General features: G+C 51.6%; 1 protein-coding gene across 5 annotated transcripts; it reads left to right on the plus strand.

Moving 5' to 3' along the window:
- Positions 1-276: 276 nt before the first annotated feature.
- Positions 277-53,474, plus strand: BICD2 (BICD cargo adaptor 2). 5 transcript variants are annotated; one of them, XM_070050113.1, is made up of 9 exons: positions 279-338; positions 403-683; positions 40,691-40,903; positions 42,856-43,008; positions 44,947-45,402; positions 46,383-47,426; positions 47,846-47,997; positions 49,545-49,755; positions 53,248-53,474. In XM_070050113.1, the coding sequence occupies exons 2-9, from the start codon at positions 444-446 to the stop codon at positions 53,266-53,268; spliced, it is 2,490 nt and encodes an 829-aa protein (XP_069906214.1). In that variant the 5' UTR covers positions 279-338; positions 403-443; the 3' UTR covers positions 53,269-53,474. The 5 variants fall into 5 exon arrangements, with proteins under 5 accessions (XP_069906212.1, XP_069906214.1, XP_069906218.1 ...); XM_070050117.1 differs by having other exon boundaries at positions 280-338; positions 51,369-53,474; XM_070050111.1 differs by lacking the exon at positions 53,248-53,474 and having other exon boundaries at positions 277-338; positions 49,545-49,999.
- The last annotated feature ends 16,369 nt before the right edge of the window (positions 53,475-69,843 follow it).

Below are 69,843 nucleotides of genomic sequence, written 5' to 3' on the forward strand. Positions count from 1 at the left end.
TGGGATGCCGGACTCGGTGCGCGCCGTCCGGGGCACCGGAAGCAGCCCTGTCACCCGGCTGTGATGGCGGCGTCACGGGCCAATCACGGCCGGGGCTGAAAGCGCGTAAGGCACGACGGGCCGGGTAGGCGGTGCGAGACGGGACCGCAGTCCTCACAATCTCCAGGGCGGAGGCAATGGCGCTGAGGGACCGCCCCCTCGGGGCACGGACCAATCACGAACGGGGTCGGGCGCGCGCTGGGCACGACGGGACATGTAGGCGATGCGGACTGCAGTCCCCGGCGTTCCCCGCGCGGGGAGGGGCGGTGGCGGCGCGGGCGGCCGTCGGGGCTGGGCGGCTGCGGCGGCGGCGGCGGCGGCGGCGGCGGCGGCGGCGGCGGTGGTGGCTGAGGAGGGCCCGGCCTGCGGCGGCCTCGGGGGAGCCGGCCCGGCTCGCGGCCACCATGTCGGCGCCGTCGGAGGAGGAGGAGTACGCGCGGCTGGTGATGGAGGCGCAGCCCGAGTGGCTGCGCGCGGAGCTGAAGCGGCTGTCTCACGAGCTGGCCGAGACCACGCGCGAGAAGATCCAGGCGGCCGAGTATGGGCTGGCGGTACTGGAGGAGAAGCACCAGCTAAAGCTGCAGTTTGAGGAGCTGGAGGTGGACTACGAGGCTATCCGCAGCGAGATGGAGCAGCTCAAAGAAGTGAGTCGCCGCCCCCCCGACATCCACCCCACCCGAGTCTGAGCAGGCGACCCCTGCCGCGCGGGCCTGAGTCTGCGACCCTGCCTGCGACCCCGTCTCGGACCTTCACCCCTGCCAGGGCCTGCAGGCGTCCTCCCCGGCTCTGGGCCGGCTGAGGTCACCCTGCCCGGCACGGGGTGCGGAGGGCAGGCCTGCGGTGCTGGGGTCGGGGCTCGGGCGGGGCGTGGGAGTGGGCCGGGCCGCGGCCTCGGGATCCGGGCTCCCTGGCAGGGTTGGGCTTGGGTCACTGGCCCGAGTCCGGGGGGTGGGGGTAGGCCAGATGCTGCGGTCAGGGACGCAGGTGACCCACTAGGAAGTGGCTGGCCTGGGTGTCCCCTGCTGTCACCATCAGGCGCATCGCTTCCCCTCTCCGGGCGAAGCCGCTGCATCCCGTGAGTCCTGGGAGTCGGGGTTCGGGCTGCGTGTTCGGGGTCTTCAGGCCCTCTCCGCTGTTGTTGCGCCGCGCTGGCTGGAATGCGTGACTTCCCTTGCCCGCTTCCGTCCTCTTCTCCTGGGCCTTTCCTGCGGTGCCGTCTGTGTCCCTTCTGGAGGGACACTTCAGTGTCTGTGTCGTCTCTCTGTGGGCAGAGGGGGGGAGCTAGCTCCCCTCCCTCGCGCTGCCTGAGAGCCCGAGAGGCGGTGCCGTGGCAGCGAGGGTCCCGGGCAATCCTGCTGCAGCCTGAGAATGTTTCGTTTCTGTCTCTGCCGCACCCCCCACCCCCCCACCCCACCCCGACTCTCCAGCACTGCTCTGGAGGTTGGAGGGAGAAGTTACTTCCTGGGTGGGTTTGAACCCGGGCGCTGTCCCATGCTGGTGATGGCTGTGGGCAGGAACCCTCCATGAATCTTAGCCTCCTCCTGGGCAAAATGGGGGTACAGCTTTGCCCCCTTATAAAAGAGCGGTATATTTGGAAAGGCCTGGTGTGGCCAGTCCCTTTCTGACAGGTGCCTCCCTTTCCTACCTGGACTCTGTCCCAGTAAGCTCTTGGCTCTTGGTGCAGCGCCGCCAGCCCCACTCCATAGGGACCGGGACCCTTTGGAGCCTCTGTTGCCTCCCTCAGGAGACCTGTAGAATCCCCTGTTCATGATGGGAGAGAGGAGAGAGTGAGTTAATCCACGAGGGTGTTTAGCTTCACGCTGGGCAGAGCAGGGAACCCGGCATCAGTGAAGGCCTCATCGCCCGTGGGTGGGGCTGTGGACATTGATGCTGTCTGTCAGCAGGCACTGGTGTCCTCTCGCAGCCAGGCCCCACTGGTACTGGGTGGACATGTGGCCCCCTTCCAGGGAGGGGCTGTGATAAGGGGTGGCAGTGCCCTGTGGTGAGGCTCACGCACTCTGCCAGCTGCGATCCCCCCTCCTCCAGGCAGGCAGTGCTCTTCCCCTAGCCCTCCCAGCGCTGGGCAGCCCCCACAATCCCTTTCTGTGTTCAGTGTTTCTCCGGCAGTGTCCGCTGTAATAAGGGACTGTCACTGACCTAACTTGGCTCCACTGTGGGGCCTTTCAGTTGCCAGCTCCTTGCTGGTGGGACATAAACATTTTGGCAGCACGAGGAATCTTGGCTCAGTTACCCAGCATGTGTCTGGAGGCTGAGGTCCTAGCACAGGGAAGAGGGTGCAGCTGCAGCTGTAGGAGCTCTTTGGGCATCTGCTCACCTGGTTTAGTCACCTCCTGGTTCCTCCGTGTACTGGCAGCCTAGCTTTGGACAAGTTGCTCCCTCCGCTTTGTGAAGTGGGATAAGATTTCTGCTCAGATGAACAGGGCTGAACATGCCTCAGATCCAGTAGCTGCTCCCAGTCCCTCTCCCTGGACAGTGTGCCTGGTCCTCACCTCTGCCAGTACAGGCTCTTGTTAACCTGTTCAGCTTTGTATCGTCATTGAAAATATCATCTCTTATTTCACACGTCAAGATTTTTTAATATTAATTTTTTTAAGATTTATTTTGTTTATTTGAAAGGCAGAGTTATAAAGAGGGACAGAGAGAGAGAGATCTTCCATTCTCTGGTTCACTCCCCAAATGACTGCAAGGGCCAGGGCTGGGCCAGGTTGAAGCCAGGAGCCAGGAGCTTCCAGATCTTGCACTTGGGTACAGGGGCCCAAGCACTTGGGCCGTCCTCCACTGCCTTCCCAGGAGTAGTAGGAAGCTGAATGGGAGCTGGAGCAGCCGGGACCCAAACTGGTGCCCATATGGGATATGGGAGGATGCCCACTGGTTCGTTTTGTTGTTGATCTTTTGAACCTCACTGAGGGCTACTTCTGTCCCAGGTCCTACTGAGTCCTCTCCTTGGCATGATGGGGAAGCAAACTAGGTGGACTTAGCTGAGCTGCGTGGTTTTCCTGGTCCTAAGTGACTATGGCATGTCTTACTTCAAGGAGACAGGGGTGTTGGGGTGGGCCTAGGGCTTTTTAGGGGGCAGGTAGGGGCAGAGGTCTGCTTACATGTGAAGAAGCCTGGTAAGGGCCCTAAAAAAAATCCCCAAAGTGCGGAACTGAGCTTGTTTGCAGGGCCCTATAGTCAGAGAGGCAGCCACTGGAATCGAAAGATAATGGCCCTGTGTTCACGCTTGTCACTAACTGCTCCACTTCCCTTCCCACCAACGGAGTGGGGGTTGGGGTCATGAGGGAGCCTTTAAGAGTCCTTCCACTTTTAAAAATGTCTGAAACTCCCACCTTGAGTCATGGTTCTTTTTCCTCCTGCAGGGCCTGGGGACCGGGCACCTGTGTGTCTCACCAGTTGTGGGATCTGGCACAGTCTGCCAGCTCTAGACAAGCAATAGCTACACCATCTAGTACTGGTGGCACGAGGAGGCGTGGCCTTGGCCACCTTCCACTGGGCAGGTGGTTGGCACAGCTGCAATGGAGCAGCCTGTCTTCAGGGATGCCAAGCATGCTTGAGACTTAGCAGGTGGGGCCTGAGGGAGGATTGAACTCAGTGTTGAGAGCCTGCAGACCCAGGGGAAGCCAGTGCCACCAGGCAAGAGAGGAGCTGCCTCCTGTTGAGTCAGGAGTGGTTTGGACCCTACTGGGGCCCTCAGGTACTTTGTGGTCCTGGGGAGCCACTCTGCCTGTTTGGGCCGGGATGGTTAATGCCTGGTGAATAATGGTGCCTGTTGCCCTAGCCCAGTTCTCCAGGAGCCCTCAGGTGGTCCACCACCTTGGGCCAGAGCATCTCAGATCCATGTGAGGTTCCTGCTGAGCCTTCTTGTCATTCAAGGACCCAGCTTCTTCCTTTGAGAGCAGAGATTAGTTTTGTCTTCATCTTTGTGTGTGTGTGTGTGTGTGTGTGTGTGGAGTGCCAACTCCTCATACTTGCTTCTCCCTGCACTTGTCTGGATGCAGAGCTGTGGCAAACATTGGAAGTGGCAGATTGGTGAGCAGGACTGTCCAGCACCATGCAAGGCTATAAGGGGTGGGACATTGGCCCTTGACTTTGTATTGTCCAGTATTCAGAGTGTAGCCCTAGAGCTGACCCCTGGAGGAGGAAAGCTCAGTGTGTGGCTGCCTTCTCAGGATTAAATCCTGCTGTCCCTGGTCAGCCTGGCCCTGCCATGGGAGCTGAACAGAGAAGGGGGCTGAGAGCATGGCAGATACCCTTTGCCCTTCTCAGAGCAGTGCTGGTCTTCCAGGCTCAGGTGGATGATGGTGTCTAGGAGGACTGGGGATGGCTTCTTTTTCAGAAGTGACTATTTAAAAGATTGCAGATGCATTTTAGGAAGGTGAGAGCATAGCCCCAGAGCACTGTCTGGTAGGATCTGTGCAGACAAGAAAGAAACGGTAAACATGGGGAGCCCCGGACCATTCTCTCCCTGCTGATTCTTCCTGCATATGAGACACAGATGCCATACAACAGGGTGTGCGTGGTGCATCTGCCACAGTTAAAGAGAAAAGATGTGGAGCTTGGTGCTACCCTCTGAGCCACAGACAAGCAGGTTTAATTCACATGGGGAAAGACAGTGGTTTTTGTGGGTCTGAAGGTGCTGTGACACTCTTACTATTGCGTTAGAAGCAGTTGTAATGGTTTGCTGTTTATGGGTTTGCTCTTTTAAAGTTGGGTTTTTGCATAATCTCTCTCCTAAGGGACTTAACAAATGTTTAAATGCCACCTTCATTACAAGTTTGACCAGTGAGGAAAGGGAGATGGCAGGTGTGCCTGTTCCCCTGCCAGGTGTCCACAGTGGCTACTGTGGCCATCTGGCTACTGCACCTCATTTCATCTTATATGGCTACTGATGTACATATATCAGTTTTTCTGTTGAGAAAATAAAGGCTCTTGGGGCAGGGGTTGTGATGTAGCGGATAAAGCCGCCACCTGCAGTGCCGGCATTCTGTATGGGCGCCAGTTCATGACCTGGCTGCTCCACTTCTGATCCAGCTCTCTGCTATGGCCTGGGAAAGCAGTGAAAGATGGCCAAGTCCTTGGGCCCCTGTACCCACTTGGGAAACCCAAAAGAAGCTCCTGGCTCCTGACTTCGGATCAGCTCAGCTCTGGCCGTTGCAGCCAGTTGGAGAGTGAACTAGTGGTTGGAAGACCTCTTTCTCTCTGCCTCTCCTTTTCTATGTAACTCTGACTTTCAAATAAATAAATCTTTAAAAAAAAATGGCTCTTAAAAAATCAAAGATTTATGTATTTATTTTAAAGGCAGAATGACAGAAGTGGCAGGGAGGGGGAGAGATCTTCCATCTTCTGATTCACTCACCCAAATGGCTTCAAAGGCTGGGGCTGGGCCAGGCCAAAGCCAGGAGCCCAGAACTCCATCCAAGTCTCTCACAGGGATGGCAGGGGCCCAAGTACTTGCACCATAATCCTCTGCTTTCCCAGGATCATTAGCAGAGAGCTGCTTGAAAGTGGAGTAGCCGGGACTCAAACCAGTGCTCTAATATGGGATGCTGGTGTTTCAAGTGGCAGCTTAACCCACTGCATCACAGTGCTGGTCCCAGGACTCTTAAAAACCTAACCAGAGTTGAATTTTCACAACTGAAAACCTGTTGAAAATTCTTTATGTTGTCTGCTGTCCATGCAGTGTTTGAATTTCTCTGGTTTGGCTCATAAATTTCATTTTACAGTTGATTTGTTCACATCAGGAGCCAGGCATGTTGCATTTAGTTAATGACAGAGCATGTTTGGGGCCGGCGCTGTGGCGTAGCCGGTAAAGTGGCTGCCTGCAGTGCCGGCATCCCATATGGGCTCTGGTTTGAGTCTTGGCTGCTCCACTTCCGATCCAGCTCTCTGCTATGGCCTGGGAAAGAGGTAGAAGATGGCCCAGGTACCTGGGCCCCTGCACCTGTGTGGGGGACCCGGAAGAAGCTCCTGGACCCTGGCTTCGGATTGGCACAGCTCCGGTCATGGCGGCCAACTGAGTGAACCAGCGGATGGAAGACCTCTCTCTCTCTCTCTCTCTCTCTGCCTCTCCTCTCTCTGTGTAACTCTAACTTTCAAATAAATAAATAAATATTAAAAAAAAATAAAATAAAACAAAGTATGTTTGGTTTGTCCTAGGACTCCTTGCCCATCCCTGTGCTATGTTAGAGCCCCCACAAGCCAAGATTCCTACCTTAGCTGCTTCTGCTTGGCATAGAGCTCCTGTCTTCTGTTTTAAAAAATTAGCAGGGTGCTGCCTTCAGCTAAAACATGGCTTGCTTTTGAACTACAAGATTGTTGTCTTCTGTACAACTCATTCTCTTCACCAGCCATTACCCTATGCCTGTGCCCACCTCAGATGCTGCTGCCACCTGGCAGTGCATTCGGTCACCTTGAGGTGCCCCGTGCTGTTGTCCCTGTCCTACAGGAGGGGATGCCATGGTCAGAGTGAGGACTGACTGCTGTTGGCTTCACCCTAAGCTCGCCCCTCTGCTCTCTGCCCCTCTCTTTGTTGTAGTCTAGCACATCCCTGGTTGCCCAGGAGTGTCCTCTCTGCAAGCACTTCTGCCTCCAGCTTGGTGTCCCTGGCCGGTTGCTGTGTCATTCCTCCTGCTGTGGGCCGTTTGGCGCAGCTCTCACACATGGAGCTGCAGGGGCCTGGCCTCACTGATGGCTAGCATGTCTACGAGGCTGTAGAATTCCTTGTGTGTCCTAAAAATGTGACCTGAGGTAATGGTATCTCTCTGCCTCTCCTCTCTCTGTGTAACTCTTTCAAATAAAGAAAAGATCTGGCCGGCGCCGCGGCTCACTAGGCTAATCCTCCGCCTTGCGGCGCCAGCACACTGGGTTCTAGTCCCGGTCGGGGCGCCGGATTCTGTCCCGGTTGCCTCTCTTCCAGGCCAGCTCTCTGCTGTGGCCCGGGAGTGCAGTGGAGGATGGCCCAAGTGCTTGGGCCCTGCACCCACATGGGAGACCAGGAAAAGCACCGCGGCGGCCATTGGAGGGTGAACCAACGGCAAAAGGAAGACCTTTCTCTCTGTCTCTCTCTCTCTCACTGTCCACTCTGCCTGTCAAAAAAAAAAAAATAATAATAATAAATAAATAAATAAAAGATCTTTAAAAACAAAACAAAACAAACCTCTCTCTCTCACTCCCTCTCTGCCTCTCTTCTTTCTGTGTAACTCTGACTTTCAAATAAATAAATAAATAAATAAATAAATAAATCTTTAAAGAGAAAAAAGGGGGGCACTGAGGCGCAGTGGATTGACACCCTGGCCTGAAGCACTGGCATCCAGTATGGGCACCCGTTCGAGATCTGGCTGCTCCACTTCCGATCCAGCTCTCTGCTATGACTTGGGAAAGCAGTAGAAGATGGCCCAAGTCCTTGGGCCCCTACATCTGTATGGGAGACCCAGAAGAAGCTCCTGGCTCCTGGCTTCGGATCAGCACAGCTCTGGCCGTTGCGGCCAATTGAGGAATGAACCAGTGGATGGAAGACCTCTCTCTCTCTCTCTGCCTCTCCTTCTCTCTCTATGTAACTCTGACTTTCAAATAAATAAATCTTTATAAAAAAAAAGCTCTTAAAATCAAAGATTTATGTATTTATTTATTTTAAAGGCAGAATGACAGAAGTGGGGGAGAGAGAGATCTTCCATCTTCTGATTCTTTTTTTTTTTTTAAAGATTTATTAAATATCAGAATTGGGGCAGAAGAGAGAGAACCTCCATCCTCTGGTTTACTCCCCAAATGGCCACAACACCTGGGACCAGGGCTGGGCCAGGCCAAAGCCAGGAGCCAGGAGTTTGCTCCAGATCTCCCACATGGGTGCAGGGGCCCATGCGCACAGGCCCTCCTCTGCTGCCCTTCAGGCACATTAGCAGGGAGCTGGATTGGAAGCCGAGCAGCCGGGCCTCAAAGTGGCACTCAAATAGGATGCCAGTGCTGCAGACGGTAGTTTTACTTGCCATGCCACAGGGCTGCCCCAATAAAATGGTATCTTAAGGTGGTATTATTTACATTTCTGTATCCAGTGATGGGGGATTGAACCAAGTTTATTTCTTTGGTGAAGCAGTCAGTTCTGCTGTTATGTTTCTTTTGAAAATGTGAATTGGGCAGCACAGGGATATAGTGGGTAAAGCCGCCGCCTGTAGTGCAGGCATCCCATATGAGCACTGGTTCAAATCCTGGTTGCTCCTCTTCTGATCCAGCTCCCTGCTAATGTGCCTGGAGAGCCACAGAAGATTGCTCAATTGCTTGAGCCCATGCACCCACATGGGAAGCCTGGATGAAGTTCCTGCCACCTGGCTTTGGATTGGCCCAGCTCTGGCTATTGCAGCCATTTGGGGAGTGAACCAGCAAATGGAAGATCTGTTTCTCTGCCCCTCCTTTCCACCTTCTCTTAGGAACTCTGCCTCTCCAATAAATAAATCTAAAACAGACAAACAAACGCACACACACACACACACACACAAATTCTTTTAATGTTAAAATATGAAGGGCCAGCGACGTGGTGCAGTGGGTTAATCCTCCGCCTGTGCACTGGCATCCCATATGGGCGCCAGTTCTAGTCCCAGCTGCACCTCTTCCAATCCAGCTCTTTGCTGTGGCCTGGGTAAGCAGTAGAAGATGGCCCAGGTGCTTGGGCTCCTGTACCCACATGGGAGGCCAGGAAGAGGCTGGCTCCTGGCTCCTGGCTTCTTATCAGCGCAGCTCCAGCCGTTGCAGCCATTTGGGGACTGAACCAAAGGAAGGAAGACCTTTCTCTCTGTCTCTTCCTCTCACTGTCTGTAACTCTGCCTCTCAAATAAATAAATAAAAAATCTTTAAAAAAAGAAAAAAAATGTGAATCTGTTCCAAACTGATTGATGTAGGAAGGAGCCGTTTGAATATAATAAGTATTTTGCATTTTCCTGTGTGATGTTTTGTCCATGAAACCCACTAGTGAATGCAGAACTCTACACCCAGCTGACCCAAGCCACCTGGGAATGCACAGGACACACACTCTGATGGTACTGCTTCCATCCCGTTTCAGAAGACCTCTTTCCACCACCTTACTGCCACACACAAGCAGCCCCTGTGACACCACATCCACTGGCATACCTCAGCTCCTTGTTAAGATAAAGTGTCATGTGTATTGTAGCATTTGTGTTTCTGAACCACTTATGTGTAAGACTGCTGCCTTTTTAGCATTAATTTTTAAAGGGGCCAGTGTTGTGGTATAGCTGGTAAAGCCGCCACCCGTGATGCTGACAACCTATATGGGTGCTGGTTCCAGCTGCACCACTTTCAATCCAGCTTCCTGCTGCTAGCCTGTGAAGAACAGCAGAGGTTGACACAAGGGCTTGGGCTCCTGCCACCGACGTGAGAGACCCATATGAAGCTCCTGGCTCTTGGCTTTGACCTGGTCCAGTCCTGGCCATTGCGGCTATTTGGGGAGTGAGCTAGCAGATGGAAGACTTCTCTGTCTCTGTCTTTCTCTCTATAATTCTGACTTTCAAACAGATAAATAAATCTTTAAAAAAAGAAACAAATGTCTTAAAAATTTCCCATACCCTTAAAAAATAAATCAGTTACTTTGGAGGTGAGTGTTTGACCTAGTCATTAAGGTACATACATCCCAAACAGGAGTGCCTGGGTTTGAGTCCCGGCTCTACTCCTGACTCCAGCTTTCTGCTAATGAGCCTGGAGGCATTAGTGATGATGAAGTAATTGGGTTCCTGCTGCGCACACAAGAGACCTGGAGTGAACTCCTGGCTCCTCGCTTTGGCTGACCTCATCTGATTACAGCAGTTTGTGAGTATTAAGGGAGTGAACCAGCAGATGCGAATGCTTTCTCTCTCATTCGTTCTCTCGTAAATAAAAAATAAGTAAAAGTAAACTACTTTGTAACCCTTTTTAGATTTTAAATTACAGAGATAGTACATAGAGTTCCTATATATTCCACACCCAGTTGCCTTTATTAACACAGTATATGTACAGTATATATTTACATGTGTAAGTTGTTACAAGTGATGAGTGAATATCAAGGCATTGTTATTAAGGTTTATGCTTTATCCAGATTGCCATAGTTTTTACCTGATGTCCTGTTTCTGTTCCAAAGCCCCGTCCAGGACCCCACATGACTCCTAGTTATCACATCTCCTTCAGCTCCCCTTGCTGTGATGGTTTCTCAGACTTTGCTTGCTTCTAAGGGCCTTGGCACTTTCAAGGAAGATTGGTCAGATGTTTTATAGACTGTCCCTCAGTTAGCATGTGTCTGATGTTTTTCTCATGATTAAACTGTAATTGCAGGTTTGAGAGGGAAGATCAAAGAAGTAAAGGCCCTTACACATTTCAGGGGTTCACACTGTTGCTGCTGAGCTTGGCTACCTGGCGGAGGTGCTTGTTACTCGCTGCTCCTCTCCACACTGAGTCACTGTGCAGCCCACCCTCAGGAGTAGGAGGTTGGGTCATGTCTTTGAGGGCAGGGTGGCTGCATGAAGTATTTGGAGCTTTGCTGCCTGGGAGGCTCACCCTTCTGCCTTCCCTCCATTTATTTATTTGTATCAGTGTAGACTCATAGAAATCTGTTTTATACATTGAGTTATAATCCAATTGTACTAATTTTTTTGCTCAAATTTTTTCTGGGTTTGGCTATTGAAAGCTCTTTTAGATGGCTCTTAGGCCCCTTCGACTTATTCCATCATTAAAAAAAAAATTTTTTTTTACATAGAAAAAATTTACTTATTTGAGAGAGAGAACTCCCATTCATTGATTCACTCCCCAGATACCCATTGAGGGGGGCCAGAGTGGGGCACTCAGTCCCAGTCTTCCCATGTGGATGGCAGAAACTCAGTTACTTGAGTCATCACCATTGTCTCTCAGGGTTTGCATTTGCAGGAAGCTGGAGTTGGGAGCTGAGACAGGGCACAAACTTAGATGCTCAGATGTGATATGTGGTTATCTTTTTTTTTTTTTTAATTTTTTTTTTTTTTTGACAGGCAGAGTGGACAGTGAGAGAGAGAGACAGAGAGAAAGGTCTTCCTTTGCCGTTGGTTCACCCTCCAATGGCCGGCGTGCTGTGGCCAGCGCACCGCGCTGATCCGATGGCAGGAGCCAGGTATTTATCCTGGTCTCCCATGGGGTGCAGGGCCCAAGTACTTGGGCCATCCTTCACTGCACTCCGTGGCCACAGCAGAGAGCTGGCCTGGAAGAGGGGCAACTGGGACAGAATCCGGTGCCCCGACCGGGATTAGAACCCGGTGTGCTGGCGGAGGATTAGCCTAGTGAGCCGCGGCGCTGGCCGATATGTGGTTATCTTAACTGGTAGGCTAACCGCTTGCCCCTCCTATCTTTCCTTACTTCCCCCAATCCTAGAATCAGTGTTCCTCCCAGGACACCCTAGATCCATTACTTGAGAAAGTCTTAGAAACCAAGATCTATTTGCTAGATGGCTCGTTGCCTCTGTGGTCTTCACTAGGCCTTCTTGGCTACAAAGCAAGGAGGTATATGTATGTACACTAACCTCTGTGACATACGTGTATCTCCAGATACACCTGGAGGCAGCCATCTGGGTGTGTATTTAGTGAAATATGATTTCATATTGATGTGTCCAAATTAATCCATCCGCACACGAATCATCCTTACCATGTCCCCTGCTTATTGGTACTTCCCTGCTCCATCAGAGAGATACCTGGCCCCCATTGCCATCAGTGACTGAAGTGCCCCTTTCCAGTCCACACAGAGTAGTGTCTGGAGGGCCAACCTGTATCCCCATGGGAAACAGTCAGCTAGAGTACAGCTTTTGTATAAATCCTTTTGCCTTTAGTCTTTTTTTTTTTTTTAATTTAAAGATTTATTTATTTATTTGGAAGGCAGATTTACAGAGAGGCAGAGAGAGAGATCCTCCATCTTTTGGTTCACTCCCCAAATGGCTGCTGTGCCAATCCAATGCCAGGAGCCAGGAACTTCCTCCAGGTCTCCCACACAGGTGCAGGGGCCCAAGGACTTGGGCCATCTTTCATTGCTTTCCCAGGCCATAGCAGAGAGCTGAATTGGAAGTGGAGCAGCCGGGACATGAACTGGCGTTGATATGGGATGCCGGCACTGCAGGCAATGGCTTTACCCACTATGCCACAGCGCTGGCCCCTGCCTTTAGTCTTACAGACTCCTTCCAGAGTTACTCAATTCAGCATCTTATCCTCCCACCCTGGTCTGTGACTTGGTTTCATACATTTGTAATGCAATTAGATGGTTTTACCAAATTCTACATTGTATCCCTACATTCCTTGATCTCCTAAATGACTTTTTTTTTAAATTCACATATATTAGAGTTCACTCTTTGTTCTGTGAAGTTAGCTGGGTTTTGACAAATGTGTTGTTTCATTTATCTACCATCACAATATAACATAGGATCATTTCACTTTTTTAAAAAATAAATCTCCCATAGTTCACCTATTCAGACCCACCTTCTACCAGTCTCTGGCAATCACTGATATTTTTGCCATCTCTGTAGTTTTGTCATTTCAAGAATGTCACATAATTGGAATCATATGATACATACGTTGCCTTTTCAGATTGACCTATTTCATTTAGCATTATATATTTAAGTTTCATCCACGTCCTTTCATAGCTTGGTAGCTTTTTTTTTTGCATAGTAATATTTACTTGTACGGATGTACCAGTTTTTTCACCATTGAAGAGCATTCTAGCTGCTTTCTGGTTTTGGCAATTATGAATTAAGCTGTTATAAACATTTCTGTCCAATATTTTGTGTGGACCCATGTTTTCACGTCATTTGGGTAAATACCTAAGAGAGTGCCAGATTATGTGGTTTGTTTAGCTTTGTAAGAAACTGCCAAACTGTCTTCCAAAGTGGCTGGACCATGTTGTATTTCTCAGCTATAGCTGACAGTTCTTGTTGCTCCATGTTCTTGCCTGCATTTGTTAATGTTACAGATTTGATACATTTAGTTTGCGATTCCCTAATGACATAGGATGTTGAACATCTTTTATTTGCCGTTTGTATATCTTCTTTGATGAATTATCTGTCCTGATCTTTTGGGTACAGTTTTTGGATATATTTGTATATATGTTGAATACAAGTTGTTTTCTGTATTTTGGATATGCATTTTTTTGGTAGGCAGGGGATACAAGTTCTGTTCTTTATATATTTTGGATACAGGTTCTGTTTTGAAAATATTTCTTCTAGTCTATGGCTTATTCTCTCTCTCTCTCTCTCTCTCTTTTTTTTTTTTTTTTTTTTTTTTGACAGGCAGAGTTAGACAGTGAGAGAGAAATAGAGAAAGATCTTTCTTTTTCTGTTGGTTCACCCCCCAGATGGCCACCATGGCTGGCGCCGAAGCCAGGAGCTGATCCGAAGCCAGGAGCCAGGTGCCTCCTCCTGGTCTCCCATGCGGGTGCAGGGCCTAAGCACTTGGGCCATCCTCCACTGTACTCCTGGGCCACAGCAAAGAGCTGGACTGGAAGAGGAGCAACCGGGACAGAATCTGGCGCCCCAACTGGGACTAGAACCTGGGGTGCTGGCGCCGCAGGCGGAGGATTAGCTAAGTGAGCTGTGGCGCCAGCCCGGCTTATTCTCTTAACAATGCATTTGACAAAGCAGAGGTTTCTATATTATTTACTTATTAAAAGGGAGAGAGAGATTTCTCATCCTTTGATTCACTCCCCAAATGCCTACAACAGCTGGGGCTGCACCAAGCTTAAACCAGGAGCAAGGCACTCAATCCATGTCTCCCATGTGGGTGCAAGGACCCAACTACCTGAGCCATCATCTACTGCCTCCCAACATGCTTGTTAGCGGGAAGCTGGAATCACGAGTGGAGCTGGGACTTGAACTCAGGCACTCCAATATGGGATGTCAGCATCCCAAGGGTTTATTGTATCAATTGCCTGCCCTTCATCACCAAACCCAAAGTCACATAGATTTCTGTTTTCTTAATTAGTTTTCTAATTAAGAAAACACGGGTTAAACCACTGCTTGCAGTGCCACTATCTCATATGAGCATTAGTTCTAGGTGTAGCTGCTCCATTTCTGATCCAGTTCCCTGCTAGGGTGCCTTGGAGAGCAGCAGAATATGGCCTGAGTGCTTGGACCCCTCCTACCCATGTGGGAGACTCAGATGGAGTTCCAGGCTCCTGGCTTCAGCCTGAACTGGGTCCAATTTTTGTGGTCATTTGGGGAGTACACTAGCAGATGGAAGACCTTTCTCTCTCTCTGTAACTGCCTTTCAGATAAATAAATCTTTAGAAAAAAAAAGGTTTTCTAGTTTTTCATTTTTTTGTTCGGGTCTGTGGTCCACTGTGAGTTAGTTTTTGTGAAGACAGCTAGATCTGTATCATTATTGTGCATCTGGATGTCCAGTTGGTCTAGCACCATTTGTTGAAAAAACTTTCCTTTATTAATTTGGCTTTGTTCCTTTGTAGAAAATCAGTTGACCATATTTGTGTGGATCTATTTCTGGGCTCCCTGTTGTGTTCCATTGATCTGTGTGATTATTCTTTTGCCAGTACCACACTGTCTTGATTATGTGCTATTGTTTTTTTTTAAGTTTCTATTTTTCTTTTTTATGTAACCAATGAAGTTTTTATGTAACTAACCATCTTTCACTGAAGCCCTGGTTTTTGTTGTGTGATTTTGAACAATGCAGTGATATTTAGGGACACATATGTCATAGGAACCAAGGGCCTAGGTATTTACCCCTGCACTGGCAAAGTTGGCTTCAGTCACTGTCAGTCAGTGATAGTCCTTCTTTTTTGTTTTAATCTTCACAGATAATAATAGAATTACACATGGTTTCAAAAAATCACACAGTATGGTTGGTTAGATTCTAGATACAAGAAGAATGTGATATTTTTCTTCCTCCAGTGTGTATTTGTGTGGTTATTTTTTAAGTGGTCCACATGACAGTCTTGATGTAATTTTCTGTCTGTCTGGGCTTAGCTTAGCCCAATGAGCTGACTGACTTAGCAGTGCGTGTTTTGACTGTGTGTGTTTTGAGGGGACCTGGAGTCAGCCACTGGTCAGATCCAGGTTCAGATCCTACTGTGATGCTCAGATAGGCAGAGGCGGGTTCTGGGCCCCTTGTGAAGGTGAGAGATGATACCTGATTGGGGTTCAGATGCCTCCCTTGTAGTCTTGTAGTCTCAGTGTTAGGTGCCCTTTTCTGGTTGCCAGGCCCCTTGGTCTGGCTATTTGTCCCCTCCACCCTACGACTCCCCCTTCAGTCTTGGATTCCAAGCCCACTCTGAGGTAACTACCCTCACCCTTCTCTCTGCCTGCTCTTCCTCTTCCCTGGCTTGGGACAGCTTTGCAGGAATCACGTGTGGGTCTGTGGTCATTCAGCAAGTACTCCACAGGCCATGCCAGGGTCCCCTATCACACCCAGATTCCTGTTCCCACTAAGAAGCATGGCTGCTGTTGGTCACACCAGTGAACTGCATCTCCAGCTGTGCCTTAGTTTCTACTGTGGGAGGCTTTTTTCCTGCCCACACTGGCTGGAGTCTGAACTGTGGTCCTGTCAGGTGGGACCAAGGCTCAGAAGGACATGTCCTTACCTGCTCCTCAGGCTCCTGTTGGCTGTTGGGAAGTCACCCTTGTTCATAGTGACCTGAGCTTCCCCCCCACCCTATCCCGGGGTCTCTTTCTTTGGGGACCCCTCACACAGCCACATGTTACAGGCTCATAGAGGGGTTTGTGGCATGAATTACTTCTCCCCCGTGGTGGGTCCTGATTATCACCTGTGGTTTGTGTTAGGACTGCTGCTCCTGGGACCAGTATTGCTGAGTAATGTTGACTGTCAGTAATTCTGTTGTTTCATGATGAAAAGAAGGCCAGAGACTAGTAGTTTATCAAGGAAAGAGGTTTGTTTTGGCTTAGGATCCTGAAGGCTGGGGCATCCAAGAGCGTGGCCCGGCACCTGCTGGCTGTCTGCTGAGGGCCTTGTGCTGCTTCAACTCATGGCACAAAGCAGACGGCAAAGGGGCATGTGCAGAAGAGAAAAGCAGGCTGAACGCTCATGATAGCTAACCTCTTCCCTTCAGAAAGGCGTTCACCCATTGATGGGGGCTTGGCCCCGTGACCCAGACACCTACTAGTCCCCACCTTCCAATACTGCCGGCCTGGGGAGTGAGACCTCAGTGTGAGTGAGTTTTGTTGGGACAAACCACATTCAAACCCTGACAAACTTGACGTGGTCCAGGGTTGTCTCTGTAAGAGAATCTAGGATGACCGTGTATGAGGGTCTGTTGAGGCCAGGCTTCAAGGTGTAAGGGGGCAGGGCAGAGCAGAGCAGGAGACCAGACGACTGGGCTTGATTGGTGTCTTAGTCCCTTGATCTGAGCCTTGGGGTCTTTCTTCAGGGTATGTGAGCCTCTTGTGGCAGGTGACCCACCAGGACTGGACATTTTTTTTAAAGGTTTATTTTTCTCTTTTGAAAGAGTTACAGAGAGGGAGAGAGTGAGTGAGAGAGAGAAAAAGAGAGAGAGATCTTTCATCCACCGATTCACTCCCCAGATGGCTGCAGGAGCCAGCACTGGTCCAGGAGCCAGGAGCTTTATCTGGGTCTTTGACTTGGCTGTCGGTCCCAAACACTTGAGCCATCTTCCACTGCTTTCCCAGGCCTTTAGCAAGGAGCTGTATTGGAAGTGGAGCAGCCGGGACATGGACCGGAGATCATGTGGGATGCCAGAGTTGTAGGTGGCAGCTTCATCCACTCTGCCACAGTGCCAGCCCAAGGACTGGACATTTTTGCCATCACCGAGTGATTCAACCCAAGAATGGATGTTGCCTCATCAGGCTCTTGGGGAGAATGGAAATACCTGGAGGCACCAGCTCCAGCGGCAGTTTTGTGAGCTGGCATGTCCACCTTTTGGAGCTCCTGGGCCATCAAATACTTGGGCTGGCAGGGAGACAGCTTTAACTTGAGACCCTTATGCCACTTGTTGACTGTGAGCCTTGCTGGTGTCTCTTCCTAAAACAGGCTAAGAAGGTGAAGAAATGTGGTGAGGGTCCAAGATGAGTGAAGAAACTCCTGGCCACTCTGCTTACTGAGACAGATATGAGCTGGACAGCTGCCTAGTGGGGCCTCCTGAATGGAAGTCTGTGTCCAGGCATCCAGCTGCCATGGACAATGACGAGGGCTGGTCCCCACGCCTCAGACAGGGTTCTGTGTCCTACAGCAGAGAGCCAGGGTCTGTGGGGACCTCCGCCAGCTCTCAGCTCAGCTGGCCAGAAGCCTGTCTGCTGACATGGGGCAATTAGGCTATAATCTTCTCTAAATGGCACCCAATTCTGGCTAAATCCCTCTTGACCAGGGATGAATTCCCAGTTTTCTAAAAGCAGCTTAGCATTTGGACGCTGCCCAGGGCAGCTGGGGTTCGTGGTTAGAGATGGGAGAGCCACTGCAGATCAATGCAAGCGTAACAGAAGAGGGGCTGTGGTTTGGCGGGGTAGTGACAGCTACCAGAGCAAACAACCCCACCCACACCCCATACGCAGGCCCTTTGTCCCTGTGTCCCCACAGCCGTAAGTGTAGGTACCCCTAGAGCAGGGGTGGAGAACCTTTTTTCTGCCAAGGTCCATGTTGATATTTATAACATTCGTAGGCCATACAAAATTATCTAAGTTGCCCAGTGTTATTTTAGCGGGTTAAGCCACCGCCTGTGATGCTGGCATCCCAAATGGTCGTCGACTTGAGTCCCAGCTGCTCCACTTATGATCCATCTCACTGTTGACATGCCTAGGAAAGCAGCAGAAGATGACCCAACTGCTTGGGCTCCTGCCATTCATGTTGGAGACCTGGATGAAGGTCCTCCCTCTTGGCTTTGGTCTGGCTGTCATGGCCATTTAGGGAGTGGATCAGCGGATGGACCATCTCTCTCTGTCTCTCCATGTCTCTCTCTGTGATTCCTTCCTTCCTTCCTTCCTTCCTTCCTTCCTTCCTTCCTTCCTTCCTTCCTTCTTTCCTTCCTTCCTGCTTTCCTGCTTTCCTTCCTCAGATTTATTTATTTAGAAGGCAGAGAGAGACAGTTACAGATAGAAAAGGTCTGATTTACTCCCCAAATGCCCACAACGGCCAGAGCTGGGCCAATCCGAAGCCAGGAGCTTCTTCCAGGTCTTCCATGCGGTTGCAGGGGCCCAAGCACTTGGGCCATCTTACATTGCTTTCCCAGGCCATAACAGAGAACTGGATCAGAAGTGGAGCAGCCAGGTTTTTTGTGTTTTTTTGTTTGTTTGTTTGTTTTAATTTAAGATTTATTTTATTTGTTTGAAAGACAGTTACAGAGAGAGCCAGAGCCAGAGCCACAGAGAGAGAAAGAGAGAGAGAGAGAGAGAGGGGTCTTCCATCTGCTGGTTCACCCCCTAGATGATTGCAATGGCCAGAGCTGAGCTGATCTGAAGCCAGGTGCCAGGGGCTTCTTCTGGGTCTTCCACATGGGTGCAGTGGCCTAAAGACGGGCCATCTTGTACTGCTTTCCCAGTCCATAGCAGAGCTGGATCAGAAATGGAGCAGCTGGGACTTGAACTGGTGCCCACATGGGATGCCAGTGTTGCAAACTTGGGTTTTAACATGCTGCGCCGCAGTGCTGGCCCGCGGCCAGGTCTTGAACCAGCGCTCATGTGGGATATTGGCACTGCAGGCAGTGGTTTTACCTGTTACGCCACAGTGCCAGCCCAAATTCTTTCAAATAAATAATTCTTAAAAACAAAGTAGCCTGCTATAGACTTAATGAATTTTGAGTCCTGCCTATGATTGTCTTCACAAGGCTAGAGCAAATGATTTCTCTGCCCAACCAACATTCCTCATCCCTACCCTAGGGGAAAGGTAGTGGCATGATGAGAAGGGTGGGCCTGGCCCCATAGCCTCCTGCTTTGTGAGAGATGGGTGGGCCTAAGAGTGGGCTGGGGCCAGAGTGAGCCTGATAGACAAGTGATGTCTGCTCGGGCGGGGTTTGGGCTGAGCTGGGTAAACACTCTGCCCACCTGCCCCTGATTCTCAGGAGCCCCCCTCCTGCCTTGCAGGGAGTGTGCAGTCTTCCCAGGCTCCCGTCTGACTGGATATCCTCCTACTTCAGCCAAGTGAGCCTGACTTGGTTCTGGCCCTGCAGATCCTGGCTCCACCTCTTGCTCCTTCCCCAGCCTTTTTTGCCCCTCCCTGGGCATCCCTCTTCCCTCTAGGAACTGCTTTGCTGGATGGAAGAAGAATGATTTTGGGGTGAGAAGCCCTGTAATGCATCTCAGGTGAATTATGTGACCTTGTTGAGCTTCTGTTTGCTCATCTGTGAAATGGGGTGAGTTTCTGCTTTGTAGGCTACTGTGAGGTTAGTTGAAGTTCATACTTACTGTGTTCTTGCCCTGAGGCCCACGCCCTCCACTTCCCTTGTCTGCCCAGGAAATACCCTTTTGAACAAAGGGAGGAGGGAGTTAGTCTGCGGGATCCTTCCTGTAGCCTCCCCACCTAGCTGGGATGAGAAGAGCTGGCTGAAGGGGTAGTGAGATAAAGTCTCCCATGATGTGCCCACAAGGTCCCTTTGGGTGGGATGGTAGGTCCTTACTGGCCCAGCAGCAGGTTGACGTGGGGTCAGGTAGAAACATGTGGGCTGCCTGCACATGTGATCTGGGACTTTCACTTCCAGAGCCTAGGCCATGCCAGCTTCCAGAATAATCCCAGTGGGAAGAGGAGCATGGGGACCTTATCCTTTGGTTGCAGTTTACACCTGGAGTCTAATCCTCTGTGCTCTGCCCATTGTGTTTGATTCAGCCCACTGCGGGAGGGTGGGGTCCAGTGTTCCAGGCTGAGAACCCAGGATGTCCTCATACCCCTCTCTGTGCAGAAGGATGAGCCTGGGGGCCACTCCTGCCGCAGTCACCAGGGATAGGTCCCCTCCACTGGCCGGAGGGGAAGGAGAAAACAGGATGCCTGAAAGGAGCCTGCAAGGCCAGCCCACTGTGTATCCCTAGAACTCCCTGCACCCCTGACTTCACCCATTCCCCCTCAACACCCCCAGCACCAACTCATGCCCTGGACCTGCTATCCCTGTCTACCTGCTTCAGGTGTGGGACTCACTGCTTCTGCAGTTGAGCTCCCATGTATCTCTCTGTGTCCCTCATTCATTCTATGTATTCTTCAGTGTGGGTATGGGCTTGCCAGGAAGGTGCAGGCTCAGTGCTGGGTACAGGGCACACCCGATAGGCCTGACCTCTCCTGTCCACTGAGACCCTGTGCCCTAAGCTGCGCCCTGTAGATCTACCCAAACAGGATCCATTGCAGGAGATAGAAGTGGGGACCTGTGGGACTCTGCAAGCTGTACCAGCCTGAAGAGCACTTTCTGATATAGCAGGGTCTGGAGCAGAGAAAACAGAGCTGCCCCAACTCCCTGTCATTGGCCTGTCAGAGGTGGTCAGGCCTGCTGCTATTACTTTTGTTAGAAGCAGACAGTACCAAGTCTATTTATAACCCAGGCACAGCTGGTAAACACCCTGGTTCTCAGATGTGGCCCAATAAGAATCCATGGAGGGGTAGTCACTGGGGCCTGCCTGTGTAGAAGATGCCACCACCTATCCTCTGGATGGAGATAGTCTGTTGTGAAACCAAACCGAGGCCCATTTGCAGTGCAGGCTGCGGTTTTTAGAGTGGCCCCTGAACCCGAGGGGTGAGTGTCTCCAGAGTGACCTGGTTGCTGCTCCGTGATTGTTTGGGACAGTGCTCATTTTTAACTATAGGTACAGTGTGCCTATAATAATTCATTTGCACACTTGCGTGGCTGCCTCTCAGGTGAGATCTACCTGAAGTTCTGGCCCTTCCCATCCACCCCATCTTCCTAGCAGTAGATGATTATGTGTCAGGCACTAGGTTTCTCCCTGCTGAGCAGGTCCACTGTGCCATTATCCAGGCGGATCACCCAGTGTCTACCTGTTGATGACTCTTGGAGCAGTCATGTACACATGTGGCTTGTGCCTCCATCTTCCAAGAGGGAAGGCTGTGCCACAGTGACCCCTCCCCTCCATCTGTTCATTAGTACATCCCCAACAGGGAGGTAGCCCCTTTCCCCAGCTCCTTGGTGAGGGTCAGATGAAGGAAGAGGAGGGGCTGTGCATGGGAAAGCAGTCTTAGGAATGGAGCCAGTATGCCACAGGACTGTGGCTTCAGCCATATCTGAGCTAACAGGCTGTCACCCTCCTCTGCATTCCCAACTTCCCAGGTTCCACATGCCTGTGAGTGGAAGTTTCCAGTTCTCCAGGGGATCCTGAAGGCCAGGATCCCTGTCTCCTGTGTGGGATCCTGTTGGGGCAGGTGAGGGTCCAGGCCCAGGCCTTGCATGCGGGGTTCTCAGTCCCCTCCTCGTTTTCACTGTGAGACCACATGTGTGGAGATGTATTCTCAATTCAGTTTCTCATCTGTGAAAGGACCTGATACCTACTGAAGGAAGCTGATGGGCTTCTGTTGGGACAAACTGATGTGCAGTGACCCTGGGACTGGGGCACAGTCTTCTTGGTTTTCTGTTCACAACTGTTGTCCTGTTTTCTTCCCCTGGGCCCCAAGTAAGGTTGGCAGGCTGTGGCGCCCCTTTCAGGACAGCCCAAGGCTGGGCACTAAAGGTATAACTTGACAGAGCAGCCAAGCAAAGATGCTCAGGGTAACGCCCTTCTGGTGGGTTAGGTGGGCTCCATCCTCAGTGACTGCACTGCATCTGCCTGTCTCTTTCTGATGCTGCTAGGCGTGTGTTCTTATGCCTCGGACCTTCCTGTCTTGCACTGGGGTCGTTTCCAGGCCGGGCCTCGAGGCTTTCCATCCCATTGCAGTTTCACCCAGTGGCTGTTCAGTTTATCTGTTTGTTTGGTAACTTGGAGCACTGGCTCTGTGAAAACTTGAAGGCCACTTCTTATATGCTGAAGTGTATTTATGGAAATTTGATCTTCATCTTATCTCTTATCCCCTCCTTTCATCAATAACAAGAAATTGACACCCTGGGGTGTATTCAGGGCTTGATACATTCGGTTTTTTGAACCTTGTAAGCAGCTTGCATGAATCTTTCAGGTGTGTATTTGCACGTCACTGTGTTTGCGCTTCTGCCCTGCCCCTCCTCCAGCCAGGTAGCGTGGAGCCTCTGAGCTCCTCTAGAGCTGTGCCTTACAATCGCATTTCACATGCTCTGTCCTTGTTGCCTGCTTGTTTCAGGGATTCTTGAATGGTTGATTCTGTTTCATTGTTAAGTTTCAAAGATCATCTTGAGTCTCTATTTTTAATTGATTTATAATTTATTTTTAAATCCTGTACATCATAATTTTGATAACTGCAATATTGCACTAGTTTTTTTTTTAAATTTAAATGAGTTTTTGTTGGAGTATAAGATCAATGTGTAACAGTAACTTATTCTGGTGCAATTTGCTTTCCTCTTATTTTTTTTTTTAGATTCATTCATTAATTTATTCATTTAAAAGGCAGAATGACAGAAAAATAGAGGGAAGAGACAGAAAGAGATCTTCCATCTACTGGTTCACTCCCCAAATGGCCACAATGGCTCGGACTGGGACAGGCTAAAGCCAGGAGCCAGGAAATCTACGTGGGTCTCCCACATAGGTAGCAAGGTTCTAAGTACTTGAGCCATTTCCTGCTGCTTTCCCAAATGTGTTAGCAGGTAGCTGGATTGGAAGCAGAGCAGCTGGGACTTTAACCGGCACTCCAGTATGGGATGCTGGGATGCTGGGATGCTGGGATGCTGGCATCACAAGCAGCACCTTAACCCACTGCACAAGCCCCGCAATTTGCCTTCTTCATGAAGCATTTTCTGTGCTCATGGCCATCAGAGAGCTTTTCAGGACCTTCACCCAGGTGCTGTCTTATTCTTAGTGATGTGTAGGAGATCTTGGGACACTCAGGATCTGGGTCCTGTAGCTCCAACACAGCTGTCAAGAGGAAGGAGCTAGTGTGTCCAGGGACAGGGGAAGGGGCTGCTGTGTCCTGGCTGTTGCTCTGTCTCACCCTGGCCTCGGCATGGATTCTCCTGAGAACTTGGAGATAGGCATTGAGGTAATGTATGCAAGGAGACTTAGTGGTAGCTATTATTGTTACTGATCTCTCTCTCTCTTTCTTTTGTAAAATGGAAAGAGATTTCACACCCCCTAGGATGACTGTAATCAAAAGACAGTCCCAGGGCAGGCACCGTGGCTCACCTGATTAATCCTCCACCAGCGGCGCCGGCATCCCATATGGGATGCTAGTCCCGGTTGCTCCTCTTCCAGGCCAGCTCTCTGCTGTGGCCAGGGAGTGCAGTGGAGGATGGCCCAGGTGTTTGGGCCCTGCACCCGCATGGGAGACCAGGAGAAGCACCTGGCTCCTGGCTTTGGATCAGCGTGGTGCGCTGGCTGCAGCACGCCGGCCGCAGCGGCCATTAGGGGGTGAACCAACGGCAAAGGAAGACCTTTCTCTCTGTCTCTCTCACTGTCCACTCTGCCTGTCAAAAAAAAAAAAGTTAAAAAAAAGATTGAGTAGGGCTGGCGGTGTGGTGTGTAAAGCCACCACCTGCAGGGCCAGCATCCCATATGGGTGCCTTTGAGTCGTGGCTGCTCCACTTCTGATCCAGCTTTCTGCTATGGCCTGGGAAAGCAGTGGAAGATGGCCCCTATGTGGGGTACCTGGAAAAAGCTCCTGCCTCCTGGATCAGTGGCCATTTGGGGAGTGAACCAGCGGATAGAAGATCTCTCTCTCTTTCCCTCTGCCTCTGCCTCTCTGTAACTCTGCTTTTCAAATAAATAAACAAATCTTAAAAAAAAAAGATTGACCATGTGAGCCAGCAGTTCTGCTTCTAGGCATATACCCAGGAGAATTGAAAACATATGAACATTTGCACAGATGAATGTTTATAGCACCATTATTTCTAATAGCCCCAAAGTGGAAACAGCTCAAATTTACATTGAGTGATGCATTCACAAACAAATGTGGTCTGTTCAGACAATGAAATATTTTACCATAAAAATGAATGAGATTCTGATACATGCTACTGTATGGATGAGTTTTGGAAACATCATGCTAAGTGAAAGAAGCTTTTCTTCATAAAAGACAAATATTATGTTTCCATGTATGTAAAATGTTCAGAAAAGACAAATTTATAGAGATGCAAAATAGATTGGTGGTTGTCAGAGTCTGGGGGAGGGGAAGGGAAGCTGGGGAGTGACTGCTAATGGGGCCAGGGTTTCTTTGTGGAAGGGGCAGCTGATGAAAATGTGCAGTTAAGGGTGCTGATCACATAGTCCTGAGTGCATTAAAAACCACTGGGTTATGCAGTTCAAAAGGACGGATGTGTGGATCATATCCTTAAGTTTTCTTTGATTGGTGCTGAGGTGATGGGTCTTTTTGTTTGCTAAGTCTTCTGGATACATTTCACCATTATGCTGAAGTAATCCCCAAAGGATTTGAGGCAGCTTCCCTCCAGCCCTGTGGCTGTGGGGCCCACATCAATGAGCAAACGGCAACTTCAAGGAGTGATTTGACTTTCCTGCTATATTCGGCCTCTTTCATCAGTGTATTTATAATTTTCCTTAAATAAATCTCATGTTTCTAGTTAAATTAATGACTAGAGGGGCTTAATGTTGAGGTCAAGATTATCAACGCAGTTGCTTTTTTAAAATTATGTCTTCCTAACTTAATAATTTTGGGGGGATTTTCTGGATATCTTGATGAATTTGGAATCTTGAAATAAACCTTTTTGATGTATTTTCTAGACAAAATCTCTATCTGCAAAAAATACACAGTTGGTTTATCTTTATTTTTCTTTTCTTATTTCTGGTCTCTGTTAAATGTGGTAAAAGTGTACCTTTGTGCTTTTCAGGGCTGGGGCACTAACTCAAATGCATCTTCATTTCCTAATGCTTCGCCATTATTTATTAATGCCTTCCATTATGTTTGGTCTTATTTTAAATCTGTAGCTTTACTTTAGCTATCAATTTCTTTTTATGACATTAAGAAAATTACCACATACATTTTTTGAGAGCTTCAGTTTAGAAAGGCTTAGGACAAATTATAGAGAATGCATCCTAGCGTAGATGCCATCTTTACTTTCTTTTAAGCATCAGTTTGTGGCAGCCATGTTGGTAGCTCTGATACGCTGTGTGATTTACTTCATGCTTGTTCTGTAGCAGATGCTGAATACAGAATTTTAAAACTGAATTTGTTTACCCCAGTTTTATGATCTTGGGAAGAGTCTTCTACTCACAATGAGTAATTTTGAAAGTAAATTGTTGGCTTCTGTTTGCTGAGTTTCATTTTCTACTTTCAGCACAGGATTGGTCCATGGCCTCTGCCCTTTGTGGAGAGGAGCTCTTAATGTGTGGGCCAAATATTGCCATTGACTTTGTAAAAGCTTTGTCCTTCTCCCTTCTCTTTTCCTTTGAAAGGATACAGTAGTAGATAGGACACACTAGGCCTGGTCCAAGGCACCTGGACTGCCCCTTGAACACAAACTTCCTACCTTGGTTGCCCTGTGAGGCAGAGATGATCTTGTTGGTGCCCAAGCCCATGCTGGTGCCATGCACGTGAGGACTGCAGGGTAGAATCAGGCAGGCAGTAGCTGGGGCCTCATGTTGCTGGTTTAAGGGCTTGTACTGACCCTGATTTATCAATCTGAATGCAGTCATTAGCAGGTCAAAGATACATTCATATAGTTGCTTTGATTTTCTCTGGGCTTTGGTTGGGTCACTTCCCCTTTATAAGACTTTGCCTTGTTATTTTGTTCGTTTCTGAAATCTTGGAGAGAGGGCCTATCTTTTCCTCATAGTGTTTATTTTTAGTGCAGTGCACTCTCCCTCCCACCCTGGACTGCTTTGGCAGCTATCCCTAATTTTTGAGATACTGTGTTTCTGTTTTTTTGTTTATTTAAGTTCCTGTTGTTTTGTTCTGTGTGTCCTCTCTGATGACATTATTTGAAATAATTTTCCAACTTTCATTTGTTTGGGTACATGCTAACAATTTTTCATAGTGCTTTTTAAAAATAGTTTTAGATTTATAGAAAACTTGTAAAGCACTGTTTTCTATTTTTTTCTCCCATGGTGTGCCAGCTCATAAGTGAAATTTCTTTCTGGGGCCGGTGCTGTGGCCCTGAACCCACGTGGGAGACCTAGAAGAAGCTCCTGACTCAAGGCTTCGGCCTGGCCAAGCCCTGGCCATTGCAGCTATTTGGGGAGTGAACCAGCAGATGGAAGATCTCTCTCTTGCTTGCTCTGTCTCTTCCTCCCCTCTCTTTGTAATTCTGACTTGTAAATAAATAAATCTTTTTAAAATTTATTCATTTATTTGAGAGACAGAATTATATATATATATAGAGAGAGAGGTCTTTCATCCTCTAGTTCATTCTGCAAATGGCTGCAATGGCCAGAGCTGGGTCGGTCCAAAGCCAGGAGCCAGTAGCTCCTTCTGGGTCTCCCACGTGGGTGCAAGAGCCCAAGCATTTGGACTATCTTCCACTGCTTTCCCAGGCCATTAGCAGAGAGCTGCATCAGAAGAGGAGCAGGGGACAGCGCTGTGGCTTAGCAGGTAAAGCCAGTGCCTGCAGTGCTGGCATCCCTTATGGGCTCTGGTTTGAGTCCCAGCTGCTCCAGTTCCAATCTAGCTCTCTGCTATGGCCTGGGAAAGCACTGGAAGATGGCTCAAGTCCTTGGGCCCCTGCACCTGCATGGGAGACCTGGAAGAAACTCCTGGCTCCTAGATTTGGATTGGCTCAGCTCTGGCCATTGTGGCCATTTGGGGAGTGAACCAGTAGATGGAAGACTTCTCTCTCCCTCTGCCTCTGCCTCTCTGTAACTCTGTCTTTCAAATAAGTAAATTCATTTTTAAAAAAGAAGAAGAAGAGGAGCAGCTGGGTCTCAAATCAGTGCCCAAATGAGATCCTGGCACCCAGGCAAATGCTTAGCCTACTACACCTCAGAGCTGGCTCCAAATAAATAAATCATTTTTTAAAAAAATTTCTTCCTTTTTTATATTACTCTGATGTCATTCCACATCCTCTTATGATATCATTTCCCTAGGAAGAACTGTCTTGAAAAGAAGATTGTGCCCCATTTTTCTATTGTGTCACCGTGTGTGCCAGTCCTGACTGCTTATGGTTGTGGGTCCCCAGTCATATGCTCTTTGCCTAGTTTATGCTTTTTTGTGTGTGTCTCTTGCTACCAAGCTTTGTGATGAGCTTAATGTCTTAATGCTTAGTAATGTTGAAGTTGCATTATACCAGCTTAGTAGGACTGAGTCCAGTCTTGAATTCAATAAGACTTGCTGCCATTTGTTGTCCTTTGGGATCCTGGTCACACAGGAGAGGCTGTAGGAGAGCTCTGTGAACAGCTACATGGAGCTTCATTCCAGGATAAAGTGAAGCTCACAGTTGTAGCCTCCACTGACCCTGTGTCCCCCAGCTCCTTTCCAGGCCTCAGAGATGCTGAATTCCCCTTTGGCTCCAAGTGTTGAAGGCCCATGTCTTGTTTGCCAGTTTGGGGGCGGGGCGGGGGGCTAGTAAATCTGTCAGTCAGTATTTATTGAACACATGATTGTGTGGTTGCTGTGTCCTGGCTCTCTGCAGGTTCTCTGCTTCCTACTCCCTTAGAAGGAATAAAATTGTTGGGAGAGGAGGGCCTTGTTTCACAGCAGCCCATTCCACCTGCCCCAAGGGACAGAGGCAAACAGCTGTCTTGCATAGGTGCCTGCTCCTCAAGTGGTAGATCACCACCTGGAGACCGAAAAGAAGGGTCAGACACCTTAGAGCTCTTCCTTGTGGTTGGGACATAGAGAGGCCAGGCGCAGAGCATCTAGTGGCCTGGTAGCTCTGTGGTTCCCAGGAGGGAAACCTTTGGGGCCTCAGCTGGTCATATGGACCTCAGGCCCCAGAATTCAGTCCTGGGCGACTGGCGTATCTGCTGTCCTGTAAGCAGAGGGCCCACCAGAGGCTAGGCATACAGTAAGTGCTGTTGATGAAGGTTGGAGGGAGCTCATGCCAGCCCCTGGAGTTCTCCAACAACCCTTGGAAGAAAAACAATAATAGTAGGGGCATCCCCAGACCCCTAAGTTCTAGGAGAGGATGAGGATCAGGCCTGCTCCTCCAGCCCTGGTAGAAGAAGAGCTCTGCATTCAACAGGTGGTGGGAGGGCCCATCTCCAGAGGCAGCTGGGGGTCTCAGGGATTCCTGGAATGCCCAAGCCGTTCTTAGAGCTGGGCCCACCCTGGTGCAGGCGTAGGGGCACATGGGGAACCAGTGTGGGACCAGCCCAGACAAAGGAGTGGAATATCCCAGTTTTGTTGTGGCAACTGCTTCCTGGAACAAGTCCTTCCTCACGGGATTGCTGAGGCTGGCTTCCTTGACTTGGCAAGTGTGCAGATGCCAGACTGGTTTAGGAAGAAAGAATTCCCCGGGACAGCCCTGCCCTGGAGCATGTTCCCATGCGTTGGTGTAGGCCTTTTCCAGAGAGCCAGGTCCTGAGGATGGAGGGGGCCAGTGCAAGGGGTAGAGGGGCATGTTCTTACTGACCACTACAGCCCTGTTCCCAGTTTTGGCCAGAGGCTGAAAGTCAGCTTCAGTGGTGAGGCCGGAGGCTAGTGCTCACTGTGGATGTTCCGATTGCTCTCGCGAATTGCAAGGAGGTAGCTTTCCTTTGTAGGTGAACAGACTTTGAGAGGCTGGCAGCTGCTGTGGCTACTCTAGAGCAGGCACATCTGCCATGTGCACGTGGACAGGGAGGCTGCTTCACAGCTGGACAGACTTACAGACTGGTCACCTGGGTGGCAGTTCGTGGGGTGGGGGATGACACACTGATTGTTCTTGCAGCCATGTCATTCCTCAGTGGGCTGATTGTGGACAATTGCTTTAGTGCCAGGCTGGGCTTCCATGCACCCAACCTTGGATACTCAATCCTGTGGCCCAGTTTACAGACAAGGACAGGTAAGGGGGTGGCTCGCAGAGCCAGCCGTCCCACACTGTGGCAGAATCAGGACTTGAATCCAACACCTGTTCTCTCTTCTGCTCTGCTCCTGGGAGGTGCTCAGGGCAGCAGTCCCTCCTGCATGGCTGTTGCCTCCAAGAGACCAGGGTCGGCATGGCCAAGGAGAGAAGGGAAAGATTCAGAAGCCCTGGTTCAGGACCCAGAGCTCCACTCAGCCCTGCCTTGTCCTGCCTCCATGTTTTGCCCATGTTTTCACTCCACGTGGAACATCTGACTAGCCTTCTAGGACGGGCTTACAAGGTAGCAGAAGAGGATGAGAACTGCTGCCTAAGCCAGGGTCAGCAAAATGCTGTCCTGTAGACTATATTTGGCCTACAGCCTGGTTTTGCAAATAAAGTTTCTTCAGAACACAGCCTTCTGATGGTCAGCCATGTCCCAAAACCAGATTGCATGGTACTTCTTGGTGCTAGAGGCTCAGAGCCAGGAAGATCCTGCTGTAAACCTCAGAGTTGCACTCTGGGTTTACTTCCTTATCCTGCTTCTGTTTCTGGACCTTAGCCTCTGTGAGGTATGGCGGGAGGCTGAGCACCTATCCTTGGCCCAGTTGGATGGCTGGTTCTGGAAGCACTGGCCTCTGTGTGCTGCCCCTGCCTTAGAAGCCATTGGGGGCATGTTGACACTGGTCTGCTGACAAGAGCCTTGCCCACCTCCTGAGCCCAGGATGTGCCTACTGTGCGGGAGCCAGCACACTTGGGCATCTAGAAGGTGGAGGAGAGCAGGCAGTGACTCACTGAGCCTGCATTTTAAGGCTCTCATACCCACGTGGAGCCAGTGGGGTGGGAAGTGAATAGTGTTAACTGACTAAATCCCTCACAGTATGTTCAGGTTGATGGTAAGGAAATTGAGGCACACAGTGATCAAGGCCCAGCACAGCCACCTGGGACTACTGTCACAGCTTATTTTAGAGATGAACAACCAAGGCAGCAGGGGCTGTTAGCTGTGCTTCCCTGAGATGGGAGTGGTGGGCATGGTTGGGTTCATATGCTGCCTGTGGCACCCACCTCCAGGAATGTGTGGGGGCCCATCTCTAGGATGTGATCCTAGGCACTGTCCTGTCAGTTTCCCTACCTGTACACCAGCACAGCCTTGTCCCACACACTGTGACCAGGCCATATATCCTTGGCAAAGGTGTGAAGCTCCCTTGTGCCTCAGTTTCATCATGTGCAAAGTGGGAACGTAAGCTGCGTGCCTGAGTGGAGCCGTACAATCCAGCTCCCAGGTGCCTCTGCAGCTGCAGTGATGTAGTTGGTTCCACATGTCCTGAGTGCTGCTGCTGTTATGGAGGGATGAGGCCACGTGCTGTGTATGTGGTGTTTCAGCCAAGCCCTTAGGCTGAGAGAGGAAGGCCACCCTGACAAGGACTGCTGACCTGGTGAAGCTCTTATGTGGAGACTTGGGCCTGAGTGGGTGAGGGTCAGTGATTCCAGGCTCCGTGTGCTGTGTGTAGGGCCCACACGCCGGCTCTGTTTCTGTCTACTGCACCCATGAATGAGGCAGGGAGGTCACAGGATCAGGGTGCTTGCAGAGGTCAGCAGCTGCTCCCTTCGTAGTCCTCCAGCCTGCCCTTCACCTCAGCTCCCTCTTTGGTCTCTGCTTGATGAGGCCCTGGGGTCTGGTTGCAGCTGCCCTCTCTCCCAAGCTCTGTTATACTCCCCACTGCCTCACCGTGGCTCCTGCTATTTCACAGAGCTGCAGCCACTCTTCCCACCACACTGGTTTTGAAGTCCTTCCCCTGCAAGCCTCTGTGACTGCTCCTCTTAGCCTGAAGTTTACCCCATCCCCCACACTTGACTGGCATAAACTGGGTGCTGCAACCTGTCCCTAGGCCAGGCCTGGGGGGGAGGAGCCAGTTTCCCCAGCTGCAGATGATGGAACTGTATCCACATGGGTGTGGCTGAACTTGAGGCCAGCATCCTGGAAGCAGTTGGTGGCCAGAAGCGGCATGGGCCAGGCTCCCTCCTCAGGCGCCTGGCTGTCCATGACCTCATGCCTGGACTCTCTGGGCTGTGTTGGATCTTGCTCGGCCTGCGGAGCAGCAAACAGGGCGTGGGCCTGGAGCCTGTGTCAACAGCATCTGCCTTCAGCTAGGGCAGCCTCTAGGGGACATCATCAAGGTACTGCCTCTTCCTCACAGCCTGGATAAGTGTCAGCCTGTGGTCCAGGCGGGTGGGAGCCTGGATTTTCCACCTCCTGCTCCCATTTGTTTCCAGAGCAGCTGGAGAAGTTTGTGGCGGGGCTGGGATGGAGACTGCAGCTGGGCCACCTTCCCAGACTGCATCCTGGAGGCAGGGTGGGCAGGCAGGGGCTTTCACCCTGCACTGCACCACCTGGGAGGTCCTGGATGAAGAAGGCAAACTGAAAGGACAGCAAGCCCACAACTGGTCATCCCTGAGTCAGACGGGAACAGTCTGACTTCCCTGAGCGCCTCCCTGGGAGATGAGGGAACAGATGCCGATGGGAGGGGAAAGGGTAGTTGACCCCGTGTGACTTAGGGGAGTCAGGTTTTGAGATGAACTCAGAAGGCTGCATGGGATTGTGTAGGGTGAAGTTGGGGGTGTTTGGTCAGAAGAAAGCTAAGTGGTCTGGGCAGCCGTGGCACCGTCTCCACCTCTGTGACCCCAAGAATGGGGTTCCTCCTGGATTCATGCTCTTCCAGTTGAGGTTATGCTGTACTTCAGACACATCTGTTTTCTTTTTCTTTTCTTTTCTTTTTTTAAATATTTATTTATTTATTTGAAAGTCAGTTACAGAGAGGAAGAGGCAGAGAGAGAGGTCTTCCATCCACTGTTTTACTTCGTAATTGTCCACAACAGCCGATCTGAAGCCAGGAGCCAGGAGCTTCTTCTGGGTCTCCCACATGGGTACAGGGGCCCAAAGACTTGGGTCATATTCTACTGCTTTCCCAAGCCATAGGAGAGAGCTGGATCAGAAGTGGAGCAGCTGGGACTCGAACCGCACCCATATGGGATGCCAGCACTGCAGGCAGCAGATTTACCCGCTATGCCACAGTGCCAGCCTCACATGGCTTTACCTGCTACGCCACAGTGCTGGCCCCACATCTGAGTTTTCTTAAACAACTCTATGTATTATTGAGTTGTAATTGAAATACAGAAAACTGCCTATATTTAAAGTATTCAGTATAAGTTTTCATTCAGGCGTATGCTTATGAGACTATTGGCACAGCCTCAGTGACAGTGAGAGTGCATCTGTCCTCTTTCTCATCCCAAGCCCAGGGACTATGGCATGGATTAGCTTGGCTTTCCTAGAGTTTTATATAAATGGATTTACAGAATGTGCACAGTTTCTGTGTCTGGCTAGGATAATTTTGAGATAGGTTCTGTGTTCATGTGTATATCAATAGTTGATTCCTTTTCATTGCTGAGTGTCACACTTTTTTAAAAACTTCTTTTCTCATTGAAGGTTATTGAGTTGTTTTATTTGGCTGTTACATTCTGTGCAAGTTTTTGCATGGACATGTGCTTTCATTTCTCTTGGTTAAGTACTTAGGAGTGACTGTGCCATACAGCAGATATAATAGGCATTCTGCTTTCAAGGATTCCATATCCACTGATCAAAGTATATGAAAAAAATAACAAAAAGCTTTTTTTAAAAAAGAGATTTATGTATTTATTTGAGAAGTGGAGTTAGAGGAAAAGAGCAAGAGAGAGATCTTCTATCCTTTGGTTAGGATAGAAGATCCTCCAAATGGCTGCAACAGCCAGGGCTGGGCCAGGCTGAAGCCAGAAACTTCTCCACCATGTAGGTGAAAGGGGCCCAAACAAATACTTGGGCTTTCTTCTGCTGCTTCCCCGGGTGCATTAGCAGGGAGTGAGATCAAAAGTGGAGCAGCCACAACAGGAACCAGTACCCGTATGGAATGCCAGCATTGCAGGTGGCAGCTTAACCTGCTGTGCCACAACGCTGGCCCCCCAGAAAGCTTTTTCTTGTCATTAGTCCCTAAATACATTATAATAACTATATAGCATTTGTGTTGATTAGGCATTTAAGGAATCTAGAAGTGATTTTAAGTAGGTTATATGTAAATATACCATTTTATGTAAGAGATTTGAGAATACATGTATTTTGGTATCTGCTGGCATCCTAGAACCAATCTCTCATGGATACCAAAGGACAACTGTGTCTACTTAGCTTTTTAAAAATCTGCCAAATTCTTTCCCAAAGTGGTTCTACTTCCCCCAGTGTCAGTGAGTGAGTGTTCCCATTGCTTCATACCTGAGGCAGCAATTGGTAGGGTTGATCATCTTAATTTTAAACATTATAATAGGTTGTGGCACAGTAAGTTAAGTCATCATTTGCAACACCCATGACCCTTATGGGAGGGCCAGTTTGAGTTTTAGCTACTCAGCTTTTGCTCCAGTTCCCTGCTAATGTGTCTGGGAAGAAACCAATGATGACTCAAGTACTTGAGTCCCTGCCACCCACATGGGAGACCCAGATGGAGTTTCCTGGCTCCTGGCTTTTAGTTTAGGTCAGCCGTGGTTTATGGCAGCTGTTTGGGGAATAGTAAGCCAGCAGATGGAAGATTCTCTCTCTCTCTCTCTGCCTTTAGGTATATTTGCATTTCCCTAGTGACTCATGATTTTAAACATCTTTTCATGTGGCTCTTTCCCATATATATCTTCTTGGGTGAAGTATCTTAGGTTCTTTTGTCCCTTTTTTATTGGATTGTTTTTCTTAGTGAGTTTAAGCCCTTTTTCATTTTCTGGATACAAGTTTTTTTTATCACATAGGTGACTTGCCGAGTTTCTTTTCCAGTCTGTCTTTTGATTCTCTAAATATGTCTTTCAGACAGCACCAATTCTTGATTTTGAAGGCCACTTTGCCAACTTTATGGATCAGATCCAAGTCTCAGACTTTTTCTCCTGTGTTTTCCTCTGGAAGTTTAGACTTCTAGTATTTCAGCCTATAACCCATTTTGAATAAATTTCTATATGTAGTGTGAAGTATGGATGAAAGTATTTTTTGCATTTGAGTATTCATTTATTGTCCTTTTTTTAAAATAATGTTTTATTTACTTATTTGAAAGGTAAAGTTACAGAGAGAGAAGGAGAAATAGAGAGAAATCTTCCATCTCCTGGTTCACTCTCCAAATAGCAGCAGTGGCCAGGGCTGTTGTGCCAGGCTGAAGCCAGGAGCTTCTTCTGGCTCTCCCACATGGGTGCAAGGGCCCAGAGACTTGGCCTATTTTTTGCTGCTTTCTCAGGCGTGTTAGCAGGGGAGCTGGATTGGAAATGGAGCATCCACGACTTAAACCAGCGCCCATATGGAATGCTGGCATTGCAGGCTGCGGCGTAACCCGCTGTGCCACAGTACTGGCCCTGGACCATTTGTTTTATCCTTCATTCACCAAACTCCCTTTCCCCCAGACAATTCACCCTAATTTGTGGTTCTATTTTTGTATTCTTTGTTAGTCTAGTAGATCTGTATACAAGTTTTTGAATACATGTTTGCATTTCTCCCTCTCTCTCTCTCTCCTTTTTTTTTTTTTTTTTTTAAGATTTGTTTATTCTGAAAGAGAGTTACAGACAGAGAGAGGTCTTCCACCTGCTGGTTCACTCCTCAAATGGCTGCAGTGGCTGGAGCTGAGCCAGTCTGAAGCCAGGAGCCAGGAGTTTCTTTCGGGTCTCCCACATGGGTGTAGGGGCACAAGGAGTTGGGCCATCCTGCACTGCTTTCCCAGGCACATTAATTGGGAGCTGGATTGGAAGTATAGCAGCCTGAACTTGGAACCGGCACATATATGGGATGTTGACCTGCTGCACCACAGCATCAGCCCTTCATTTCTCTTGAACATATACCTAGGAGAGGATTTACAGGGTCTTGTGGCACCTCTATGTTTAGCTGTTTGAGGATCAACCAGACTGTCTTTCTTTGCTTTCTTTCTTTTTTCTTTTTTTTTTTTTTTTAAGATGTATTTATTTATTGGAAAGTTAGAGAGAAGGGGAGAGACAGAAATCTTACATCTGCTGGCTCATCCCCTCTCTCCCAAATGGCTACAATGACTGCAGCTGGGCTGGTTCAAAGCCAGGAGCCAGGAACTTCATCCCAGTCTCCCATGTGGGTGCAGGGGCCCCAGCACTCGGGTCATCTTCCACTGCTTTCCCAGGCCATTAACAGGGAGCTAAATCAGAAGTGGAGCAGCCAGGATGCTGGTACCACAGGCAGAAGCTTAACCGCCTATACCACAGTGCCAGCCCCAGCCAGACGGTTTTTCACACTGGCTGTGCCATTGTCCATGTCCACCAACAGTGTATGAGGATTCTTGATTTTCTACATCTTTGACAATTGTTATTTTCATTTTATAAAATGTTAGCCATTGTAGTAGATGTGACATGCTAACTCATTGTGGTTTTAGTTTGCATTTCCCTACTGACTAATGATGGCAAGCATGTTTTTATGTGCTTGTGGGCTATTTATATGTCTTTGGAGAAGTGTCTGTTCAAGTCCTTTGCCCATTTTTTAATTGAATTGTCCTTTATTGATTTATAAGAATTTTTTGTGTTATGGATACTATATCTTTAGCAGATGTATGATCACAAAATGTTTTCTCCTATTCAATGGATGGTCTTTTCACTTGATAATGTGTCCTTGATAATGCATGCAGTTTTTAATTTTGATAAAGTCCAATTTTATCTATTTGGTGTTGCAGCTCTTGCTTTTGGTGTTAGCTACAAAGCTATTGCCAGACCCAAAGTCATAAAGACTAATGCCTATGTTTTCTTCTGAGAATTTCAACTCCTACATTTATGTCTCTGGTCTTTTTTTTTTTTTTTTTAAGATTTATTTTTATTTATTTAAAAGGCGAGCTAGAGAGAGAGAGAGATCTTTCCAAATGGCCGCAATGGGTGGGGTTGGGCCAGGCTGAAGCCAAGAGCCTGGAACTCTCTCTGGGTCTTCCACTCAGATGGCAGGGGCCCTAGTACTTGGGTCATCTTCTGCTACTTTCCCAGGCTCACTAGCAGGGAGCTGGATTGGAAGTGAAGAGGCTGGGATGCAAACCAGTGCTCATATGGGATGCTGGTGTCAACAAGTGGTAGCTTAACCTGCTGTACCAGCCCTTCTGGTCCCTTTTGAGTTAATTTTTATACCTGATGTGAGGTTTTGGTTCAAGTTCACTATTTTGCATGTGAATATCCTCTTGTCCTAGCATTAGTTGTTAGAAAACTATTGTTTACTCATTGAATTATTTTTGTACTTTTTTATTTATTTTTGTACTTTTGTCAAACAAAAGTCAATTGACCATATATTGGAGTGTGTATTTCTAGATTCTATTCTTTTCCTTTGGTTTCTGTGTATCCGTATGCCAGTACCGCAGTGTTTTGATCACTGTAGTTTCATTTTAAGTTTTCAGGTTAGAAATCATAAGTCCTCCAGCCCCCACTTTATTATTTTCAATATTGTTTCAGTCATTCCAGGCCCTTTGAAATTTCATGTGAATTTGAAAAATCTGCATTTCCATTGGGGGGGGCAGGGAAAGACCTTTGGAATTTTGCTGGGGATTGTATTGAATTTCAAGTTAATTATCTTTTAAGAATGAGAGTAAAATAGGCCGGCGCCGTGGCTCATTAGGCTAATCCTCCGCCTAGCGGCGCCGGCACACCGGGTTCTAGTCCCGGTTGGGGCGCCGGATTCTGTCCCGGTTGCCCCTCTTCCAGGCCAGCTCTCTGCTGTGGCCAGGGAGTGCAGTGGAGGATGGCCCAAGTGCTTGGGCCCTGCACCCCATGGGAGACCAGGAGAAGCACCTGGCTCCTGCCATCGGATCAGCACGGTGTGCCGGCCGTGGCGGCCACTGGAGGGTGAACCAACGGCAAAGGAAGACCTTTCTCTCTGTCTCTCTCTCTCTCACTGTCCACTCTGCCTGTCAAAAAAAAAAAAAAAAAAAAAAAAAAAAAAAAAAAAAAAAAGAATGAGAGTAAAATAGTTTATATTTACCCATATAGCCAGCATTGTTGATGCTTCTCATTCTTCCTTATGAATCTAGAGCTCCATCTGGTATTCCTTTTCTTCTGCAATTAGGGATTTAATTAACATATCTTGTAGTGCAAGCCTGTTATTGATAATTCTCTCAGTCTGATGTCTCCATTTTGCTTTTACTTGTGAGCACGTTTCATTGGTTGACCATGTTAGTGAGTTTTTGGTCTTGTTTTTAGGATGTTGCTACGTTTGCCTGCAGGCTGATCACAGAAATGTGCTGTTGCTCCTCTCTAAGTCGTGTGTGCTTTGTCCTCTGGCTGAGTTTAGCATTTTAAAATCATGTCACTGGTCTTTCAGAAATTTTATGCTTTGGTGTGGTTGTCTTTGTATTTCTTGCGCTTTGGAATGACAGGCTGATAATATTTGTGGGCTTACGGTTTTTGTCGTTTGGAACTTTTAAAAAAATATTTATGTGTTTACTTGAAAGGCAGAGTTGCAGAGAGAGGAGATAGAAGGAGAAAAACAGGTCTTCTGTTGCTGATTCATTTACCCAAATGGCCACAATAGCCAGGGCTGGGCCAGACTGAAGCCAGGAATCTAGAATTTCATCCAGGTCTCGACATGGATTCAGGGGCCCAAGCACTTGGAGGATCTTTATTTACTTGAGAGGCAGAGTTACAGAGAGAGTGGTCTTCCATCCTCTGGTTCACTCCCTAATTGGCCACAGTGGCCAGAGCTGGGCCAATGCAAAGCCAGGAACCAGGAGCTGTCTCTGGGTCTCCCACGCGTGTGCAGGGGTCCAAGCACTTGGGTTATCTTCTGTGTTCCCAGGCTATCAGCAAGGAAAGGAGCTGGATCAGAAGAGGAGTAGCCAGTACTCAAACTGGCACTCATATGGGATGCTGGCACCACAGGCAGATGCCTAACCTACTACACCACAGTGCCAGCCCCTCAGCCATTATGTTTTCAAATATTTTTCTATCCTCTCCCCTTCCTTTCCTCTGGGGACTCCCAGTACCTGTATTAGGCTTCTTAAAGTTGTCCCATGCTTTCCAAATGCTATTTGGTTTTTTGGGTTTTCTTATGTCCTTTTCTCTGTGTTGCATTTTCGATAGCTTGTTATATTTTCAGATTGACTAATTTTCCCATCTGCACTGCATATCTGGTGTTAATCTGATGTGGTTAATTTTCTTCCCTAAAAGTTAGTTTGGGGGCCAGTGCTGTGGCAGAGCTGTTAAAGCTGCCGCCTGCAGGACGGGCATCCCATATGAGTCCCGGCTGCTCGACTTCCGATTCAGCTCTCTGCTATGGCCTGGGAAAGCAGTGGAAAATGGCCCAAGTCCTCGGGCCCCTGCACCCGGATGGGAGACCCAGAGGAAGCTCTTGGCTCCTGGCTTTGGATCGGTGCAGCTCTCCGGCCATTGCAGCCAATTGAGGAGTGAACCAGCAGCTGGAGAACCTCTCTCTCTCTCTGCTTCTCCTTCTCTGTGTGCCTCTGACTTTCAAATGAATAAATAAATCTTTTTTAAAAAAAGTTTGGTTTGGATTGTTTTGCATCTTCCTAGTCTTTACGTGGCATTGTTTAGTCTTCCTTCCACTCAGGACTGTGTCCTGATACCTGACTTCATGTCTATTGGCCTCACTGTGGCCAGCCAGTGAGGGCTGAGTGCTGTCCATGGACGTTTCCTCCTGTACCTTCGCATCCGCAGCAGTTAGGGGTTGGTGCCAGCCGTGGGTGTCCCCACTGGAAGTGGTGTTATGTACGGATATTCCTGCTTGTGTTCTCAAGTTCTGTTCTGGGGTGCAGGGAAGTGATGTGGAAATAGACTGATTCTTTGGTGTTTGTCCTTAGCTTTGCTCTGCCGTGCCAAAGCAGCATGTAATCTAGCCTGACTTCCACAGACCCTGGGAGTGCTCCAGTTGCCGCCTGTGAGTCAGGAGGGCTCCTGGGGTTGGAGGGAACTGGTGCTGTTTTCAGTTACCCCTGGGGATGGTGGGGATGTTACCTCCACCCGGGGTATCCTTTCCCTAGTCATGGCTTCCTTGGCCCTGCACTGACCCATCCTCAGTGAGGGTTTGGTCCCCTGCCGGCAGGTCTGCCCTTTTGCTGCTGTCACTGCCTGGCCTCTGTCCTCCAGCCCTGCCATAGCTCCATCTTGCAGGAACGGTGGAACTCTCCTTACCCTTATTATCTGGGGCCAGAGACTTGCAGCCTGCTGCTTACTCTGCATGCTATTGCTGTCATTTTCTAGAATGTTTTAGGCTTTGCACACAGGAGCAGACACAGTCCCTGGGAGTAGCTTGTCTAGCTGGAGGTGGAGGTCTCCCTGCCAGTGTGTTTGAAGAGCTGCCAGATGCCCTGGGCAGCCAGCTGGAGCTGGGCAGAGGAGGAGATTATGGCTAGGCTGGCAGGCCTGGACTTGAATTGTGTATCATCTCAAGCAAGCCTCTGAGGAGATGTTCTCATCGCCAGCACCAGGCCCACGGGTGTGTCAGGAGTGGCCACAGGTGCTGGACTCTTGTCAGTCCTGCTGGTATGTCAGGAGGCCTGGCTGGTCTTCAGCCCCCTCACCCAGTGAAGGAGCTGAGACTGAGGCTGCTGCTTGGACTGGGAACGGTGGAGCGGCAGCCAGCGGGAGGCAGGTGCTGCGTGGACATAGTGATTTGTGGTTTAGCTTTCCTGGGACCAGGAGGGATGAGAACAGAGCTGAGCTGTTTTGATTTGAAAAGGTGCTGACCTCTTCTACAGCATGAGCATTGTGTCAGTGGGCTGGGGGCAGTTGAGCAAGAGCAGCCCTTGGGAGGCAGCGTGGGTGGCGTGGGCATTCGTGTGTCTGCAGCAGGAGTGTCAGCACAAGCTGCAGGCCTCCATGCACAGCCGTGGCTGTCCTGCTGGGCTGTGATGTCCTGTTAGCCACTGAGGGTGACACACACTTTACAATGGGGTCTGCTGGGGCTCCCCCATCACAGGGCCCAGTCCCTCCCTCTCGAGACTGAGTGGTGGGTATGCAGACCTGGGCATCTTGGACTAGGGCTTCAGCCCTCACACGTAACCATAGCATCTTCTTCCTGAGTGTAGGCCACATCCCATTGCCTCCTGTGTCAAAGCCCTTGTCCTTTACCCCCATTCCTTTGTGTGGGAAACGCTGGTTTTGTATTTTGGGGCTCGCATATGCAGTGCTGGCCTCTGGTTGGTTCTCGTCGTTACCTCCTTCCCCTCTGTTCCAGGTTTGTCCCGCAATGAGTGAGGATGGGTGAGTACCAAGCAGCAGATTGGGCAGGTTCCCCTGCTCTTACATGAATGACGGTACACTCACCTGAGCCTCAGTTTCCCCATCTGCGGTAGGGAGGGGAGGGCTGTGTGTAGCCCTGGGGTTTGCTCCCCTTTGGGCAAGGCTGAGGGTGCCTGAGCTTCCCAGTTAGCCCCTCAGGATAGGGTCTAGGAGGGAGCTCTGTCCTACATGTCCATGCATGCCGTGTCCTCACAACAGTTGCGCCACACTGCACCCTTGCTCCTCAGAGACCCCATTTTATTTCAGTAGAGTGTGTCCCTCACGTACGGCTCAGTGTGTGTACACATGTGTACATAGCCCTTCCTGGTCAAGGGGTCCTTCTGCCCTTCTCACTGCCATTGGCTAGTGCTGGGGCTCAGTGTTCCTGGACGCCTGTCTCTCACAAGCATCTTGTCTTCTGATGCAGGCTTTTGGACAGGCGCACACAAACCACAAGAAGGTGGCCGCGGATGGCGAGAGCCGAGAGGAAAGCCTGATCCAGGAGTCGGCCTCCAAGGAGCAGTATTACGTGCGCAAGGTGCTGGAGCTGCAGACGGAGCTGAAGCAGCTGCGCAACGTCCTCACCAACACGCAGTCTGAGAACGAGCGCCTCACCTCGGTGGCTCAGGAGCTGAAGGAGGTGGGCCAGTGGGTGGGCCTGTGCCGTGCACCAGGGCACGTGGCAGGCGGGGCTGGGCCACCTGTGCCATCCTTTGGTCCTGTCTGCTGCAGTTCAGACGGCACGCCAGACTGCATTGCTGTGTCAGGCTGCCTCTAGCCGCCAGTGAATTAGGCCCAGACCAGGAGGTGAGCAGTCAGGAGGGCAAGGCCAGCCCCCGTAGGGGTGGAGGTCTGGTGCCCAACAGAGAAGTCCCTGCCACTGGGCTCCCTACTCGAGGGACCTTCTGTCTCCCTTGGGGCCCGGCTATGGATAAGAAAACCTGTCCATGGGGACTCAGAGTGAGACATGCGCATCTGAGGATTACAGGCAGGGACCACCATCCGTTGCCCTGACTGCTGCGCCCCAGCCTCATGTGCGCAGCAAGGTGCCATCAGGGAGAGGCTTGGTACTGGGCACTGCCCCAGCTGGGCTTAAACTGGGGTGTATCCTGAGTCCCGTGGGCAGTCATGACCTGCAGCCTTCCTGTCAGGAAATGAGATGGTAATGTCCGCCCTTGAGCTTTTGAGAGATGAACCAGCTTGGCACTTGACCCTGCCGACTGGGACCAGCTTCTGTGGAAGGTTGGGAACCCAGGGCAGTGATGTGGCAAAGAGGATTTGGGGGATCATGGACAGGAGCCTGTGTAGGAGGACCCAGAGCCGCCAGCCTGTCAGGTAAGGAGGGAGGGGCGCCTTGCTGAGGTCAGCTGGGGGCGTTTGTGTCCCCCGTCCATAGGCTCCCTGCTGGTGCCTCAGTGTGTGCAGATCCTGGGGATCCAGCTTGGTCTAAATAAAGCCTTAGTCCTCTGGAGGGGTGTCTTGGTGAGCCTGGAAGGAGGACTGCACCCTGTGCGTGTCCCTGGGGCAGAAACCTGTCTACCGTGGGGTCATGCCAGGGCAGAGAGGAGTGAGAGGAGTTTTAAAAGCTGCAGTCTGGCTGTGGCCCTCCTGACTGTGGCTTTGGGGGTCAGCCCCACATACCCATCCAGAAGGGAGTGAATGGAATGATGCTGGCTCAGCCCGTCACTGAGCCTCAAGACCCAGGCAAGGCCTTGACCTTAGTCCCAGCCTATCTCCCTGTCTGTAAACCAAGTCTCCAAAGCCTCTTGGAGGGGACACCCTGCGCTCCCTCGTCCCACCTCCAAGCCCTTGTTCCAGCCATAGTAGTGCACCCTCTGCAATGGATGGTCTCATGGAGTGACTGGCAGAGCATAGAACATGAAGCGCGCAGCAGTAGAGCGCAGTGTTGGGGCACGCTGCCGGGGACTAGCAGTGGCCTGACCTCATTTCCTCCCAGAGGGGTCATGGATGAGGGTGGGAGGAGGGACCATTGCTCTGGAGAGACTCACTCTTGCCCTGACTGTCATCTCAGCCCTCCAACAACCCCTCTTCCTGCAGAGCCAGTGCAGGGGCTCTCTCCTGCCTGGCGTCTTCCGCCCCTTTCTCTTTTCCAAAGGCCAGAAAAATGGGTGACCCTGCTGCCAGAAGTGAGCGCTTCAGGTTGAAGATAGGCAGGTCTGGTGGTGGATTCCCACTGTTCTGTGTTTCAGCAGGGCATCCCGCCCATCCCTCCACACCCCTCAGCCTCTTTCTCCCAAGGATGTGCCCCCACATGCCAGTGCCGCTGTGACTGTGGGCACTGCGCTGTGTTCACTTCTCTGGGCAGGTGCTGTGTAGCCTTTGAGCCTCTGCAGATGGTATCATAGCAGTGCCCCCTGACCTGCCCACCAGATAGGAAAGCTGCAGGGCCCACCCTGAGAGGGCTGAGGGTACCGCAGCACCCTCTGCCACTCCCTGTGCACTGTGCTCCCAGGCAGCCACACTGGTTCCCACGGGCACAGAGGTGAGGCAGCCACACCGAGTCCCTTAAGCCCCTTGGAAGCAGAGGCGCAGCCGGCCACTCACTTGCCTCCCTCTCCCCTCCCCTGGCAGATCAACCAAAATGTGGAAGTCCAGCGCAGCCGCCTGCGGGACGACATCAAGGAGTACAAGTTCCGGGAGGCCCGCCTGCTGCAGGACTACTCGGAGCTGGAGGAGGAGAACATCAGCCTGCAGAAGCAGGTGTCCCTGCTCCGGCAGAACCAGGCAAGTCCCGGGCAGCAAGAGGGGACACCTTGTGCCAGCCGTGCTGTTGTATAGGCAGAGGGTGCAGCCAGCAAGGCCCAGACCCTCCAGTTCCACAGAAAGCATCTGGCTGCAACACTTACTGACTGTTGGCCGGGCTGAGATGTTGTCCCCAACAGAATGGAAAGCAATCGGAGGTGTTCAAGAGGTTACCCCCATCTCCGCCCGAGACTGGGTCTGCAGGTGCTGTCCCATCCTGGGTGCTGACTGTGAGGCCTGAGCATTGCCATGCCTCTGCCTGTGACAGGGATGAGCAGTCTTCCCTCTGCCTGTGGCAGGGATAAGTGGGGTCCCCTCTGTCTGTGATGCCACAGGCAGTTCTGGGCTCTAGGGCCACTCAAGGACCAGCATGCTCTCCCCTGACAGCTACAGCCTTGCAGGACGGGAAGTGGGACACGTTTTCTCCTCAGCAAGTGCAGACTTTGCCCCAGATTGCTAAGGGCTCCCTCCTCGCTGCCTTCAGAAATCCTGATCCACCGGGTCCTTCAGAGCAGAAGAGTCTTGCCATCAGCAAACCTGCCATTTGAGTCCTGGATAAGGAAGCTTGAGTGTGTGCAGAGATCCATTTGTAAAAGCAAGCAGGAAACTGGTTCTGCTCCCCAAACATCAGAACGGCATACACAGCCCCAGTCTCACTACCGTAGCTTGCAACCGTTACCTGTCATGGATGCCATTTGGTCTTAGTATTATCGTTGGCAGAACCTGGCCCACCTCCCTATCCTGAGGGAGAGGAAACCAAGGCTCAGAGGTATAGCCCTCAGTGTTGGCACTTGGTGGAGCCGGCCCCCGTCTGCTGGGATCCCCACCCTCATGCCTCCTATGGTACCTACACACCCACCTCCTGGGAGCACATCTCAGTTTCAGTACTGGGTGCCCCTTCGCATCTAAAACTGACAGAAAATCACTCAGCACTTCATTTTATTTATTTATTTTTTTTAAGATTTATTTATTTGAAAGGAGAATTATAGAGAGGCAGAGGCAGAGAGGGGTGCGTGGGGTCTTCCATCTGCTGGTTCATTTCGCAAATGACCGCAATGGCTGGATCTGGGCCTATCTGAAGCCAGGAGCCAGGAGCTTCTTATGGGTCTCCCACATGGGTGCAAAGGCCCAAGGGCTTGGGTCATCTTCTGCTTTCCCAGGCCACAGGAGAGATGGATTGGAAGTAGAGCAGCCAGGACATGAACCGGTGTCCATATAGGATGCTGGCTCTGCAGGTGGTGGCTTTACCTGATGTGCCATAGCACTGGCCCCCATTTTATGATTTTTTACCTTCCCTTGGCCAAAGAATACAGAATGGTAAGAAATATATATAAAAATTGCCCTCAGCCCCTACGTAGAGCACTGGATTCTGCCTGCTCTTCCTTGCCTGCCAGCAGATGTGACCTCACGTGGCAGCCTCTGTGTGTCTCACCACCCTCAGGCTCCTCCAGGCCTGGGTGTCACGTGTGCACTTGGGGGAATTTCAGTTCCTTCATTTTGAATTAGGATTAGAAGCAACAGCCACAGCACACATCCAAATACTTGTGTACATCTTATGAGCTTTAAGATAGTAATGAACTACTTGTATTAATCTTACAGAGCTATAAATGAGTATGCACTTGGAATATTTCTTAAGTGGCTTGATGGACATTGGGTAGCATAGATACCTGTGGATCTCAGCTGGCTGTTTTGCAGCCCTTGTGTGCGGTGCCCCCACTGTGGGCTGAGCATTTCTGTGCCCTGTATCTCATACTTGGACCCCTCAGCATCCACGTTCCTCAGGGGAGATGTGGGGGGGGGGGGTGACCTTGGCCTGGATTGCTGCAGCCCCTTTGCATCTAGTTGGGGAAGTTGGGTGCTTTGGCGTGACTGTGCCCCTTGTTTTCCCATGCCTTGACGGGACATGTGGCCTCTTCCCAGGTGGAGTTTGAGGGCCTCAAACACGAGATCAAGCGGCTGGAGGAGGAGGCTGAGTACCTCAACAGCCAGCTGGAGGATGCCATCCGGCTCAAGGAGATCTCGGAACGGCAGCTGGAGGAGGCCCTGGAGACGCTGAAGACAGAGCGCGAGCAGAAGAGCAGCCTGCGCAAGGAGCTGTCGCAGTACATGAGCATCAACGACTCCTTCTACACCAGCCACCTGCACGTCTCCCTGGATGGCCTCAAGTTCAGTGACGACGCTGCAGCTGAGCCCAACAATGATGCCGAGGCCCTGGTCAATGGCTTCGAGCATGGCTTGGCTAAGCCGCCACCAGACAACAAAACATCGACACCTAGGAAGGATGGCCTGGCACCGCCCTCCCCCAGCCTTGTCTCTGACCTGCTCAGTGAGCTGCACATCTCTGAGATCCAGAAACTGAAGCAGCAGCTGGTGCAGGTGAGCCAAAGGCCTGTGCCCCTCGTGCCCCCGCCCCCCTTTGCTCGCCTCCTGGCATAGCTGCACGCATACAACCCCACCCTGCAGGGCTGCCCTGACTGCTGGTGCTCACTCACTCTTTCCTTATGCTGATTTCCAGCCCTGCATCCTGGACGTGAGTGAAACTCCAGAGCAGAATCCTAGGTTCCTGGTGACTGGGTCTAGGTTAGTGCAGTGGTGTCCACATTGCTCCCAGGTCACCCACATCGTGACAGGGTGAAGTGATAGGACGCTGGCCTCGCGTGTGACTCCCACACCCTGACCAGGAGTCAGAATAACTGGCAGGTTTGGGGATGGCTTTGTCTCCTGGGAGACGGATCTCTGTTGATCCAGCAAATGATGGCATGCCCTTTGAGGTACAGGGAAGGAGGCAATGGAGCCCCCGTTCTCAAGAGCCAAGAGCAGGGTGTGGGGTCCACATGGCATAGCGGGTAAAGCCTTTACCTGCAGTGCCGGCGTCCCGTATGAGCACTGGTTCATGTCACAGCTGCTTCACTTCTGATCCAGCTCCCTACTGATGGTCTGGGAAACCAGTGGAATGTGTACTTGGGCCCCTGCCACCTATGTGGGAGACCTAGAAGCAGCTCCTGTCCCCTGGCTTCAGCATAGCCCAGCCCTGGCAATTGCAGCCACTGGGGATGTAAACCAGCAGATGGAAGATCTCTGTGTCTCTCTCCCTCTCTGTGTATATGCCTTTCAATAAATAAATAAATCTTTTTTAAAAAGGGGTCCCTGCCACCCCGCCCAGCTGACCCGGCCCTCCATAGTAGAGATACAGGCAGCCCTTGCAGGTGGCCACTGTTGCTGGTGATGGGCAGTGCCCTGGGGGGGCAGCGTGAATTCCATCTGCCCCACGGCCTGCCTTGGCAGATAGAATGTTGCTGAGCTGCCCAAGGCTTCCATTCCTGCTGACAAGCTCTCCCGTGCCTGTGCCGTTGCAGATGGAGAGAGAGAAGGGGGGCCTGCTGGTGACGCTGCAGGACACACAGAAGCAACTGGAGCAGGCGCGGGGGGCCCTCTCCGAGCAGCGGGAGAAGGTGAGCCATCTCACGGAGAACCTGAGCGCCCTGCGGCGCCTGCAGGCTGGCAAGGAGCGCCAGACGGCCCTGGACAACGAGAAGGACCGTGACAGCCACGAAGACGGCGACTACTATGAGGTGGACATTGATGGCCCTGAGGTCTTGGCCTGCAAGTACCACGTGGCTGTGGCTGAGGCTGGCGAGCTCCGAGAACAGCTTAGGGCGCTGCGTGACACCCATGAAGCCCGCGAGGCCCAGCACGCCGAGGAGAAGGGCCGCTACGAGGCCGAGGGCCAGGCGCTCACCGAGAAGGTTGCCCTGCTGGAGAAGACCAGCCGCCAGGACCGTGAGCTGCTGGCCCGGCTGGAGAAGGAGCTGAAGAAAGTGAGCGACGTGGCTGGGGAGACTCAGGGCAGCCTGAGCGTGGCCCAGGATGAGTTGGTGACCTTCAGCGAGGAGCTGGCCAGCCTCTACCACCACGTGTGCATGTGCAACAACGAGACGCCCACCCGCGTTGCCCTGGACTACTATCGGGAGGGCCAGGCTGGGGCCGGCCGCACCAGCCCTGGGGGCCGCACCAGCCCAGAGGGCCGTGGCCGCCGCTCACCCATCCTCCTGTCCAAGGGGCTGCTGGCCACAGAGGCCTGCCGAGCTGATGGTGGGACTGGGGACAGCAGCCCCTCCCCCAGCTCTTCGCTGCCCTCGCCCCTGAGCGACCCGCGCCGGGAGCCCATGAACATCTACAACCTGATCGCCATCATCCGCGACCAGATCAAGCACCTGCAGGCGGCTGTGGACCGCACGATGGAGCTGTCCCGTCAGCGCATCGCCTCGCAGGAGCTGGGCCCTGCGGTGGACAAGGACAAGGAGGCGCTCATGGAGGAGATCCTCAAGCTGAAGTCGCTGCTCAGCACCAAGCGGGAGCAGATCACCACGCTGCGCACCGTGCTCAAGGCCAACAAGCAGGTGAGGCCGGGCGCCGTCCTGCGCTGGGGTCCCAGGCCGTGGGTGACGCGAGGGCAGAGCCTAGGGGCAGGTGGTCTCTAGGGCCACTCCGAGGAGGGCATCTTGGCCAGTAAGAACTGTGCTCACCTGTGACCACTTGGTAGCGATCAGTTCCAGGTGCTGGATTGGAGAACGAGGGAGGTGGGGCTTTCTGGGGGTCCCAGGGCAGGTTGAGGAGTACTCTGGGACTCACTGAGGCCTGCTGACTGCCCAGCACGGCTGCTGGAGTTGGTTCCTAGGGCTGCATTGGAGAGACAGCGTCTCCCAGAGAGTGCGGTGCTGGCACCGTCTCATACCCAGGGCCCCTACCTGAGCCCAGAGCATGTGTCGGCCAGTGTCATACCCTGTACCCACCTGCCCTGCCCCTGTGTGTACCCCAGACAGCTGAGGTAGCCCTCGCCAATCTGAAGAGCAAGTATGAGAACGAGAAGGCCATGGTAACCGAGACCATGATGAAGCTGCGCAACGAGCTCAAGGCCCTCAAGGAGGACGCGGCCACCTTCTCCTCCCTGCGAGCCATGTTCGCCACCAGGTAACTGCGCTGAAGCCCCCCCACCCCCACCTTCTCTGAGGCCTGCGGGTCAGTGCCTGTGTCCAGCGCCACTGCGAGTGACACGTGTTTGGGAAGTGTGGCCCCAGCCCAGCCCTGGCATACACAGTGGAGCTGGAGTTGGTGATGAGGGAGGGTGAGAAGGTGCCCGAGTGCGGAGTGTACTTGGTAGGCGCCGTGTGTGGCCAGCGGCAGCAGAGGGTGTGTGGTTCTCCTCCGTTCCTGCTGCTGCCCGCCTGGCCCCAGGAACCTGGTTCTGTGGGGCTGTTTTCATTTTAGTGTTACCAAGCCCTAGCAAGCCCAGTTGGTCCTGTTTTGTAAGGAGATCAAGGGAGCAGGCCCCAGAGAGGGTGGGGAAGTGCTTGACCGTCCTGGGGTCCTAACGGCCAACAGTTACCAGGCTGACTTGAGGTGACAGACCAGCCCTGAACTCACCTGGCTGGGGCTGCGGGTTCACCGGTTGCCCTCCTAGCTGGAGTGGGATCCCACCTTTGCGCAGCTCCAGGCTTCTGCATCCCCATGACCCTTGGCGTTCAGTTCCTCTTCCCTGAAGGGACTCTTAGTGAGGGTCTCTTGGGTGAGCCAGGGGCTGCCCTGCACGTGCATACCCGACACAGGCTGAGGAAGGTCAAACCCAACACTGAGAAGCAAGGCCCTGCCTTTCACTCTCTAAGGTGGGTGGCACCACCTGCTGGCCGTTATGGGGACTGCCAGGACAGGCAGAAGAAAGGAGTGCCAGGGTTTTTCTAGGAGCGTTGCTTTTCCTGGGGATAGGAAAGTGCTTGAGAGAGATTCCCCAGGTCCCCCACATCTAGAAGATAAACTATAGCTTTGTAAACTTGTTGTGTTTAAAGTCCTGACTTTTCAGATGGAGCCAGGATTCAGACCCTGGAGGCTATGTCCCCAAGGGGATGCCGATTGGCCCCTGTCTGGTGGGGCCCCTGTGTCTCAGTGTCTCTGCCAGGCCCCAGCCAGCCCCTCAGTGGGTTGGTGGGCAGGTGGGCAGAAGCCCAGGGACAGTGTGAAGTGGGTGTCTCTCTCTTCCCCTGCTCTCACCGGGGTGGAGCAGATGAGTCACAGTTAGGCGGAGGCCCAGGCGCCGGGACAGACTGCCTGTGGCATCCACACACACCTGTGCTTTGCTCCGGTTGTCATCAGCACAGATCGATTGAGCACTGGCCATGTGCCTGCAGCAGGCACAAGCCCAGGCCTGCTTTGAGTTCATGCCCACCTCGAAGCTCGTGCTGTCTCAGCATGCCGACCGACCCTGAAGTAGGGGCCACTGCCCCAGAGGAAGCTGCGTCCTGGGGGGCACAGCCTCTTTCTGAGAACCACTTCCTGCCCAGTGAGCTCAGCAAGCCCTGCACCAAATGAGTCCGCTCACTTTACAGGGCCGCGCGGGCCGGTCAGAGGCTCTGTCTGAGCAGCGCCTTGCTGAGTGAAGCCACAGCGAGGCCCCCAGCCCTCTGGGGAGGCTGCCGTGCTGTGCCATGCCGTGCCCTGGCCTCACCGCGCTCTGGTCCCCACAGGTGTGACGAGTACATCACACAGCTGGATGAGATGCAGCGGCAGCTGGCGGCCGCTGAGGATGAGAAGAAGACGCTCAACTCGCTGCTGCGCATGGCCATCCAGCAGAAGCTGGCGCTCACCCAGCGGCTGGAGCTGCTCGAGCTGGACCACGAGCAGGCCCGGCGGGGCCGCGCCAAGGCCGCCCCCAAGGCCAAGCCGGCCACCCCGAGTGTAAGTCACGCCTGCGCCTGCGCCAGCGACAGGGCCGAGGGCACTGCGCTCACCAGCCAGGTGTTCTGCAGCGAGAAGCAGAGCATTTACTGTGATTAGGCTGCGGGCTCCACACACGGCAGCTAACTCGTTCCTGCTTCACTCACTTAACCCAGCACGGCGGGGCCGCGGGGCGAGGCTGATCCTAACGTGACTAACGCACGGGGCCAGGATTCGGGCTGAGCGGCGGGCGGCACCGGTCGGCGGGACTCTCGTGAGCTTCATGTCGCCTCTCATTTCTTACAGCCCTCAGGAGCTCCCTAGGGGCCGAGGTGGGGAAAAGGAGCACATGCCGTCGGGGAAGACAGACACGCAGAAGTGTCTTCCAGGGCCCTGGGTGCTGGGAGAGCCCAAGGGAAGGGGTCCTGGCCCCACCCCTGGGCTCCCGTGGAGGGGCAGGGTCTGAATGGAAACCTGCATGTTCCTCGCATGTCTCACGTCAGAAAGCAGTTTTAGGAGGTTCTGGCCTGCTGAAGGGCCTCAGACCATAGCCTGTACCGGGCCTGGTTTTATGGAGAGAAGGATGTAGATGGTGCAGCATCTCACTGCACATCAGTCAGTGTAAAGGCACAGGATGGCTTTCCCCAAAACCCAGAGAACAGACCTGAGCTACCCTCCGCAGATGGCCCCCACAGCACAGACACAGCCAGTGAGAGCAGGAGGGCAGAGCTCCGCGGCCTTGGCTCCCCATTTGAGACCTGCACACTCATCCACCAGCCTATATGGTGACAAATTGGCAGCGCCCGAGGCCCAGGGCTTCCTTTCTTAGTGAAAAAACTTTCCAAGTGCCTGGCTGGACCATCCTTCCTGCAAAGTCCATCCTGTTGTTTTGGGGAACTATGGCTGCCTGCCTGCCCTTGGACCTTCCTCCCTGGGGGCTTCAGACCTGAAGGCGCAGGGCTTTGAATCCCAGCCGGAAGTCTGAGCTGCCTGCAGGCTCACCTGCCCGGAGAGGCACGCGTGGTGGCAGCAGAGCCCAGCAGTGCTGCGAGAGCTTTGCATGGGCCCAGGCCAGTGTGTGGGACTCACAGGTAGGAGGCATGTGGTTCTGCATTGAGTGCCATGTGGGGATGGCCACACGAGAACAAGGGAAGTCGGCTGGGGCCCCCCAAGTTGCAGCAGAGCTCTTCCTGTTTCCCTCTTGGTCCCGCTGGGGCTGGCCAGACCACAGCCACTCCCACCCGTCTGCGTGGACAGGATTTGTGTTACTTGACACGAGGCCCTGTTGCCCTGCCCGCTCTTCCCATGGGTACCAAGTGTGTGTCAGGCCCTCCAGACTCCAGGCACTGTCTTGGCGTGCAGCACAGGCCACACGTGTCCCTTGCACGTCTGTCCTGGGACGCTGCCCGCATGCGCACCCCTCTCCTGCTGTGCCCTCTCCTGCCGAGCCCGTCCGCAGCTTCTCTCTGAACTTATAAGGGGCTCTCAGAGCCACTGGCCCCTAACCCCCACGCAGGCCGCCTCCACCCACTAACATGCTCGCCCGCCCCCAGCACGGTGAGAGCTGTAGTTGTCAGGCCAGCGGGAGGGGTGGTGGCCGTTTCTAACGCTGTCTTGTTTTCTCCCGTTTTCAGCTGTAGAGTAGCTGCTGGGCGGACTCGGCCGCCGGCCCCGTCACAGCGCAGCCCCCTCCCCTCCCGTGCCCACACGGAGGAAGGAAGGGCAACCTAAAAGTCACTTATAAAACGTTTTTGGATATGCCACTGCAGTTCTTTTCAAAATAGCATTCCCCAAGTTTGTAATGGGAGGAAAAAAGCTTTAATGTTGAGTGCCGCGAGCTGCTGCTTGGACAGGCCTCTGTATGGCCGAAGAAACCGCTTCCAGGGCCACGCCGGCTCGCTCGGGCCTGCCGGAAACACCCACCACGGGATCTCCTTATCACAAAGTTTCCTTTTTTATCCGATCAACCTGTGCACTTTTGATATTTTGATATTATATTTGCTTCCGAATTCCTCGCGTGGAGACGGTCTCAGATGCTGTGGTCTGTGCTCGTGTTCTGTAGCTGTAGCTGTGTCTCACTCCGACGTGCGAATCTGATGTCGGTGCGAGACAGCCGTGTGCTGCGCAACACGTGGCTCTAGACTGGAGGGAGGCCTTGACCCAGCAAGGGACGCTGCCGAGAGGTCCCTGCCGTGGTCCAGTAGCCTGGTAGATGATACGGCATTATGGTTCATGTTTGAAATTACAGATTTTAAATGCCATCTTCATTAAGAAATCCAGGGTATTCCGATTCTGGGGTTTTTCATATTGTATTATTATTATTCTTAGGAATAGTTCAATGTAACAAGAAGAAAACTTGACCTTTGCTCTGGTTAAAACAATAGGCACTTGAAAAAAGATAAATTATTGAATGAGTAGTATTACCTACAAATTCCAGAGTTTTCTGGGTTTTAGGACATTGTAAAGCATGACTGATTAACAGAATTTTATACAACTGTACCAGTGAAATTCCAAATTGGAATTGTTTTGTTATTCTGGTTGTTGTGCCAAATTGTGGTACACTTAGAAAATTCTACAGTCGTCGATTTTTAGGGTGTTCTATTTCAACACCTTTTTGTTAGTACTCATTGCCAGTAGTGCCTTCATCAGTGAAGGGAGGTGTCCCAGCGCAGGTAGCTAGGAGCAGCAGGGAAGAGCTAGTTGGGAACGCTGAAGGCCAGTGTGGACCAACAGGTGGGAGCAGGTGCTCGCCTCCCCCCTGGACCTGGGCATCTTCATGGAGGGAAAGAAACAGTAATTGTGCAAAATTCTGTTAGTCAGTGATTCTTTACTTACAAATTCAGGGGCTTAGAAGATGAAAGCAAACACAAAATCGTGAGTGTGCTTTGGGAACCACACGGACTTCCTGGGACAAGCTGAGCAAGCTGCTGACCACCAACATTTGTGAAGGGCTGAGGGCGCAGGGCCGCACACGCGGGCACTGGGGGGAGAGGTAGCCGGTGTTCTTTGCAAATGTGAAAAGGAGACGTTGTATCTTCTCTTGCTTGGTGTAACTAATCACTGTTAATTTCAGGAAACAGAATTGCTGAAGCTCTGCAGCAGACCAGGGCTGCTCCTGCTGTTTGCTGGGGAGGTTGTTGGGTGTGGCCGGATTGGGACTCAGGGAGGAAGAAAACTGCTCCCTCCAAAAAAAAAAACAAAAAAAAAAACAAAAAAAAAAACAAATTATAGTCATGCAAATGACACGAATACAGAATTCTGTTTCCTGGAATTGCATTCTTATTCCTAGTTGTTGGGACTCCTGTTTTTTACCTTCTGTTACAGTGTTGATTCATAAGAAATACTGTTACAGATGAGGTTATCTCCAATAACTTCCCTATGGGGTGTTTCATCTGTACCATCTGTATGGGGTATTTATTTGCAATGATGTCTGAGTACTGTATTTTTTCTGTGCATTACTTTAGTGTCAGATGTTGTCTTTATTTTAAAGTCATATGCATGTTCTCCTGCCAGGGAACTTTTACACAGACCTAAACAGATAACAAGCAATTGCCTTCCATTTCTGAGAAAATGAGTCTGAGAATGGAAAACTAAAGGAAAGGAAAGGAGAAATTCTTCAAGTCTGTGAAGACACCAACAGGTGGCGTGAGTTGTTGACAAGCCAGTGCACATAGGAAAAGGGCCTGGGTAAAGAGTCACATTGGCAGGACCAATAAATAAAGAATAATAAAAAGATAAAAGCTCACGGCGTGTTCTGTGACTGCTCGGCCCCTGTGCAGGTGACCACTCGAGCTGCGTAGCGAGTCCTGTGCCTCTAGGAGCTCTGAAGCCAGGGCACCCTGGTGCGGGGGAGGCTGGGAGCAGCCTGGGGTCCCTCTTGGGGGGGGGAGGGGAGAAACGTGGCGGGGGTGCACCCTGGGGGCCCATGTGGCATCAGGTGTGAATGCCGGGCTGTGAGGTAGTCAGAGCATGTTGCATTTTTGTAGATTGAGGCCCAGGGTCAGCCTTCGCTAGCTGAACTCTTGCTCTCCGAGCCCAGGAATGAGTAGGTTTAGGCAACAAGGGTTACCTGTTTGCCACACAAAACTGTTTTTCTGTAGGATTAAGTACAGAGACACACGGGCACATTTGATGGCTGGCGGTACAGGCAAAGGGGGCAGTAAGGGCCAGTGCCCCTCTGAAGGACCTCCTTCCCCCAGCCTCTGTGTCTCCGTGGAGGCCCCTCCCGCTGACAGCCCCGCCCCCCTTGGTAGCACCCGACTTGTTTTCTGTTGCACTGTTCTTTCTGGCAGAATAAAAGGCTCTTGGTCCAGTTAGGTAAAGGTGGAGAAGCCAGCCCTGGACTGATCTGGAGACCCAGAGCGGGAGGGAGGCATGAGGCAGCAGAGCCCGTGGGGCTGCACCCTGTGTCACAGCCCTCTGTGGTCTGGCTCACTTTACCCACTGGTATGTGTGATCCATCCAGGCTTCTAGACCCTGAGCACCCCCGCCCCTGCCGTGTTCTGGGTCCTTCACCTTAGGAGTAGACAGACAGTCTTCCCAGTGGTTGGACACGGGAGCCTGCGGGATGGAGGTGGGCTGCACCGAGAGGCTGTTCGGGCTGGGAGGGAAGGTGTCTCCATTCCGCCCCCCCCCCCGCCCCCATCTTCCTGCAGCGGTTGCACCCCATCCCCTGGCAGGTTGCTAGGGCTGCACCGCTGGTTGTCAGCTGACTTGGGCGGTCTCAGAGCCTGTTTCCCTACTGGCAAGCTGGTGATAGAAACTCCTCTCAGGTGACGTGAAGCTCCATCAGATCCTTGGGACCCGCACGCAGCAGGTGTGCAGTGCGTGATTGTTGCTACTATGACTCTCTGTCATTGTCATCACCGGCCTCAGAAGCCAGGCCACAGAGCTTGTGGAAACGTACTTTACCTCAGCTTTTTATCCAAGCGTTACTTGCATTCAGGAAAGTAGACATCATCATGGACAGGCCAGATTTGCACACAGTAGACACAGCCGTGTTGCAGCCCTGAGGCTTCCCAAGTGAACAGGATGTCTGTGTGCCAGCCCTCTGGCCAGCAGGGCTCCCGGGAGGACAGACTCACATCAGCTTGGCCTCGGAGCACGCTCACCTTTCAGCCCTGTCTACCTGGTGGAGCCAGAAACAGCTGTTACTATTTATTGGGATTTCCTAGCTCTTGTCAATGAATGACCTGGTTCAGCCAAGAGCCTGTCTTCTCGAGCCCTCTGGTAAAATGGTCTCACCACGTGGAGCTGTGCCTAGGAAGTGGGAAGAGGCAATGCCTGTGTCTCACCCGCAGACAAGGGCCCCTGTGTCCATGCAGTGGCCTGTGATGGCCTCCCGGGAAGAGAACGCTAGCTATCGTATACATTATATAGGAATGTATATTATATAGGAATATGTGTGTTTACACACACATACCACCAGAATATGAAGAAAAGTTACTACAACTAAAGGGAGAAATACATTTCAATAATACTTGGAAATTTCAATACCCCACTTTTTTTTATTAAATATTTCATTTGACATTTTGACTTTTTTTTTTTTTTTGACAGAGTTAGAGACAGAAAGGTCTTCCTACCGTTGGTTCACCCCCCAAAATGGTTGTTAATGGCCAGCGCACTGTGCCGATCCGAAACCAGGAGCCAGGTGCTTCTCCTGGTCTCCCATGGGGTGCAGGGCCCAAGCACTTGGGCCATCCTCCACTACCTTCCCCGGGTCACAGCAGAGAGCTGGCCTGGAAGAGGAGCAACCGGGACAGAATCCGGCGCCCCGACCAGGACTAGAACCCGGTGTGCCAGCACCACAGGTGGAAGATTAGCCAAGTGAGCTGTGGCACCGGACTTGACCTTTTGTTTTTTTTAATGACTTTTTTTTTTTTTTAATGTTTATTGGTTTTGTTTTCATCTACTTGAAAGGCAGAGAGAGATCATCCGTGTGCTGGTTCACCCCCCGAATGCCTGCAACAGCCAGGGCTGGGACAGGCTGAATCCAGGAATCAGGATTTCCATCCGGGTCTCCCTCGTGGGTGGCAGGGGCCCAAGCACTTGAGCCATCATGTACTGCATCCCAAGATGAACTGGAAACCGGATCAGAAGTGAGGTGCCAGGACTCAAATTGGCAATCCAATAGGGGATGCAGGTATCACACGTGACAGCTTAACCTGCTATGCCAGGACACCCACCCCTCAATACCCCACTTTCGATAAAAAGGATAGAACAATAAGGTAAACCAACAGAAAAGAAAGGAAACCTGGCCTGGAATAGGAGCCAGCCAGACCTTGTAGACATCTACGGAACATGGCACCCTGCGACAGCAGGATACAGAGTCTTAGGTCGCATTCTTCAGAGCAGAACAAGTCTCACTGAATTTAGGAAAATTGCAGTCATGCATATTCTGTTTACAGTAAAGTCAGAAATAATGAGGGGCCAGCATTGTGGTGCAGCAGGTTAAGCCGCCACGTATGATGCTGGCACCCATGTGTGTGCCAGTTAGAGTCCCAGCTGCACCGCTTAACCCAGCTCCCTCCAACGGGAAAGAAGCTGAAGATGGCCCAGGTGCTTGGACCCCTTCACCCACCTGGAAGACTCAGGTGGCGCTCCAGGCTCCCACCTTCAGCCTGGCCCAGCCCCAGCCGTTTGCTGCTATTTGGGGATTGAACAAGTGGATGGAAGACCTCTTTGTCTCTCTTACTTTATGTAACTCTGCCTTCCAAATAAATTCTTTTTAAAAAACATAATGTAATTGGGGAAATTCACAAATATGTGAAAAGGAAATAGCACACTTTCTGGTAACTGCTGAGTCAAGGAAGATACTTTACAAAAAAGTGAGAGTGCCAAGTCAGACTCCCACCCTCCCACCTTCAGAAACTTAGAGGAATGAACTAGTGAAAGCACATGTGCTCCAATGAGCCCTGTCCAAAATAAAGATCTCTTAACACTCAAGAACACGAAAGCTGACCAAAAATAGGCAAAGGCCCCGAAGAGACATCTCACCAAAGAAAACATACAGATAGCAAGTCCAAGGAAGATGTCAACAGCATGTCTTCGGAATTGCAAATTAAATGGTGAGAAGCCACTACACACCTGTGAGAGTGGTAAGACTCTGAAACACTGAATGCTGCCACGGAAGTGGAGCAACCAGAACTCCAGCTGTGGCTGGTGGGGGTGCAAACTGGCCAAATAAACCTCTTTCCTTTCTAAATTATGCAGGCTGTGGGCCGGTGCCGCGGCTCACTTGGTTAATCCTCTGCCTGCGGCACCGGCACCCCGGGGTTCTAGTCCCGGTCGGGGCGCCGGATTCCGTCCCAGTTGCCCCTCTTCCAGGCCAGCTCTCTGCTGTGGCCCGGGAGTGCAGTGGAGGATGGCCCAAGTGCTTGGGCCCTGCACCCGCATGGGAGACCAGGAGAAGCACCTGGCTCCTGGCTTCAGATCGGTGTAGCACCAGCCGTAGCGGCCATTTTGGGGGGTGAACCAACGGAAGGAAGACCTTTCTCTCTGTCTCTCTCACTAACTCTTGTCAAGTAAATAAAAAGAAAATTTTAAAAAATTATGCAGGCTGTAGTATTCAGCTATAGCAACGGAAAACAGAAAGGCAGTAGGTGAGTGGAGCAACTACTTTCAGACAACACAGTGTTTGTTCAGCATCGAGGCTGCTGCTGTGACGCCGCCAAGTTAAGCCTCTGCTTGTGAGGCCGGCATCCCATGTGGGTTCCAGTTCAAGTCCTGGCTGTTCCGCTTCTAATCCAGCTCCCTGCTAGTGTGCCTGGAAACACGGCAGAAGATGGCCCAAGTCCTTGGGCTCCTGCACCTGTGTGGAGACCCAGATGGAGCTCCAGGCTCCTGGCTTCAGCCTGACCCAGCCCCAGCCATTGCAGCCATTTGGGGAGTGAGCTAGAAGATGGAAGACCTCTCTGTGTCTGTGCCTCTCCCTTTTGTAACTCTGACTTTGAAATAAATCTTAAAAAAAAAAAAAAACATATTATTTGGCACTAAAAAGAAATGAATTATGAAGCCATGAAAAGACAGAAACCTTACTGCATGCATAGTAGTGAGTCAAGCCATCTGAAAAAGCTGCCCCCTGTGCAATCCTGTCTTGTCTGCTGGGAGAGAAAACTGGAGGCAGTCAGCCGAGGAGCGGTTGCTAGTGTGTAGTGGGGGGACACGGTGAAGAGGTGGAGACAGGCTTTTTAGGGCAGTGAAACTGCTCTGTGATAGCACAGTGGTAGATGCAGGCTACGCATTTGTCCAGCCCCGTAGAATATACGTACAGCACCAAGAATGAACCTCGTGTGAACTACCCAGTCGCTCAGAAAACCTCACTGTGCCGAGATGCTGGTAGGAAGTTGTGCCTGTGTGGGAGCCAGGGGGTGTATGGGAACTCTCTGTACTTTCCAGTCCATCTTGCTGTGAACTGAAAACTGCTCTTCAAAAAAGTCTGTTAAAAAAAAAAATCTTCCAACAAAGAAAAACTGAAGAGCAGATGGCTTCAGTGGTGAATCCTACTGAACCGTAGGAGAGTTAACACCACTTGGCACACGCTCCCAAAAAGGAGGAGGAGGCCGCGTCACAGCTCCTCCTAGGAGGCCGGTGTTAACACGCACACCAGGGCCAAGGACGACAAGCACACTGCAGACAGGATCCTTGGTGAACACAGTGCGACAGGCCTCGGAAGAGACTGCACCCAGCCCTAGTTTGAGTGTGTCCTCCAGCGTTGATGTGCTGGAAATTTGATCCCCATGCCACCGTGTTGAGAGATGATGGCACAAGGCTCTGCTTCATAAATGGATTAACGTTCCTGGGGCGAGGAGTCCTGATAAAGGACGAGTCCAGCCCCCTTTCCCTCCCTCCAGCTCCTTGCTCTCTTGCCCTCCTGCCTTCCACCACAGTGTGGCAAAACAAGAAAGCCCAAGAAAGGTCAGGTGCAGGTCCCTCAGTTCCCCAGAACGGTAAGAAATCTCTATTACAATGTACCCAGTCTCAGATAGTCTTCTTTTAATAGCAGAAAATGAACAAAGACCCACACCAAATCTAGGAGCATCTTAAATATTTGACACCATGATCAAAGGGCACTTGGGGTTTCTCACAGGACTGCAAGACAGTTCAGTTGATAAAGCTAAGTTAATGCGATACCTCAGATTAACAGGATGAAAGAAGATAAACAATGATCATCTTCATTAGATGCAGAAAGCACTCGATGTGGCCCAACACCCTTTCATGATAGAACACTCAACAACTAGAATTACGGAGAATTTTCTCCATCTGATAAAGGACATCAATGAAAAGCCACAGCTGACATCATACTTAATGAAAACTTCCCACTTAAGATTGGGAACAAGCCAAGGGTGTCCACTCCCACTACTTCTATTCAACATTGTTCTGGAAGTTATAGCCAAGACAGGCAAAAAAAAAAAAAAAAAAAAAAGAGATGAAAGACACTGAAATTGAAAACTGAAGTAAAACTATATTCATCCATAGCATGATTTTATATAAAAATGAAAGCCTCAGAGAATCCACGTGCACAAAATTAGTAAACAAGTTCAGCAAAATAGCAGCTTAGAAGACCAATACACAACCCACTTGTATTTTTATACACTAGCCGTAAAAATCTGAAAATGACCTTGAGAAAATTCCATTGACAATAGCATCAGAAATAAAATACTTCAGGACATTTCAAACCTTAATAGAAATCTGTAGTACTCAAATGGTAATACTGGCATAAAGACAGGTAGAATAAGCCTGTCTTTAAAATAACTCCCCCTACGTAATAGATGTTTTTCAACCATGGCCATTTAACGGCAAGACCACAGTCTGTTCAACCAATATTGTCGGGAAACAGTAGCCACTTGTAAAACAAACTGGGCCCTTACCTAACACGATACACAAAAATTCATTCAAAATGGAATAAAGGGGCCCAGCACTGTGGCGTAGTGGGTAAGCCACCACCCTGACACCAGCATCCCATATGGGCACCAGTTTGAGTCCCAGCTGCTGCACTTCCAATCCAGTTCCCTGCTAACGTGCCTGGAAAAAGCAGCAGAAGATGGCCCAAATGTTTGGGTTCCTGCACCCATGTGGGAGAAGCTCCTGGCTTCAGCCTGGCCTAGCCCTGGCTGTTGCAGCAATCTGGGAGTGAAACAATAGATGGAAGAGATGGAAGATATTCATATTCTCTCTCTCTCTCTCTCACCTTCTCCTCCTCACTCCCTCTCTCTCTGTATCTCAGACTTTCAAATTAAATAAGTAAATCTTTAAAAAAAAAAAAAAAACCCAAAAGCAAATCTTCATGACTGGGTTAGGCCAACACTTTGAGAGATGATACCAAAAGGGTTTGGTCAAAAAGAAAACTGATACATTGCATTAAAATTTTAAAAAATGTGATGCAAAAAGAAGATGAATACAAGCCACTAAATGGGAAAAATATTTGCAAGTTGTTTCTCTGATAAGTGACTTGTGTTCAAAATGTATAATTCAATAAGAAGACGAGTGTTGAACTAAACAAAGACCAACCAAATGGGAGACACAAGTCTTTTCTTTGGCACTGTTCCAGCAAGTCGGCCTGTGTCACCTGCATTTGGCAGAACCTCCTGGGCAGGCGGGGCGGCAGGACAGCTTCCTGGCAGGAGGTGACGCCCGCTTCCTGATGGAGGCTGTCGACCTGGGCAAGCCGAGGGCTTGACCAGAGTGGGGCACCCTGTGGGATTGCTCAAGGGGCACTTTTGGCTCTGGCTGGTGCTAAGTTGGAATTGGGAACAAAAATGAGCGAAGCTATCACTTATTAATCAAGTCCTGGCCCCTCGGGGTCAGTAGCTACAGAGGTCAATGTTTAGCTCCTTGGACAACAACTAGAGATAGCAGCTAGCTTCTTAGAGGCTGGCCTGTAGCAGCCTGCTCTTCTGGACTGGGGACTGCAGATCAGAGACCGGTTTCCTGGGCGGGCAGCTGCAGGTCAGAACTTGATCTAGATGCTCTAGCCCAGGTCCATTTGTATAGTCAGTCCTACAAACAACCCAGTTTTAAAGTGGGCGAAGGACTCGAGTAGACATTCGAGCGAAGAAAACATGGAAGACTAAGAAGCACCTGAGAATGTGTTCAACAGAGTTAGTCATCGGGAAATGCAAAAAAGCCACATCGCAGCACTGCATCCTACTGCTCCAGTCACTGACTACCGTGAGCCACTGGGACCTCACAGATCACCAATGACGGTGGAAAACTGGGAGCCCCTCTGGACAAGTTTCGCAGTTTCTAAAGGGCCACACGCAGCTCACCATACGATTCAGAAGTTCTGCTAAGATTCTACACAGCAGAAATGACCCCACACAGGCCACACTGTGGTGCAGCAGGTTAAGGCCCTGGCCTGACACACCGGCGTCCCATATGGGCGCAGATTTGAGACCCAGCTGCTCTATTTCCGATCCAGCTCTCTGCTATGGCCTGGGAAAGCAGTGGAAGATGGCCCAAATCCTTGGGCCCCTGCACCCACGTGGGAGACCCGGAAGAAGCTCCTGGTTCCTGGCTTTGGATCGGTGCAGCTCTGGCCGTTGCAGCCACCTCGGGAGTGAACCAGCGGGTGGAAGACCTCTCTCTCTCTGCCTTTTCCTCTTTCTGTTAACTCTGACTTTCAAATAAATAAATCTTAAAAAAAAAATGACAACACACAGAGTTGCACATGGATGTTTGCGGCATTCCTATTTATAAAAGCCAGAAAAAAGAGGAAGCAGTCACTTGTCCATCAGCTGATAGATGCATAAACATGTGGTTAGTTCATCCAATGGAATAAATGAAGCTCAGGAATAAGCATTTAAACTTAGCCTCATCTTTGAATTCCCAGAGCCACTAGCCAAAGCCCAAAGCTTGCTGACTCAGACATAGCCTGTGTCTCTAGAGCCATGCCTGAGACCCGCCCCCTCCTCCTAGCACGGGCCTGCCTCTCTGGCCCCGGCTCCTGGTTTAGTGTCTCTATGGTTTGAATATGGTCTGTCCCCTCAAAACTCATTGTGAATGGGTGAATTCATTCATGCAACGAATGGTGGGTGGGCTGTCTGGGAGTGGGTCTGCCGAAAGGGCTGGCTTTGGCTAGGTCCCTGTGTGCCCACTCAGTGGGCCCTGCACTGCCTCAGGGCTCTCGTAGCAAGAACACCACCATCTGACATAGCCCCTGGGCCTGGGGCCAGAAGCATGAGCCAAAAGTTAACCTCTAACCTCAACACTTGCACAGCCTGCAGCAGTGTGCCGTTAGTGACAGAGGATGGACTAGGACAGGTGTCCCCCACCTTGGCCTCTGCCACAGTGGCTGAGAGGGGAGGCCGCATCAGTCAGTGCCTTACTCTCACTGTGCCCCACGGACTTCCCGGTCACCGGTGTTCTCCTCTTGGGCTGTAAGCAGGTGCTTCAGGCGGAGGCCAGGAATCCCGCTTCCCCCTTGTCCTGATTCTGACCGTAGCGCTGGCTCCTGCCACTCCTGCCCCAGGACTTCTGTCTTCACCTTGATGCTGGGACATCAGCTTTGCCAAGCATGAACCTGCGACACAATATCGTCCAGCTTCTTGCTAATTCAGAAGCGAGTGCCAGAGCTCAGGGTCTGTGAATACAGGGACAACGTGACACCTGTTGTCCTTGCCACTGCTCTGAGAATTATCTGGGTCCCCTCCTGGGACCATTCTCCAAGGCCTGGAGGGGAAAGTGAGCATGGGGCTTGTCTTGGGGTGCAGGGGTCACGGCTGCTTCGGGGCTCTTCCAGGGAGGAGCCGGTGGCATAACGACCACGGCCGGCCGAGCGAGGGCGGATTTCCCAGCAGAGGATCCGCCGCCGGGCTTGGAGGTGGCGTCACAGTGCCTGGGTGGATGCGTGCTTCCAACACAGGGCTCCCCGTCCCAGGGCCTGAAGTCTCGCCACCTCCTGTAAGCCGCAGCCCTGGCCCTCGCGGAAGAACACTGCAGCCTCCTGCCTAGGGCTTGAGGGAGGTGGGGTTTTTAGTTCCAGCTGGCTGCCCGCAGCCTGTCTTGGGCGCTATAAGTCGGAGAAACGGTGAGTCTGCCGCGTTCGGAGGACGGGCTCCAGGCTGTGCGGCTTTGAAACTTCACTGCCACTCAGCTGACTCTGAGGCTGTGGGTCATTGAGTCGATCTCGTTCTTCCTTGGTTTCCTTGCCTGTAGAACACGGACAGTCGTGGTACCGAACTCAAGGCGTTGTTGATTGCTTCAAGGAGCAGCTGTCTCGGATGCACTCCGTGGGAAGCACCTGACCCTGTTGTGGTGCCAGGAGGATGAGCGAGTGCACCCACAGCCTCCTCGAGCCCCACAGACCGCCGCCCTGCCTGCTCCAGTCACCAGCACCTGGGCCGTGGGACTGCTGGGCCCCCGCAGTGCCAATGGCAGAGCAGCAGGTGCATTGGCACGGAGCCTGCGTGGCTGAGGCGGGGATCGTGCTGGGGGCTCCAGGTGGGGGGAGCCTCCTCAGTGCTGTTTCTCGAAGTTTCCCCTAGGCCTAGGTTGGCTTAAAAAAAAATGGTCCCTAGACAATGAGTTAAGCAGACTTATTGAAGCATAAGTTGTGCTACAGAAATACATTTCCACTGGTTTAAGCCCAGTGCTCTGAAAGAGAAACCATGATCCCGTTTCCCTCCATCCTCCACCCGCGGGGCATCCCCTTCCATTGCTGTGCGGGCTGCAATTGTCATGCTTCTAGAGCCTTCGACGTGGGCTGCAGGGTCCACCGTTGGCTTCAGCCCCTCTTAGCCCACGCACGCAGGACCCTGAATTGTGCAGCCCCCCGGGGCTGCAGCCGAAGTTCCCGTGGCGGCTGTGGGTCCCTTCTGGCTGTGTGATCTGGTAGCTGCTACTTGCCGTGGTGTGGACGGAGGACTCCCAGCCCGCCCTGTTCTTTGAGGGTGCCTGTGGGGGGGGGGGGGAGGTGGCGTCTGTTCCTGGGACAGCCTCCTGCAACAGTGAGTTAGAGTGGATTGTGCGTGGGGCTATCTGGGGTTGTTCGGGGTGGGGAACCTTTTTCCTGCCAAGGCCCACTTGGATATTTATAGCATCATTTGCAGGCCTACAAAACTACCAACTCCAAAATTAGCCTGCAATAGATTTACCGAAAGTCAAGTGCCACCTGCGTTTGCCTTGGCAGCGCCACACCAAATAATTTGGCGGGTGTTATATGGCCCATGGGCTGGACTCTCCCCACCCCCAACTTAAAGTGTTCCGAAGGTAATGGGAGATAGTGGGGGTCTGGACATAACCCAGACCCCTGCGAGGTGTTTCAGGGGTGCAGACAACTTCGATGAACCACCTCCTGCTGTTGTGTGTGCCCTGGCTTGGGGCACTGCCACCGCTGAGAGTTTAAGGGGTCACCTAGACACTTACCGTCTCTGGATTCTCCCCTTAATAATCCACATGTGTGCAGTAACAGACATGCATGTAACATAGGCTAAGGAGCTGTGATGCACACACCCACTGCCAGCCAAAAAAGAGCGTCTCCAGCCCCCTCGCCTCCCGCAACCTCCTTTGGTGTGGCTTCCACGCGCTCTACTGTTTGATCACCGCCAATGAGGAACTCCTGGACAACATCCCATGGGAGGCTGTGAATGCTGAGTGCCCACTCTGAGCCCAGCAGACCAAAGCAACCTACGGCTTTATCAGAGCCGCTGAGCGTGGGCAGGTTGCGGAAGGCCCTGTGGTCAGTTAACCACACTGTAACCAATGACTGGTTGATTGACTAAGCTGTAACCAATTGAGCTTTTTCCATCGTCCCTCTGGTTTTCTCTGCAAGGGCTGCTTGATGACCCTGTTAGTTGGAGTTTGCTGAATCTGCTTTGGTTCTGGAATGGCCTCATTCATGAATTGTTTTGCTTTTTTTCCTCCTTCAAATAAACTCTACCAAATGTAATTGGTCTAAGGGAATTTCCCTTTTAACAACAATAACAACAACAAGATATCAGTCTGTGTAAACTCTATATCGATTTGGGGTTTTTGTCCAAGAATTTTATGTTTGGCGCGCGTCAGTGCCTGCAGCTGTTGTCCATTCTCCAGGCTGCGCGGGATGTTGTGGTTTGGGCGCCTCTGCTAATTGCCTCCTGCGTCATTTCCATGCTAGCCTCTCACGGATGAGGCTGCCGCGAGCTGTCCTGACGTGGGGCGGGAGAGCCGTAAGCTCGGGCGTGGGCAGCCCCTCCGTGGAGGATCTGGCTTCTCACGCAGTATCCTGGTCCCTGCTGCCACCGGGGGTGAGTCCTTTCGCTCTACATCCTCACCGGTCTTTTCAGCTTTTTAAATGCTTTGCAACTTGGGTGTTTATAAAAGGTCCCCCTTGAGCCAGAACACACCTGCAAGAAAATGGCTCCGTGTAAGTTCAACTTGATGCCCCTTGATAGGCGTAACTCCCACCCCCAAAGAGGACATGAGACGTTTCTGTGACCCCACAGAGGGCACCGATGTGCTTAGCGGTCGTCTCCGCACTTGCTCCCGGGTAACCATATTGCCTTCTGTCAGGGAGAGGAGTTTGGCTTCGTGGGAAGGTTCTGAGATGCAGCAGCAGCCCACAGAGCCACGTGCATCTGGAGTTTATCCACTTAGCTGCCAGTGGACACCAGGATACTTTCCAGCTTCAGTTTTGAAAACGATAGTTGTACACTTTTTTTTTTTTTTTTAAGATTTACTTATTTATTTTAAAGTCAGAGTTACACAGAGAAGGAGAGGCAGAGAGAGAGGTCTTCCAGCCACTGTTTCCCAGTTGGCTACAATGGCTGGAGCTGTGTTGATCTGAAGCCAGGAGCCAGGAGCTTCTTTGGTGTCTCCCACATGGGTGCAGGGGCCCAAGGACTTGGGTCATCTTCCACTGCTTTCCCAGGCCATCAGCAAGGAGCTGGATCAGAAGTGGAGCAGCCGGGTCTCGAACTGACACCCATGTGGGATACCAGCACTGCAGGAGGCGGCTTTACTCACTATGCCACAGCACCAGACCCAAACTCTACAAGATTTATTTATTTGAAAGAGTTACAGCAGGAGGAGAGAGAGGAGGGAGAGAGAGAGAAAGAGAGTGAGAGAGAAAGAGGAGAGAGAGAGAGAGAAAGGGAGAGAGGGAGGGAGGGAGAGGGAGAGAGGGGGAGGGGGAAGGGGAGGGGGAGAGAAGGGGAGGGGGAAGGGGAGGGGGAGAGAAGGGGAGAGGGGGAGGGAGAGGGAGAGGGGGAGGGAGAGGGGGAGAGAGAGGGGGGAGGGAGAGGGAGAGAGGGGGAGGGGGAGGGGAGGGGAATAGAGGGGGGAGGGGGAGGGGGAGAGAGAAGGAGAGGGGGAGGGGGAGAGGGAGGGGGAGGGAGAGGGAGAGAGGGAGGGAGAGGGAGAGAGAGGGAGAGAGGGAGGGAGAGGGAGGGGGAGAGGGAGGGGAGAGGGAGAGGGAGGGAGGGGGAGGGAGGGGGAGAGGGAGAAGGAGAGAGGGCAAGGGGGAGGGAGGGGGAGAGGGAGAGGGAGGGAGGGGGAGAGGGAGAAAGAGGGAGAGAAGGAGAGAGGGCAAGGGAGAGAGGGCAGGGAGAGAGGGCACGGAGAGAGGGAGACAGGGAGAGAAAGAGAGTGGGGGAGAGGGGGAGGGGGAGAGGGAGGGAGGGGGAGGGAGAGGGGGAGAGGGAGCAAAAGAGGGAGAGGGAGCGAAAGAGGGAGAGGGAGAGAGAGGGATGGAGAGAGGGAGAAAGAGAGAGGGAGAAAGAGGGGGGAGGGAGAAAGAGAGGGAGAAAGAGAAAGATAGAGGGCGAGGGAGAGAGAGGGGGAGAGGGAGGGAGAGGGGGAGAGGGAGGGAGAGAGAGAGAGGGAGGGAGAGAGAGGGAGAGAGGGAGGGGGAGGGGGAGAGGGAGAGGGAGAAAGAGGGAGGGAGAAAGGGAGAAAGAGAGAGGGGGAGGGAGAAAGAGGGGGAGGGAGAAAGGGAGAGAGGGGAAGGGAGAAAGGGAGAGAGGGGGAAGGAGAAAGAGAGGGAGAAAGAGAGAGAGGGCGAGGGAGAAGGGAGAGGGAGAGAAAGGGGGAGAGGGAGAGGGGGAGAGGGAGAAAGAGAGGGAGAGAGGGAGGGAGAAAGAGAGGGGGTGAGGGGGGAGTGGGGGAGGGAGAGAGGGAGAGGGAGAGGGAGAAAGAGAAAGAGAGAGGGGGAGGGAGAGGGAGAAAGAGAGGGGGGAGGGAGAGGGAGAGGGAGAAAGAGGGGAGGGAGAAAGAGAGAGAGGGGGAGGGAGAAAGAGAGAGGGGGAGGGAGAAAGAGAGGGGGAGAAAGAGAGAGAGGGGGAGGGAGAAAGAGAGAGGGGGAGGGAGAAAGAGGGGGAGGGAGAGAGAGAGGGGGAGGGAGAGAGAGAGGGGGAGGCGGAGAGGGGGAGAGGGAGAGAGATATGGATCTTCTGTCTGCTGGTTCACTTCCAAGAAGACTGTAACAGCCAGGGCTGGGCCAGACCAAAGCCATCAGCTTCATCCATGTCTCTCACCTGGGTACAGGAGCCCAAAGTACTGCTGTGCTGTGCCTAGACCCCCACCCCCATCAGCTGGCATGGAAGAAAATTCAGTCTCCTCGTGAGGCTGGCCCAGCCCAGCGAATCTTACCCAAGGGTCCCTAGCAGTCACTGGTAATGATCCATAGTTGGTGACAGTTCGTTTCTGGTCCCGCACCCTGGGGCACTGTGTGGCAGTGTCTTCTCTACTTTGGGATCATCCCCCAAATATACACTGTATAGCATCACTCCCATCTTTTTTTTTTTAAGATTTATTTTATTTGAAAGTCAGAGTTACACAGAGAAGGAGAGGCAGAGAGACAGAGGTCTTTCATTCACTGTTTACTCCCCAGTTGGCTACAACAGTCAGAGCTGCAACGATCCGAAGCCAGGAGCCAGGAGCTTCTTCCAGGTCTCCCACACAGGTGCAGGGGCCCAAGCACTTGGGCCATCTTCTACTGCTTTCCCAGGCCACAGCAGAGAGCTGGATCAGAAGTGGAGCAGCCAGGACTCGAGAAGACACTCATATAGGATGCTGGCACTGCAGGTGGCAGCTTTACCCACTGTGCCACAGTGCTGGCCCCACTCCCATATTAAAATTCTATTAAAAATTTTTATTCATCATTTGAAAGGCAGAGTGACAGAGAGGGAGATAGAGAGACAGAAACAGAGGCAGAAAGAGATTGATCTTCCATCTAGTAGTTCACTCCCCAAGTGACTGAAACAGCCAGGCGCCTGGAACACCATCTTGGTCTCCCAGATGTGTGCAGGGACCCAAGCACTTGTGTCATCTTTTGCTGCTTTCCCAGGCACATTAATAGTGAGCTGGATTGGAAGTGGAGCAGCCAGGACACAAACTTTCACTCATACGGGGTGTTGGTATCACAGGTGGTGGCGTTACCTGTTGTGTCACAGCGCAGGCCCTCTATGTATTTATTATTTGAAAGGCAGAGTTGCAGAGAGAGAGAAGAGTTAGAGATCTTCCATATGCTGGTTCACTCCCCAAATGGCCACAGCAGCTGGGGCTGGGCCAGAATGAAGAAGCCAGAATCTCCTTCCAGGTCTCCCATGTGGATGCAGGGGTCCAAGCGCTTGAGCCATCCTCTGCTGCTTTCTCAGGCACATTAGCAGGGAGCTGGATTGGAAGAGGAGCAGTTGGGGCTCCCTCTCCTCTCCCTTTCCTTCTTTCCCTCCCCCTTCCCCTCTGCCTTTCCCATAAATAAAATGTTTAAAAATTTTTTTCCAGGGCTGGTACTGTGGCGTACTTGGTAAAGCCACCTCCTGTAGTACTGGCATCCTATATCAGCACCAGTTCTAGCCCCAGCTGCTCCACTTCTGATCCAGCTCTCTGCTATGGCCTGGGAAAACAGTAGAAGATGGCCCAAGTCCTTGGGTCCCTGCACCTGCATGGGAGACCTGGAAGAAGCTCTTGGCTTTGTATTAGCCAAGCTCTGACTGTTGCAACCATTTGGGGAGCAAACCAGCAGATGGAGGACCTTTCTCTCTCCCTCTGCCTCTGCCTCTCTGTAACTCTTTCAAATAAATAAATCTTTAAAAACTTTTTTCTACCCAAACATTAAAAATTCCATTTTAATAAAAGATTTATTTATTTAAAGACAGTGTCAGAGAAGGAGAGACAGATCTTCCATTCACTGGTTCACTCCCCAGGTGGCCACATGGCAGGGAGCTGGTTTGGCAGAGGAGCCGCGGGGACTCCAACCAGCACTCGGATACAGGATGCTGGCATTGCAAGCAGCAGCTTAACCTGTGCTACAACACCAGCCCCCCCCCCCCCAAATGTTTTTGTACCAATACAAACTTATCTCTTCCATTTTCCGTGAACTTTAGAGCCATATCATCTCTAACAGAGTCACTGAGATCCGCTCAGGGAGGCTGCACACTCACAGTCCCATCTGCTCCTGGCCTGGTTTCCCACCTCTGACTCTGTAAGAGGCGGAGGTTTCCACCCTTTTAGGAGTATTAACCAAAGCCTCTGGGGACCAGACCCCTGCCTCTGGGGGGACAAGGAGCTGGCTCGGGCAACTGTGCAGGTCAGCAAGCCCCAGCAGCTGCAGGCTGAGCGGCCCGGAGTGCTGAGCAGTGCCAGTCCAGGGGCTGCCAGGGGGAGCCAGTGTTTCTGTTTGAGCCCAAAGGCAGGAAAAAGCTGATGTCCCTGTTAATAGCCTCAGGAGGGGGAGGTTTTCCGGCCTTGCTGTCAGTGGATGATGCCACCCACAGGGGGAGGGCCACAGTGCTATGGTGTGCATGTTGGGGGCCCCCAGACTCATGGACTGAAACTTAACCTGCAAGGTGATGGTATTAAGAGGTGGGGGCTCTGGGCCAGCGCTGTGGCGTAGTGGGTAAAGCCGCTGCCTGCAGGGCCGGCATCCCATATGAGTGCCAGTCTGAGTCCCGGCTGCTCCACTTCTGATCCAGCTCTCTGCTACAGCCTGGGAAAGCAGCAAAAGGTGGCCTAAGTACTTGGGTCCCTGTCATCCACACGGGAGACTGGGATGGAGTTCCTGGCTCAGGCCTGGTCCAGCCCTGGCCATTGCAGCCATTTGGGGAGTGAACCAGCAGATGGAAGATCTTTGTTTCTCCCCCTCTCTGTCACTTTGCCTTTCTAATAAAAAAAGTATTTTTTTAAATAATGAGG

The sequence above is a fragment of the Oryctolagus cuniculus genome, chromosome 1, assembly GCF_964237555.1.
Source record: "Oryctolagus cuniculus chromosome 1, mOryCun1.1, whole genome shotgun sequence".
Lineage (NCBI taxonomy): Eukaryota > Metazoa > Chordata > Mammalia > Lagomorpha > Leporidae > Oryctolagus > Oryctolagus cuniculus.

What these genes read in the sequence shown, in the direction of transcription:
- BICD2 (XM_070050111.1), top strand. Translation starts at nt 444, where the DNA reads ATGTCGGCGCCGTCGGAGGAGGAGGAGTACGCGCGGCTGGTGATGGAG. An exon ending in TGGCTCAGGAGCTGAAGGAG is followed by an intron (nt 40,904 to 42,855) that starts GTGGGCCAGTGG and finishes CTCCCCTGGCAG; the next exon opens with ATCAACCAAAATGTGGAAGT. An exon ending in CCCTGCTCCGGCAGAACCAG is followed by an intron (nt 43,009 to 44,946) that starts GCAAGTCCCGGG and finishes GCCTCTTCCCAG; the next exon opens with GTGGAGTTTGAGGGCCTCAA.